Source organism: Gadus morhua, chromosome 1 (assembly GCF_902167405.1).
Source record: "Gadus morhua chromosome 1, gadMor3.0, whole genome shotgun sequence".
NCBI lineage: Eukaryota > Metazoa > Chordata > Actinopteri > Gadiformes > Gadidae > Gadus > Gadus morhua.
The window spans coordinates 23882465-23954553 of record NC_044048.1 but is presented as its reverse complement, the minus strand read 5'-3'; the positions used below and the strand labels follow the sequence as shown (position 1 = coordinate 23954553).

General features: G+C 46.2%; 1 protein-coding gene across 2 annotated transcripts; it reads right to left on the bottom strand.

Moving 5' to 3' along the window:
- Window positions 1-54871: 54871 nt before the first annotated feature.
- gabrd (gamma-aminobutyric acid type A receptor subunit delta) lies at window positions 54872-69859 on the bottom strand. 2 transcript variants are annotated; one of them, XM_030364357.1, is made up of 9 exons: window positions 69350-69859; window positions 63452-63567; window positions 62071-62138; window positions 61427-61647; window positions 60185-60267; window positions 59139-59276; window positions 58419-58574; window positions 57968-58179; window positions 54872-56469 (listed from the first exon to the last, which is right to left on the bottom strand). In XM_030364357.1, exons 1-9 carry the CDS (start codon window positions 69415-69417, stop codon window positions 56137-56139), a joined length of 1395 nt encoding a protein of 464 aa, XP_030220217.1. In that variant the 5' UTR covers window positions 69418-69859; the 3' UTR covers window positions 54872-56136. The 2 variants fall into 2 exon arrangements, with proteins under 2 accessions (XP_030220217.1, XP_030220225.1); XM_030364365.1 differs by lacking the exon at window positions 63452-63567.
- Between the last annotated feature and the right edge of the window lie 2230 nt (window positions 69860-72089).

The window sequence follows — 72089 nt, the reverse complement described above, 5'->3', positions numbered from 1 at the left end:
TTGTACCATGGGAAGCCCCAGTGGGAATCTAACTGCTAACCCTGGCGGGGTTAATGCTATTAATGCCATGCTGTACTAGACAGTGGAGCTAGATAGGAATGCTTGGGCTTTCTGCGAGGCCGTCTCCAACACGTGTCGGGAACCTTAACTGCAGGCTCACATTTGTGACTCCGAGGTCCGCGATCGATGACGACGATTATTGCGTCCATATAATCCTTTCACTTTAATCCCCACCCTTTGTCTGTCTGTTGGTTAATTACTGGAGACACCGGATAAATGCGTAGGATTCAATTTTTTTTAGCACACACGGTGACACTCTCATTTTTAATAAATATAATCTGGCAGTTTAACAGCGGCTGTAAAATGCACCGGAGCACAGAAAGGTATTGTGAATTGTAATTATTGCCGCACCTCGTGAACGCCTGCCCCCTGCTATCTCTACTCAGACATGTACTCCATGGCATTCTCGCTTTCGCTCTCGCTCGCTCTCTCACTCTCTCTCGATTTCTCTCTCTCTCACATTCTCGCTCGCTCTCTTTCTCGCTCGCTCTCTCTCTTTCGCTCTCTCCTGCTCTCTCTCTCTCTTTCTCACTCGCTCTCTCTCCCGCGCTATGTCTCGTGCTATGTCTTACATTCTCTCGCACTCTCTCTCTGGGAAAAATTACGACACCACAGAAACGACTTCTGTTCCTCATCAACAGGAGCGGGTAACATTATTAGTAACGTTATCGATGTGGATGACGACCACATCATGAAACATATCCTTCCAAGTTGCTCAGTGGTCAACATGAGGCTAGAGAGCTTGGAGGCTTGACGCCTGAAAGGCCCCATGTATTCAAACACCGTTTGGGGGGGGGGGGGGTCCAGCATAGTCGACCTGTAGCCATTGTGTGAGTGCGTGCACTGTTTCATAGTGAATGGTAAATATCGAGATTAAAAATCTACACTCTGCTAAATTGGTAATTTTGTTCAATACATCAACAATGGCTGTCGACAACAAGCACTCGTTTCCTTCACTGGGGCTGGTCGTGGTAGGTCATTCACAGGTGTCCCTAATTAGACTAATTACAGGTCTGCTCCATTCATGTGACAACACCGGGCCAGTACACGCGTAACTAATGACGACGCCTCGCTCACTGATCACACCGGCGCTCTGTCACACATAAACCAAGCGCGCCGGATGTCATTCTCTGTCGATTCGCCACACCTGTGTTTAGCCAGCTATGATGCCTGTGGAAAAATGCACTGCATATGTATAGAAAGCATGGCAAGAAAATAGCAATGCATCTGTTTTTTACAGTATGTTGGGTGGTGTAGAGAGACCCTGGGGCACGGTGACAACACTGCAATTTCTGGGGGTCGCTTCGTAGACGGAGGTGCGAAAGAAGAGAATCAATTAAATTCAAAGTGAGAACCCACCAGTTGATCATGCACCCTGGGGCTATGTCACACATACGTACAAACACACACACACACACACACACACACACACACACACACACACACACACACACACACACACACACACACACACACACACACACTTTTTTTGTATGCACTCTAACCTGCATCCGATGTAGAATATGACTCTATTGGGTGAATGAGTTTTGCCTCAAAATAATTGTACACCCTTGACCTTGAAGAAACATTATCGTTCAGCGCCAAGTTACCTCTGTCCCATCGTGCACGGCTAGATAGGTGACCTGCCTGCGTGCTGTTGAAGCCGCGAGTGGGACTGAGGAAGTTGTTACCACCCTCCACAACATGTCTTTGTTGTATGATGTAATAGGTGTGAAATTCTTCTTCTCTTTTTTGTTTTAAGGAGCTCACTCTGTCTGTTGAATTGAGTTCGACAGACCCTGTGCGTGTGTGAACACTATCCACCACCTGACACTGATGTCACTCAGAGATATATAAAAAACACTACAAACAAAGGAATGGGCTTTGCCTCCAGCGCGAAGCCACAGACACACACCGCACAACCGAAAATAGGACACGCAACGGCCAAAAATACGCAGCACATGTGTGGCTAATGAGCCAGAACGGATAGTGTGTCAACTGCTGTTTTGGGGACTTTGCAATATCGCTGTGCCTGGTATAGTACCTGGAGAATAAGGACCGTGTGTTCCCCATGCATTCCATGTGTTTTGGGTTTGAGTGTGTATTTATTTTGAACATTTTCCTAGTCCGGGAGGTGACACTACATGCCGTGGTTTGGCTCTGCCCTTGAGCAGATGTAACTCTTTAATTGACCATTGCTCACGAAATGATTCCAGGTGTACAACCCCAAACTGTTCTACACCTGGACTTTCTAAATTCTGGAGTTTTGTCTTGGCTGAGTATTAATAAATAAAATAAACATAAATGGAGGAACTGAAAACCTTTTCAGCCTGGCACCGACATGATTAAATGATCAAGTTAAACTAGCCCAAGGTTAAAAATAACTCAAGGTTGTATAATAACAACCTGGAGTTGTGTTCCCGACCTTTTTCCTTTCAAGCAGAAGATCTTCATATTTATTACTTCACCTCTGAGACCAATTTGGAATAATTGAGTTGCTTGAGACCCACGTGGCACCCACATTTTTTTACCTAATTGTTTGACCACTAGCCCTTGACTTACTGAACGCATTAATATTTAATATTAATCAGATTTGTCCAGCTTTTATCCAACCTAGAGTCAAAACAGATGCCTCCCATTTAGGAGGAGGTTAGCGTCAGGGTTTCTTTCCTTACAGGTAATCTATGGGCATCGGGGATTGAATTCTTAGCCCTTCAGCTCAGAATTGAACTCTGCAGTCATGACTCAACTATCCTGCCCCCAATTATTTATCATTCACACAGTCACTCATTCATTTTGTAAACCAATTTCATCCAGTGGTGTGTGAAAACTTCATTCAACCCCCGAAACTATATCTGGAGCTGTATAGTGGAGGTATGTAGTGGAGGTAATGGGAATGTAAACATGGCCATAAAAAACCCTGTCATCACCCGAACATCTAGAGTCATCCATCTGGATTTGCGTGAAGCGGTCTTTGAGCTTTGCATTATCTGGTTCAAAACCCCCCCTCCCTTTCCCGTCACCAGGCAAGGCCACTTCTAAGAACGCCTGATTCACCCACATCAGCGATTCGGTGTAGTCATCTTAGTTCAGTGGTTAACAGACTATCCAGTGAGCTGGCTCAGGTCCGTGCGGCTAAGGCCTTTTATCCACGCTAAGGCAGATATAATGATTCCCTCCTCCTATCAACGGAAGCACTGGACGGAGCGGCAAATAGGCCAGCCGATAAAAGAACTGACGCCCCCTGAATAACAAGATGTTGAAAGGCGAAGGCTAAGCAAGACGCACGCATAGACATGCACACACACACTGACGCAAACGCGCGCGCATGCACACAGGTTGCTTCACAGACGACATCTGTTGGCCCACGTTGTGAGTTTGCAAGCTGAAAGCTTTGTGAATATGATTAGTCAATGAGGTTGATGGTTTGATCGTGACTCATCATTCTCGGCTCGTTTTGTATTTGGATCCATCGTGCAGTGGAAGGAAGTCAAACCCATTTTGAGGGGAACGACAGAGCTCAAGATCCGACCAATGACAGGAAGAGAACCGTTGCCAAGACGGGACCAAGCGGAGGGATGGCTGTGTATTCTCGCTGGTAATTGGCCGTGTTCTTTACATCCTGCATTACATGCAACAGATGTTCACTGGGCCCCTAGCTATGGAGAAACCAACTGTGGACAGTTTGTATTTCTTCTCTCTATCGCTCTCGCTGCCAACACGTCCTCGTTTCCACCAGGGCTGGTCATGCCCCCTCTTTCTCTCTCTGTTTATCTCTCTCTGTGTTTATCTCTCGATTTCCTTCCCTCCCTCTCTCGCTGTCTCTCTCCGTCAGTGTTTTATTTTATTTTATGTTACATAAGCTCTAATGCACACATTATGTTGCTCTTGGATTCAGCCCACCAGAGATAAACAATGATTTATTTAGTGTGTGTGTGTGTGTGTGTGTGTGTGTGTGTGTGTGTGTGTGTGTGTGTGTGTGTGTGTGTGTGTGTGTGTGTGTGTGTGTGTGTGTGTGTGTGTGTGTGTGTGTGAATTATGTATACAATCCAATACGTATGCAGTTTCATATAGTGTCTGGAAGCTTTTTCATAGTCTATATTAGCACCGGGCTGTTTTATATAGCCATTATATACTGGGTACTTGACATTTTGCATATATTATATGATATCTGATTGTACATCCTTTTTCTGTGTGAAAATAGACCAACATCGGTTTCATATTCAGCTTTTATAAATTGTTCAGCTTTTATCCATTTCGCTGCCAGATATTGGTTTTTGGCCCTAATGAACAGCTAATAATAGAGATGATAAAATAAAGCGATAATATAATTATAATTAGACGATATAGAGTGCTAAACTGCCCGATTTGAGTAGACTGCCATTTAATCAAAAATGATCCGCTCCTAATTGAACAGAGAGGAACACATTCCCCGGACCGTCCGACCTCGCTAGAGGAGAGCACATCAACCTTTACGGCTGAAGTGTATATTTAAATCAGGGCCAATTATTTTGGCACCCACTGCAATACCACCTGCTTTGATAATTGTCCATTCTGTTTGATGCCAAGCTGTTAAAACCCAGTTTTTCGCCAGTCTCCCCCTCCCCCAAACGACTTGTCCCAAGAGCACCCGTCCTTGTGAAACGACCCTGGGGAATATCCTCTTTTAGGGTGTAGTTTGTCCGTCCCCCATCCAGTGGAAAGGTGGTTCAACAGACATGAAGCCTGGGCTGAATCGAATGACGCAGCACTACGTTATGTAATATCATGTTGTATGCAAAAAATCAATCACAAGACTCCTGCTGAACAGCACATCCAAAAACTCAAATATGAATTCATTAGGGTTAGGGTTATCATCAAATATTAAGGCAGGCAAGATGAACGCTGGAGGGAAAAAGGTAGTATGCGAGTATTAGGAAAACAAACTTTGTCAATCCCTGATGGGGAATGTTAGACTGGGAAGCCCCGCCCATTCTGCGGGCGATTTGAGTTCGCCCTGCACAAGGGTCTGGAGTAGAGCAAAACATTTCTTTCTGCTTCCAATACAATTTTGCGGGAGCAAATCACCAAGCTGGCCTATCCCCTTGGCTCGCTATTGGCTGGTTTAACACAATGGCGACAGGGAAGCGACGGCAAGCAGCCAATCGCGTACAGAGTCAGTTGAATTAGGCCCCTGTTGATCACGCCTCTTGTGCTGAAGAAAATGACAGCAGCTTCCCCACACCAAAGTGCAAACTACGATTGAGTTTGGTCTGGCAATACCCAGACTATGGAAATGTTGGGAAACATATGTCTTCAATGTAGGAGTATAATATATGAAGGCATATACAGACAAAACAAGATGATATGTTTTGACTGACTGATCCAATTAAAAACCCTGCATTCCGGGAATCCCAGACAGGTTTGCCCTGTGCAGCTAACGTTAGCTGTGTTAGCGTGTTGCCGTACGCCCGCGCTGAGAGACATATATGTTTCCATTCGCTGCGTTTCTTTAGCGCTCAGCACTGCCTGGCAAGGCCCGTCACGTTGTGTTCTCTTTATAATTGCTGGAAGATTGTACCATCCACTTATTAGAAACAGAATTTGTAAAAAATTGAAGTAAACGGACACATGGGAGCTCTGAAAGAAGAGCTCCCATGGGTCGGCTTGTTTCAGACTTTGCTTCAAATCTTCCAATTCTTATGATTTCCGTTAATTTAAATTGGAACACCCTCTGTTCTCATTAGTCCCATAAGCTCCTTTTTCTACCTCCCCTGCCCTCATGAAGAATCCTAGGAATCGTTCTGCCCGCCGAAGAGGGCTTTGGTGTGTTCTGAACTCTGGGAATGCGGGGTGAAGTCAACCTGCAATAACGAAGACACAATTGAACTGAAGAGTCGGTTTGCCTCCCTGCAAGAGGCTGTTTTTCTCCATGGGCCCTTGGCATAGGAATGCTCCTCCTCCAAGTCTTAACGTCTACCGATGCAAGAAGATTAAGGCGACGATGATCCAGACGTCCGCGTATTTGTCCAGCAAATCTTTTGATCATTTGAAAAACTGTTCAATTTGAAAAGCTATGGTATCCATATCCATCCATTGCCTACGATGCGGTGCGCATGAAAAAAAAACATGGCAACACACAGCCATTGAAGAGCAGATCTACAATAAGCTAAAGTGCAGTATGGAGAAAGTATATAGTATTTTGGTGAAGGATGCCAACGGCGCTCTTGAAGGCGGTCGTCCAACTTATTATACAGCATAATGTAGGTCTACAGCCCCGGGACCGGAACAGAGTGTGTGCCAGCGACGAGAGAGCGCTTGATAAGGCTCAGCGCAACCGCCACTTTCCAGCAGCCTGTTTATAGTATCACACAATAAAAGCGGCCCTCAACTCCTTTATTTCCAAATCAACTCTCGGCCATCGCTCACATCATTGTCTGTCTGCCGTTGTCGACGGCGGCGTTTGAGTCGCACCGCAGCCGAAGCACGTTTCATTCATAGTCTTTGTCACAGTTCGCCATCCGCTTGTGTCTATTGCATTCCTGCTGAACCACAGAACGGGGAGTCTCTCTCTCTCTCTCTCTCTCTCTGTCTCTCTCTCTCTCTCTCTCTCTCTCTCTCTCTCTCTCTCTCTCTCTCTCTCTCTCTGTCTCCCTTTCTCTCGCTCTCTCACTCTCTCTCACTTCCCTCCCGTGAGGTCGTGTTCCGGTTGGCCTCACAGCAGGAGACAGGACGAAACTCAAGGAAGTGCTCTTGGGTATTCAAATGTGTTAAATTTTAATACATGACTGGGGACCGGGAGTGTGACGGTTGTGGTGTTCCACTTCTGACCTTAAGAAGCTGGGTTTGATCCCTGAGATCTTTCCTACTTGTACGCATCCTAGAGCATCTTGAGCTCCAGCTTATTATAGGCATATATAATTATTGACTCTTGCTTTGGATATATAAGTGTTGAATAGTAATGGAACAAAATGGTAATGTGTTCGGAAGAAGCCAATCACCAGTCAACCGACATTGAAGGAATGGACACTCTTTAATTTAAAACTTTATCACTCAATCAGATATTCGTTCACATCCGTATCTTAGCTCAGGTTCAGTGCTAAAAGAGAAAAACGCAATTAACATTTCTGGCATGGCAGTCTATGGTAGTATAATGATTTTTCAGATCAATCAGAAGTCCAATTGCTTCTCCAGCTACCCAGTATCAACAGTATTGATTTTAAAGACATTTGCTCTCTTGCTAATCAAACACACTGCAGCTCAACATATATTATGTAATAAAGAGCAGATGTGATATCGAATAATACATCTCTGTGAATTGGCACCGCTCTCTAGATTGATGTGAGAACAAATATGAGTGGATGTTGCATAAGACGGACTGAGGCCTCGGGGAGCAGTCCAATACACAGCATAACAAAGCATACATTTTTCTAGTATCTTTGGTAACTACAATAAGGGTACATTTATTAACCATTTTCTAACATGAGTTAATCCAGCAGCAAGCATTATAACAGCATTATACTAGTGGATAGGGTAAGGGTTGGTCGTGGTTAAGGGTTAACCCTAACCCTCTAAAACAAGGTATAAATAATACCTTAAATAACATGAACACCATTAGTAAACACACCTGTTGATAACTAAGTTAATTGTTAGTTTAAACTAACTAATGCCAATTAATGGTTAGTAAATGTTTCCATATCATTCAGATTGGAATTGGAGATGTACTATCTCTGTCTCTTGAGCTGTTCATAATCAACACACATTGTGTGATCCTCGTCTTCCTGAATCTGCCTACACTTCTCCAGCGGCTGGTTAGAAACGAGGTGGTCCAGCTCTTGAATCACTCGGTCAATGCTCCCGGTTTCCATTGCATGTCGTGATTGCTCTTAACCTTGCCTGTTCCTTTGGATGAGGGTGTCTGCTGAAGCAGTGATTCTCAACTGGTGGGCGAATGCCTTGGCGACGCACTGTTGGACCGCGTGGGTATTCTGAGGGGGTTGCAGAGCATATGCCAAACCATAATCTTTAGAAAGAAGCCCAGGAATTAACTAATCCTTCAATGCAGATCCAGTGTTCAATGGCTTCAATATTTCCCTGAGTTCAACCCCAATTGTTGCAGCTTTTTGTTCGCTCCTCGTTATTAACGGTAAATGAAGGCATTGTTGATAACTGCAATATTGATTTATAAATATTGTATTCATCTTTGAGTCGTGAATTAATTGACTAATGTGGCATATGAGTCACAAGGCCAGACCAGTCGGGAACTACCGTGCCAAAGGCCCGAACGTGAATCCATATGCTTATCGCTGTCTTAAGGGGGCGTGCGCTCTGGCTCTGAGCTTCTGGAGCCTTCATTAACTACTGTCCCCCGTGCTGGTGCCAGCACGGATCGCTCGGGCCCGTGTGATTGGGCCTCCGTGTGATTGGCGGGCCAATCGATCAACAACCCCTGGAAGCTCTCTCGTTAAACATTCAGGCGAGCGCAGGCGTCGTCTGTGAGGTCCGCGCTCCAGAGTGCAACGTCTGATCAGCCAGACAGTGAGGCCGTGAGGTGTGCCTGGGTGGAACTGCGTCTCTTTTCCTTTTTTCTCGTTCAGTCACTGAAGTCGAGCCAAAAAGCTCCCGGGGGGAAAAAAAGGAGGTACTCACGAGTCAGCTCAACTTGATTATTGTGTTTGTATTGGAGATAAGTCGTCCGCTTGCACTGTTAGCTTTTGCTGTCTTGTCTCTTTCGATATGCAGACTCCCTGTTGCCATCACGCTGCTAGAATCCTCGACATCCGGAACATACTTGTTCCAGTTTTTCGGCTAATTACATAAAAGCTTTCTTGTGTTCGATTGAATGCATGGATTTTATGTGGTGAATCGGAGTTGACGGCAGCCGTTTCCTTGGATGCCCTGAAGAAAACACTAAGAAAGATACAGATTTAATACAAGTTTGGGCATGAAATCTGAATCGACCTTGCGTGAATGAGTGGTACTTTGGTCTTGCAAATGTGGAGTTTGGTTCCTAACAGGAATAATGAAATATATATTTATTGATAATACACTTGCAATTGCACAGCAATTGTTCATCCAAACAAACAGCAAGCAGCAATTCAGAGGTGTTTTCAGAACATTTTGTTTCGATTCTCCTATGCAATACACTATTTAAAGAACGCAGAGTTAAACAAATAATGAAACAAATTATTAAACAGTGAAACTATGTTAAAGCTCATGGAGGTAAAAATGAAAATAATCTTGTTTTTCAAATATTTGGTGTTCCATAACTTTTCTGCCTCGTCACGTTTTCCTTCCCCGGGGAAGTCTAAAGAGAATGTTTAATCATTTGTTTTATTTGCAAAGCGCTCCGTGGGCCACTCAAAGGGGCTTTACTTGGATAAAAGTCACAATGGTATCATAAGACAAAAGGGAAAAATTTCTATAACTATAAAGTCGCATTAAAACATGAATAAAGCCTTTCGAGAAGTGTTAGAACGACAGCGGTGGGAAGAGTTAAACATGAAAAGCGTTTTCAAAATGGTACATTTAGAGAGGTTTGAATGAGTGCAGAGGGGGCTCGGGGGGGGGGTGGGTGGAAATGATCCTTTATTCAGTTTATCCTTCTGGAGACAGTGATATATATGACATGATATATATAAATATATATATATATATAATATATATATATTAGAGCTGTCAAGCGATTAAAATATTTAATCGTGATTAATCGCATTAATGTCATAGTTAACTCACGATTAATCGCAAATTCTTTTTCTATGCTAAATATCCCTTGATTTTTTGGTCCCATAATTCTTCTCATTTTAATTCTCTTATCAACATGGTGAAGTGCATCGGCTTGCCTTGTGCAAATGATTTTTTATTGATAACAACATTGGCATATACTGATCAAAACAGGACGATACAAAAAAAGAGCCTATAGTGCAATTAAACGACTGCTTTGAACAAATGTAATTTGAACATAGCAGTCAGGCTACTGCTTCTTTGTTTTGGGCCAAAGAGGAAAAAAAATAAATAAAAATAAATTAAATAATTACGTTAATCGCGCGATAACATTTTTAACGCCGTTAAAATTGGTTTGAAATTATCGCGCGATTAACGCAATTATTATTATTATTTTTATTTTATTTTTTCTTTGGCTCAAAACAAAGAAGCAGTAGCCTGACTGCTATGTTCAAATGACATTTGTTCAAAGCAGTCGTTTAATTGCACTATAGGCTCTTTTTTTGTATCGTCCTGTTTTGATCAGTATATGCCAATGTTGTTATCAATAAAAAATCATTTGCACAAGGCAAGCCGATGCACTTCACCATGTTGATAAGAGAATTAAAATGAGAAGAATTATGGGACAAAAAAATCAAGGGATATTTAGCATAGAAAAAGAATGTGCAATTAATCGCGATTAATCGTGAGTTAACTATGACATTAATGCGATTAATCACGATTAAATATTTTAATCGCTTGACAGCTCTAATATATATACATGAAACGTGTAAAGAGGTGCTGAATAAAAATATAATCCACATTGTGCGAAACAAAAAAAACAACTCCCATGGGTTTGAAGTAGGAACAATTAATCCATTAACGGCCCTAAATCATTGAAGTGGTTCTCGCAGTTCGAGGTTCTTGAGCATCCATTTCGGTCTGTGCGTGGATCGGTCCCCTTGACGCTGAGTGGGTGACAGAACAGCGCCGGAGCGATAACGTTAGCACCGGCTGAACCACCGGAAAAGGCTGGTTTGGTTTTAACTTTCTTTTGTGTGTGTGTGTGTGTGTGTGTGTGTGTGTGTGTGTGTGTGTGTGTGTGTGTGCGTGTGCGTGCGTGCGTGCGTGCGTGCGTTTGCGCGTGCGTTTGCTCGTGCGCGTGCATCTGTATTTGCGTCTCTCATCAAAAGAACGCCCTGAACAGAAAAAGAAAAAGCAAGCAGGGGCTTTGCTCTATAGAGAGGGAGCAAAGCCCTCCCCCCCACCACCCCTATCCCCCACCCTCCTCCTCCTCATCCTCCTCCTCCTCAAGTGACAAATGATGCCTGGCGAGCTCACATGGGCTTTACATATTAATAAAGGCACTCTGGAGGAGCCCGGGAACAGGAACACGATTTCTCCATCTACTCCCGGGGTCCACAGGGATGGTTTTAATGAGTGGTTCTCCTGTGTTTTTTTTTGTTTTGTTTTAATTTACTTTAGCCCGCCTATCGATTTGCTCGCATCGTCCAAGGCGGTCATTTAACATAACATAGCGGGCTCACCTCCCCCCCGGGTCGTGAAGCGCTGCCAAGGCCCAGCTCTGCAGCCCCAGAGGAGCCAAGGCCGCGAACCACAAGGGCTGATGGTTCTTCTTGATGATTTCCATGGCAAAAAATAACAGAAGACAAAAAATCTATAACTACTGTCCTATTGATCTTTTAATGAAAGTACTATTTTTTGCCTTGAGTGTGTGTGTTTGCGAGATCAGACAGAAAAACGATCGGCAGCAGGCACAGAAACACGACTACAAAGTCATAAGCGAGATGAATGCGTTGCGTTCACTGCGAACCTCTGCTCTCCAAGCCAGCTTCTCCTTTTGTAGGGCATTAAGGCCACTGGGACGATGATGACGACATCGCTCAATCCCCCCTTTTTTCCTTTTTCAATATTAAAGCGCAGCCACTAAACACGGCGACATCAAACCGCAAGGACGTCGATGTACACCAGTTATGTTGTCCCTGGCCTTTTTCAACGCCTCAACTTTGATCAAGACAAGTGGACACGGTCCAGCTAGCGTCTGAGTGCGAAACAGCTGTCCAGGCATTGAACGTCCAACCGTCCTGCATGCTACAGTACGTGTTCGCCACCAGTCGGTTTGCGGTCGCGACAGACGAGCCACTCAAACCGGGGCCACAGGTGCCCTTCTTCACTCCACGGCAATTTGTGCTTGGCAACCCAATGTTTCAGTCGGTCCCCGGTGAGCGGACAATCACCCGGGCTGAGTGAGCATTCCCCTGTGCCCTTGGGCTTAGCCGGAGATGCAAGCAGAAAACACACAGGAGCGGCTAGTGCCCAGGATGCATTCATCGGGCTCCTGTACTCTAATACCCATACTTCACTCTCTCTACTGGTCCTTTATCTATGGAGAGGGTCTGTGGGTAGACGTTGAAGCACATATCGCTTCAACTTAGCGTTTAAAGGGTCTACTTATCCACAAGACGGATAAGTAGACGCTTTGTCAATGCACACCACCACTTTGTACCTGGCAGCAGCAGGTGGTGGTAGTGAAGGTGGTGTTTGGAGGGGTGGTGGTGAGGAGGATGTGTTTGGTGGTAGAGGCGGTGCTGATGGGGACGGTGGAGGTGGTGGTCGTAGTGGCGGGGACGGGGTTGGTGGTGGATGTGGTGGCAGAAGCGGAGGCAACAATAGAAAAGGTGTTGGGGGCAACATAGGGGTTGCGGTGATGTGGTGGTGCTAGGGTTGGGGTTGATGGTGGAGGTGAAGGCAACAATTATGAATGCGTCAGTGGTAATAATAGTGGTGGTAGTGGTGGTGGTGTTGGTGGTGGTGGAGGCTATTTCAATATACACCACCCCTTACATGGCGGTAGCGGAGATGGTGTTTGGAGGGGTGGAGGTGGTGAGGACGGTGCAGGGGGCGGGTTCGGGGCTGGGACAGTAGCGGTGGTGTTGGGGTATTTACAAAATTTTCATCATTTTGGGCGCCATCCTGTGGAAAAGAACGATCCCCCACAAGGCCACGCTGCACTCAACTAAAAAGCCGTTCATCTCTCGGGGGGGAGAAAAAGCCCCTCTGGTTTATTTATGGCCGTCACACACAGGAGCCATCAGTCCGAGCTCACACACTCCTCTCGGCCGCCTCCACCACTCAGGTTAATCAAACCGACAGCGTTCCAGTGAGCGAGGAACCTAAAACCATTAAGGCTAAATTGCCGCCAGCGCTCCTATAGCTCAGCTGCTCCACGCCTACGCGGCGTCATGGCGACGCCGTGACGCCAGCGCCAACGTTTAGCGGTTAGCCGTCCGTGTCGCCGGAGCCGCTAAGAGACGGGCGAGTGCTATTTAACGCAGAAGAGGTCCCTCGACGGACTCTTTTGCCTCGTGAGCGTTTTTCGCTCAGGGTTTCCCTGGAGAAGTGTGAGTAAGTGAGCTTGTTTGAACGGTACGCACCGTTTACATCGCCACCCCTTCTACGACCTTTTGCTACGCGCTAGAGCGAGGTCGCATGACGGAAGTTCATCAGGCGTCACGCCTCGGCCCCACGATGTGTTTTAAATGTGTTGGGGCTCTCTCTCTCTCTCTCTCTCTCTCTCTCTCTCTCTCTCTCGCTCTCTCTCTCTCTCGATGTCTCTCTCTCTCTCTCGCTCGAACTCGCTCTCTCGCTCGCTCAAACTCACTCTCTCTCTCTCTCTTGCTCTCTCTCTCGCTCTCTCTCTCTCGCTCTCGCTCGCTCAAACTCGCTCTCTCAAACTCGCTCTCTCGCTCGCTCAAACTCGCTCTCTCTCTCTCGCTCTCTCTCTTGCTCTCTCTCTCTCTTGCTCTCTCTCTCTCTCTCGATCTCTCTCTCTCTCGATCTCTCTCTCTCTCTTACTTTCTCTCACTCTCTCTCACTCTCTCTCGCTCTCTCTCGCTTTCTCGCTCTCTCTCTCTCGCGCTCTTTCGCTCTCTCTCTCTCTCTCTCTCTCTCGCACTCTCTCTCTCTCTCTCTCTCTAGCTCTCTCTCTCTCGCTCTCTCTCTCTCGCTCACTCTCTCTCTCTTGCTCTCTCTCTCTCTCTCTCGCTCTCTATCTCTCTTTCTCTCTCGATCTCTCTCTCTCATTCTCTCTCTCCCTCTCTTACTCTTTCCGGCATTATCTTTGAGTCTTTCATGCCCAAAGAACTTTTATCCTAAAAATTAGGATCACAAATATTATATAATAAATGTAAACAGAGTGAAACCATTTTTCTCTGTCTTGATTTTGAACGTTTTCAAACCTAACAAGGCCGGCGTCATTATTTTATAATGATGCTGGCATTCTGGACAAATATCAGAGGTTCTTGGCAGCGGCCTCTAATGCATACCGTCCACGCAGGCTGCAGAATCACACAGTCATCCTCCAGGGTGGTTAACACATACACCAGTCCTCTTTCATCCTCAATGTACACCTTCCCTTTGATGGACAGGGCAGCTCTGTCCTGGAAATGACCTCCCCGCTGGGCGTGTTGGCCTGCTTTCGACAGATTTAGATCCAGTAGCCCCCCTCCCTCCCCCCGCTCCACCAACCACCAATCAGATTGCCTCAGCTGCCATTGACGCAGCATTGTTGAGTCAATTTTAGGGCTGGTCCTTTTGGAATTTTTGTTTGTTTGTTGTGTACGTAGACATTGGCTTCATGCGACGCAATCAATAATCAATTGACTCAGATTGATTGATTGGGAAATTCCTTTATAAGACCACACCTCATTTGATCTGCTGCTGCATTTGTTTACTTTTTGGAGAGTATTTACAAGTAGGTAACACCAACTTCAATAATCCTGTTTTGAAAGTAAAAGTTGCCTCACTGCTGAATAAACCTAATGACCTGTTGCGCATGAAAATTTAAATCTCCATCAAAGAGAATGTGACAAAGTGCCTTTCATTCTGCAATTTGTTTTGCTGTTTTTTTTCCCCTCTTCCCCCTTCAGAAGCTCTTCCAGGAGACTCGTAAGTTATGCTCTCGGCAGCTTGCGGTTTTAAAAGGTAGTTGGCATAGGGAAATGCTTTATTTATTCATTTAGCACCCATGTTCCCTTATTTTTTTTTAGATTTCAAACTGGGTCATCATAACTTCTCCTACCTCAACCGTAGCTAGCATAATTTCCCACTCTTTACAGTAAAACATCAAACACCGTTCCTTTAAAGGTTGTCATCATGAAAGATCTTTATGAACTCTTAATGCGACGTACATTACCATTTTCGCACATAAGCTTTGAACGTTACCTTGAAATAAACAAGATTACAAAACCCGTTCCATTTTGGGTTGGTTATGCCGGAACATGACAACATCAGCTTTTCCCGATCCTCCTGTTTATTGTGCTTCTCGCATGGCTAGGTCCTAAACGTTGCACAACGTGGGCTCAATAGGAAATAACATGTGTGCCGGTGGTTTTCATGTCACTGCTTTTCCACCGCTGTGTGTTCTGCTCCGTTCCTCCACGGCGACCTGTCACATGCACTCAGGCTGAGGTGAGACGCCGGCCTCCTGAACCGGAGTACCCCTTGTGCTCGGCTCGGACAAGTGCATCATGGGAATAGAACCAAAAACCACAGGCTTCCACTCGGTGGAACAATTCTCTCTCTAGCTCCCTCTCTCTCTCTGCTTTTCTTCCTGCTTCTCTTCCTGCCTCTCTGTGTGTTTCTCCCTCTGTCTCTCCCTCTCCCTCTCTCTCTCTCTCTCTCTCTCTCTCTCTCTCTCTCTCTCTCTCTCTCTCTCTCTCTCTCTCTCTCTCTCTCTCTCTCTCTCTCCTCATCCAGAGAGAATATGTGTTCATCATTCTGGCGGCGATGAATTCTGAGCAGCTGTGCGATCTTTAGGGGGTCCCCACACTCAATCAATGTAGTGGAGCGTTAGTGGACGACTGCAACAGGGTCTCTCCCCGTGAATGAGTGGGACGGAATGGGGAAGGTTAGTGACAGCTGAAGGAAATCAAGCGGAGGCGACTATCACATCGACCACAAGGGGGCTTTCGGACCCAGCCAGGAGTGTGTGTCTGTGTGTGTGTGTGTGTGTATACATAAATATATATAATATATATATATATATATTAGAGCTGTCAGTTAAACGCGTTATTAACGGCGTTAACGCAAACCAATTTTAACAGCGTTAATTTTTTTTTTTTTTTGGGCTCAAAACAAAGAAGCAGTAGCCTGATTGCTATGTTCAAGGCATATCTTTGTAGGTTCATCGTTTAATTGCATTATAGGCTTTTTTTTTTACCGTCCTGTTTTGATCAGTATATGCCAATGTTGTTATAAATAAAAAAACATTTGCACAAGGCAAGCCGATGCACTTCTCCATGTTGATGAGAGCATTAAAATGAGAAAAAACAATGGGACAAAGAATTCAAGGGATATTTAGCATAGAAAAAAAAATAGGATTATTCGCGATTAATCTTGAGTTAACTATGGCATTCATGCGATTAATCGTGATTAAATTTTTTAATCGCTTGACAGCCCTAATATATATATATACATCTATGAGTAGTCTCCAGGCTAGACGGTAGACCCAGAAGTGCTCTGGCTGTTTCTCAGACACCTGCACATCTGTCTGGGATGGTATATGCACAGAGACGTAATCGCAGCAATGACTCATCGGTGCGAGTAATGCCTCGCACACCGCGCACACACTCACACACACACTTTCACACACGCACACGCACTCGCACTCACACACACAGACACACTCACACTAAGTTACACTTTGTTAAGCCCCCCCCCCCCCCCCCCCCCGTTCCATACGTCTCACACACATGCGGGTCGACATCCGTGCGCTGTGTTCCCGCGCATGAGAGGGTTGGAGCGTTTCTGAGGCCTCTCAAAGGTGGCGATAAGGGGCTCAAACAGGCACTCTCGGGGTGATGGGGGTGGGGGGGGGGCCTAGCCTCCTCCCGCCTAATGAGGGGGTTATTAATTCAAATAGTGTGAATGATTACCTCATCACTGCCTGTTCTCCGGAGAGATAGATCACTCTTTCTCTCTCTCTCTCTCTCCCTTGCTCACTCTCTGTCTCATTCCCTCCCACCCTCTCTGTCTCTTTCTGACACTTTCGCTTTCTCTACCTCTCTCTCCCTCGGTCTCTCTCTCTCTCTCTCTCTCTCTCTCTCTCTCTGTTGCTCTCTTTCTACCACTATTTTTACCGCTCTCTCTCTCTCTCTCTCTATCTCTCTTCCTAAATCTCTCTCCCACACCCTCTGTCTCTCTCTCTCTCTCTGTCCCTCGCTCCATCTCTCCTCCTACCTCTCACTTTTTACATCTCTATCTCTCTACCTCTCTCTATCTCTCCTTCTACCTCTCTCTCTTGCCGTCTCTTTCTCTCTACCTCTCACTATCTCTCCTTCTACCTCTCTCTCTTGACGTCTCTATCTCTCCTTCTACCTCTCTCTCTTGACGTCTCTCTCTCTCTCTACCTCTCACTATCTCTCCTTCTACCTCCCTCTTGACGTCTCTCTCTCTCTCTCTCTCTACCTCTCTCTACCTCTCTCCATCTCTCCTTCTACCTCTCTCTCTTGACGTCTCTCTCTCTCTCTCTCTCTCTCTCTCTACCTCTCTGTACCTCTCTCCCTCTCAACCTGGCGAGGAGGATAATATCGGCAGCACAGTGGGGGACCGGTTAATATTCTGTATCCGAGAGCGCTTTAATTCTCTGCAAGCGCCGCGGAGTGATGGAAACCCAGACACGGCTCTTTTTGTTCTTACAAACAAAACCGCCTTCTTCATGTTTGGTTTACCTTGTTTTTTTCCATGGGTCCTGTCATTATTATATAATTATTTATTAATATTTTCTTAGTATTTAAACAGAGTGGCTGCCCTTGCACAAGCACTCTTGTGCAAACACTGACGGGTCATTTCATAGAAATTGTCTATATTTCGTAATGGTACCTTTGTCTAATATCTGCTCTGCACTTTCAGCAGAGGGGCTGCTCTCACACAAGCAGTGGTAAACACTGAACTAATACCCCCACCGCCAGCTCTGTGCTGGGACTCGTTGCCTAGCAATGAAGTCTCTGATTTTTATGGTCTGTGTGGCTAACATCCGCGAGAAAAGCACATCCACCATGATTAGGTTTAGAGTACTGTAACAGCCAGGCTTGTTGTGTCTGTCCCTCTGTCTGTCTGTCGTTTTTGTTTCTCCCTCTGGTTCTCTTTCTCCGAAACAGAAACAAAGCACCAAAATGTATATTTATCCCTCTGCGTGTATTCCGTGGAGTAGACCGATAACAAGGGGTGGATGAATGTCGATATCAAACACAGGAAGGCAAACAAAGGCTCACACAGTCTTACTTGATGGCTTAATCTATGGAAGGGGTCGGGGGGGGGGGGGGGGGGGGGGGGGTTAGGTGAGGGGGGTTTTGTGTGGGTATGGGCAGGCTCACTTCCTCATCAAGCTCAACATTATAACTGTGTGGTAGGAAACAAAATGTCACAATCCCACACTAAATGTCATCCTAATCAGAGTGTTAGAACCCGGGGGAGAGGGATGTGCGTGTGTTTCTGTGTTTGTGTGTGTGTGTGTGTGTGTGTGCGTGTGTGCGTGTGCGCGTGTGCGTGTGTGCGTGTGCGTGTGTTTGTGTGTTTGTTTGTGTGTGTGTGTGTGTGCGTGTGTGCGTGTGCGTGTGTATGTGCGTGTGCGTGCGTGTGTGCGTGTGCGTGTGTGTGTGTGGAAAGGGGGTGTTGCCCCCGTAGCGTCTTGCTACTTATAGCGTTGTGTCACAACATCACACGTATCTGAGGTCACATCACTCAGACGCGGTGTTTGAACTGGAACTCCAACCGGTGATGATGATAACCAGCACCGGAGATCTGTCCCCCATCACCTCCCCTCTCCCCGATCCCTCCCCATCCTCCCCCTCCCCCTCCCCCTCACCCCCCACCCCCTCCCCTGATGCCTCTTGCCTCATCCGCCCGGCGTAGGAACAAAACCATGAATCTCTCCACTTCTTTATATATTATGACAACGAGAGAGAGGGCAGGAGAGGGCCGAGAGAGGGAGAGACGGAGAGAGATATTGGTAGAAGGATAAACAAGGTATGCCCCTCCGGTTTACCAAAGCTCTGCCGCTGAGAGGCCTCTAGGGGAGGTCTCACAGGCACTCTGCTGCCCCTGCATTGTTAACACGCTGAACACCGCATTCGTCACCACAGGCCTGTCTGACTTGACCTGTGTGTGTGTGTGTGTGTGTGTGTGTGTGTGTGTGTGTGTGTGTGTGTGTGTGTGTGTGTGTGTGTGTGTGTGTGTGTGTGTGTGTGTGTGTGTCAGTGTGTGTGCGTGTGTGTGTGTGTGTGTGTGTGTGTGTGTGTGTGTGTGTGTGTGTGTGTGTGTGTGTGTGTGTGTGTGTGTGTGTGTTTGTTTGTCTTGTAAATTCAGTGGTTTTTAAGTTTTCAGATGGTTGAATGAATCTAGTTTGACTAAGGGTCTTCATGGATATAAGATTAGATTTGATTAGAGTAGATGCATTCAGGATGCGTTTCAATGGATGTGATCATGTGACTGTATAACATGATTAATATTAATACTATGTATTATTATTACATATTATTAATATTAATACTATGTATTATTAATCTAGAGATCCTTTAACTATGAATGAGATGGAGTAGTAACAAAAGTACTACGACTTTGACAAAGCCAATATCTCATCTAAAATAACATATTCATTATTTATCCTTCTATATCTCATATTCATGCAGGGCATGGCTAAGTCGTCTGTGCGATTGGGTCGGCAAGAAAATTGAAACCACAAGGTCTTCAAGGGGGGCCTATATCACATTAGTGGGAGAGAGATTGAGAGCGAGTCGGAAAAGGGAGAGAGGGAGAGAGAGACAATTAGAGAGAGTCGGAACAGAGGGAGAGGGAGAGAGAGAGGGAGAGAGGGGAAGAAGGACTGAGAGAGAGGGGGAAAAGGACTGGGAGAGAGCGGGAGAAGGACAGAGAGAGAGGGTGATAGAGGGAGGGAGAAGGACAGAGAGAGAGAGAGAGAATGATTATGGAAAGGGAGGGTAGAGAGAGCGAGGGAGCCCACACAGTATCTGAATCGGAGAGGCGAAGGGATCTCATTTCCTTCTGGCCAAAAGGCTCCGAAGGGTGAATTGACACGGCGGGCTCGAGGCCCCGCACGTCAAATGGAGCGTGAACGGACGCTCGCCTCGGATCAACGAGCGTACAGCGCCGGGGCGTTCGATAGTCTCAGTGCATTAGAAGGACCACTCCTCTCTCCGCTCGCTCCCTGGCCTCTCAGTGGTCCTCACACCCTCTCCAGTGCACCGTGGAGTCATTTCGTATTCGTGTGGGTTATAGATAAAGGACTACATGGATGTTTAGCATCGGGTTTGTCTCCTGCGGCGTCCGGACCTGTATTGGCTTTGCCCTGATTATTTGATATACATTTAGACCCACCTCAAGGAACGTTGTCCCCCGACTGGATGACCGCGCGGAGCGCCCCGCTAGGGAAACGTCCTCTTAAGGTTGGGGCGATCGATAATCAGTGTGAATGGGAAACTACTGAGTATTCACAGAGGCACTGTTTGACAAGAGGGCGGAGCTACTGCCCATGCTCCAATCGTGCTCAAGGCAGCGAACGTTAAAGGGACGTCTTTATGCATCATGCAGAGGGGGATGTGTGTGAGTTATCGTTATACACGATAGAAGAAGGAAGTGAGGTCACTGGAATGAAGTAAGGTTACATATTAGCTTTCTCTCAAACAACGTGAGGGAAATGTATCCAGGAACGTGCCAAGCAATTCTGCTTTTCATAAGAATATACAAGGCATTCGAGAATATTTTCAGCTGGGCAGGGTATAAATGTTTTATTGCACTGGACTAAAATAAATCACATAACATATCTAAAGGGCGCTTTTTTCTCATTGGAATACGGGATATGCTGGAATAATGATAACAGTTGCTTGATTTCTGCATAGTTTAGGTTGTCGATGTGAGAGATATGAGGGGGTTTGGCTCTGGCTGTGAGACTCACTGAAGTCTCATGAAAGGAAAAGCAGAATAGAGATATGGAAATGTGCCTTGCATATGGTCAGATGTTCAAGGCATCCTAGTCTATGGTTGGTCTGTCTTACAAACTACTGTAGTTTGTTTTATTATTCCTTTTGGTAGTAAGTCGAGCACGGATTTAGATTTCTCACAATGCTAATGAGTGTCCCTCTTTACATTTTTATCAGCAGGCAACGGCCCAAATACAAAGATTTGTTTTAAGAGGCATGTCAATGACAGGGGAAATTTGATACAAGTAGCAGAAATATGCCCGACTGTTGCCTTTCTTCGAAAGGCATTCACGAAAAAACGCCTCTCCGGACGTCGTGACGGAGATTCCGTTGTCCGTGTCCCGCGACATCCGAGTAACAACGGCACGACCCAATTGATTAACGGCAGATCATCTTACCCAGCATGCACCACAGCGGGGCACTCCTGATGTATGTCCTCTAATTAGAAACAGCCATCTAACGAGCCTCGTTTGGGCTCAGAGAACTAATAAGGGGGAATGTGCCACAGAGGTGAGAGACCATCTGGCAATTACCCAAGCTACCACACAAGCAGAATTTCCTCTGAGTGTATCCCAGTGTAGGGCCAAAGGGGTGGGCGGGGGGGGGGGGTTGTTTACGAAAAGACATGGTTAAAGTCTTCATTGTGATGAATGTGAACCCCCATCCCCCCCCCCCACCCCCCTCTACCTCAATTGATGAAGAGTGATCAGAGGTGGAAGTCTCCCACTGTGGGGGTGTGCTTGTTGTGGGGGTGGCAGGTCAGGACAGACAAGGGCTAATGGGGAGATGAGACACATCTTTAGCTGTGGCACTAAGTGGAGTCCCCCACACGTTAAACCCCTCCCCTCCACCTCCACCACCACCACCACCTCCACCACCACCTACCTGTTCAGAAGACCGTACACTGACATCCTGTTGGAGTGCGCGTGTGTGTGTGTGTGTGTGTGTGTGTGTGTGTGTGTGTGTGTGTGTGTGTGTGTGTGTGTGTGTGTGTGTGTGTGTGTGTGTGTGTGTGTGTGTGTGTGTGTGTGCGGTGCAGCTGAGCCTGCCAGCTAACACCAGCCGTTACCATGGTGACTGCCTTTACAGCGCTCGCTATGGTAGAACAAAAAATAATCTTTGGTTGTTTTTTTCGGCCGTCACTAAACACTTCTGCATCCGTAGCTCGTGGTTTGGAGTGCACACTATCAAACAATGTGGTTGTTGTTCTTCTCTGTGAACCCTGACACACACACACATTCTCCTCCATCAGACAGAGAGAAGAACAACAATTTGTCATCACGTGGGCACTGTTGGGTGTCACATCCCCTACACAGCTCTAACTGAGATTACCATTTTATTAATTACCTTATTGGCATCCAATCCACTTCCACCACAAGACACCAGGGCCAAAACATCACTCCGAATGAGCTGTTACAGCACACTCTGCTGCTCCTGCGCTGGTCCAAGCCAGCCTCCTCCAGACGCCCTCCAACATGCTAGCCTGCTTAGATGGAGCCTGAGGTATTTTCCACAGTGTGGTTCCATACGCTGGAGTGTGTAAAGTGTTTGTAATGTCTGTGTTGTGCACAAGTTAAGAGACTGTTTTTAAGCATTGGGTGTTTTATGTTAGACAGGTCATTAAGGAGCAGGTCAGGGTGAGACAGTTTATGCAGAGACAGGTCATTAAGGAGCAGGTCAGGGGTTAGACAGAAGATACAGAGACAGGTCACTGAGAAGCAGGTCAGGGTTAGACAGTGGATACAAAGACAGGTCCTTAAGGAGCAGGTAGAGGTTGGACAGTTGATGCAGAGGCAGGTCGTTAAGAAGCAGGTATGTGTAGGTGAATACCAGACATGGGGGACTCGAGTCACATGACTTGACTCGAGTCAGACTCGAGTCGCAAATTAGAGGACTTGAGACTTGCTTGACTAACACTGATAAAAGACTCGACTTGACTTTGACTTGGTCTTCATGACTTGAGACTTGACTTAGACTTGAGACAGATGACTCGAAATGACTTTTTTAAAGTTAGATTAAATGTTGGATATGGGATTTGCGATACGCCAGCCGATTTTAAAAATACACAACTCAAATGGTCCTACCCCCTCTAGTTCAACGCTGACTCTGACTCCACCCATTCCAAGAACATGGACGCGCAATCACGCAAGAGCGCGAACACATATGCGCGAGAGTGAGCCAGGCTAGCTAGGTTGGAGTTTAGGGTTGTCTTCTAGTGCTAGGTCCAAATGTTGATTAGCTAGTTAGCTAGCTCCAGTAGCTACTGCAGAATAACAACAAACAGAAGCTTGCTCTGGGTCACGAGCTTTGAGTACGTGCATGTGCACGAAGTGGTCACTCGCGGGGAGCGGGGGAGGGGGAGTGCAGTACGATTTTCATGTCAGTAGGCTACTTCTAACTCAGTGGCTGTAAGTGGGTTATAATAATGATTTCAAGTAATTTTCAAGTAAAAATACACCGTCAGAGCCAGAGCGTCAGACTTGGATGTTCTCAGCATACCGCAAAAAAATTAAGAGGGTTCAAGTTCCAGTCCCCAAATTCAGTTGAACCACTACCTGGACATTTGTGATGGACAGAGCTGCCTTCAGTTTTGGGCCTATACACATAATGGTTTTGGAATGTTTTGAATAGTTTGAGTTATTGTTAATGTTAAGACATTTTTATTGTTAATGTTGAAATAAAACTCAACTTATAAACCACTCACTCTACCGATTTTTAAATGTGGAAACTGGGTTAGATGATCAGATTTTTGTATGACTTGACTTGTGACTTGCTTGACCTGAGCAATGACTTGACTTGTGACTTGCTTGATTCTCACCACAGTGACTTGGGACTTGCTTGAGACTTGAAGGTTATGACTTGAGACTTGCTTGTGACTTGCACATGAGTGACTTACCCCCACCTCTGGTGAATACACAGACACGTCAATGTGAGGGTGCAGAGATTTTGGTTGTTTGTAGGAAGAATTGGGCTGTTAGGCAATCGAACCAAGGAAATCTTGTTGGTCTTTGAAACGCTGGCCAAAGTGATTTTCATTTGTTACTGTGTTCCCTTTAATCATCTGAAACCTTAGAAGTAGCTTCAGTAAATCGATTAAATACTGATTAAAAAAAAGTCTAAGATCCGTCTTTTGTATCTGGGATTAAATTCATCGCTCGAATCCAATAAAAATCCTAACTCAATAAGTCTCTAACCATTTTGTACCTCTTTGCTTTACTAAAACAAACAACAGTAAAACATTAGGTAAACCAACATTCCTCATAATTCTGGTCAGGAGTCTCTGAAAGTTTGTTTTTCCCCCCTCGCTCCATCCCTCCCCAACACTTTATATTCTCCCCCCTTACCTCTCGTGTTAATTGCTATGGTAACAATTTCATTCAGAGCGCAAGTGGGAGAAATAAATGGGGACACACTTTTTCAACGGGGGCTTTTTCGTGCTCTATGCAAATGGTATTCAGTTATTTATATTGTTTGAGAGAGCGGGAGAGATAACCACACTGACGGGCCAACAGCTAAGTCAGTCAAATCGCGAGGCCCGCTGCATTTATTGTTGTCGCTTTAATTGGTCGCATCCTGTGCCTCCGTCAATTCCCCACCTGTCCTCCTCCCCCAGAGTTCTGTCGGGCGGTGAGAGCTGCCACTCAGAACCTCTGTGTACACAATTTGTCCTTGGGTCTTATGAGGACCACAGTTTTGAATACCATCCTTGTGAGTTCCATGATTGTGAGATCCGTGCTCGTCTGTTCCATTGCTGTTGACTGCTTGTGAGTTTCATGCTCGTTGGTTCCTTGCCAGTGAGGACCATGCCTGTGATGTCCATGCATGTGGGTTCCATTCTTGTGAGGATGATACTTGTGAGGACCACGCATGTGAGGACCACGCTTGTGAGGACCACGCATGTGAGGACCACGCTTGTGAGTTCCATGGGTCTTATGAGGACCACACTCCTGAAAAGCATGCAACTTGTGAGATCCGTGCTCGTCTGTTCCATTGCTGTTGACTGCTTGTGAGTTTCATGCTCGTTGGTTCCTTGCCTGTGAGGACCATGCTTGTGATGTCCATGCATGTGGGTTCCATGCTTGTGAGGATGATACTTGTGAGGACCACGCATGTGAGGACCACGCTTGTGAGGACCACGCATGTGAGTTCCATGGGTCTTATGAGGACCACACTCCTGAAAAGCATGCAACTCGTGAGTTCCATTGTCGTTGGCTGCTTGTGTGTTCCGTGCTTGTGAGTTTCGTGCTTGTCTGTTCCTTGCTTGTGAGGACCATACTTATGAGGACCATCCTTGTGAGGACCATGCTTGTGGCCTTGTGAGGAGCATGCATGTGAGGATGTCACCAGAACGTCTAATATTTCCCCCAGGTTAGAGCAGCACACATGTTTGACATGAAGACAAATTTACGACAGTAGGGAGCCCTTAAAGGGCAACTTCACCCATTTCACATAAGCTTTGTATTTTTAGAACCCCCCGCATATTTTTGAATGGTCTAGCATCATTTCCTTATTTTCTGGAGAGACTGGAGAGATCCGTATCGATCTCCAACACTTCCTGTTTTTTATGACGCAATATGACGATTTTTGCGTACAAGAAAATAGGAAGTGTAAGAGGGGATGATTCTCGTACGACTACAACCACTAGTCCCACCCCCCTCTAGGGGGTGGGACCCACTGACGCTACAGACCTATTAGAGCAGTGCCAGTGGGTGGGACTTCACCAGCAGAAACTAACATCCACAGCGTCTGATAGCGTCAGTTTTATCAGCGTTGATAAAACTGAAGTAGGCCTACATTGGCGGAGGGTACTCGATCTGACATAGAAGATAGCTCCATGCAAAAGTTCACCATTTCGAAAGAAATAGACGAGGGCTGCCGTATTTTCCGCACTATACGGCACACCGGATTATCAAGCGCACCTTCAATGAATGGCCTATTTTAGAACTGTTTTCATGTATAGGGCGCACCGGATTATAAGGCGCATAGAATAGAAGATACTGCAGTCAAACGTTTGACTGGGGTTGCGTTATGCATCGACCAGACCGAGCTGTGCTAAAGGGAATGTCAACAAAACAGTCACATAAAGTCAAACTTTATTAAGCGTTCTGACAACTCCGGTCACTCCCATGGTAACGATGTTCAAACGTTAATGTGCATATTAACAATATCTCATCAATATCAATATCTCTTAACAATAAGCTCACTTTTTCAGTTCATTCCCCGTCTACGAATCCCTCGAATTCTTGTGTGTCCGAATTGAACAGTTGGGCGAGTACGGCATCCAACATGCCCGGATCCCTCTCGTCATTATCCGAGTCAGTGTCGCTGCTGTTGCCTGGCAGTTCAGTGATTATTCCTGCCTTCGTGAAAGCTTAGACCACAGTTGAGACTATTATATCAGCCCAGGCATCCACGATCCATTGGCAGATAGTGGCGTAAGTCGCCTGGCGCTGTCTCCCCGTCTTGGTGACGTGTGTTCGCCTTCTTGGCCCCGTCCACACGAAGCCGATTTTTTGGGTGAAACCGCATAAAAAGACGCTTTTGGTGGACACGGGCTACGGCCACACCAAACGCGTGTAACGTGCTTAACTTGAAGCTTGATCATTGTGTGTCACAAAAATGGTTCAACGCGCCAACGCGCCTGTGGCTGCGCTGGATTTAGGAGTCCGAGGTAGGAAACCCAAATGCCGCCGTGTTTGGGTGCATGATAGAGTTTAGATCGGGTTAGATTAAATAATGTCGGATATAAATAACAATAATCGGGTTAAATAACTTCACATGGTGTGTCTGGTGTGTTTCCAGCATTCGTAGTGTTGATCAGCAGATAGTCCGCCAAGACGTTGAGGTTGCTTAGCAACCAGAGACGCTGTCCATGCAAGTGAATGGAGCGTTCCCTCTTCGTCTTAACTATCAAACCAAACATCCTTCACATTCAACGAGCGAACATTAGGAAATTAAAATGCACATTTCTCGCTAAAAATGTTTACATAAACGCATTTAATTGCGTAACTATGTTACTATTTCCACCCAGAATAAAGAAAGATGTCGGCCGTATGCTTCTGTGCAAGCGTCACTACTCTAGTGACGTCGGTTCAAGCTCCACGCTGATTTGTTCCATTAGTAGATGGAACAAGGAGGTGTCCGATAGGCGGAGATGATCAGCGGGAGTGGCCGCCAGCGAAGCTGTGCATGGTGGGAGTTGTTGTCTTCAATCCACAAGCGCCAAAAAGTCACTTTCTGCCTTTTCTCGGTCAAGACTGCACCAAAGTAGAATTTTATTTTATTATTCGACTACATATAGGACCCAATTGCAATACATATTCATGCCTCCACCGGTGAAATGCTCCTTTAATGAGCCAGTGGGATTGGCTTTGCCTCAGTCTCCACAAGGTACTACGTTTCCAAAGTGTCCCAATGGTGACATTGCATGCCAATCGGTCTTCATCAGTATGAGAAGTACGATATATACTACACATAAACCTTCAGTATATATTTGTATTTTAAGTGGAAGTGTGCCTTCAACTGTTTGCTTTTATAATGGTTCCCTTCCCTTATGTCCTCTACCCCATATCCATACACATCTAGGCATATATATGGTCACACTGCAATATATAAATGCAAATAGTAGCTGTTTGACTGGCCGTTTCAATGTAAATAACCTAACAATGATATAACTGCCAATACCATAGATATAAATAAAGGGGTCAAAATGTGGCGTTGCATTAAAAAGCCTGTTTTACCTAAAATCCTTCCTGCACAAAATGTTTTGTGGCTTTATTAGCACCTACCATGATCAAAGGATAGTACTTTATCGTGTGTGTGTGTGTGTGTGTGTGTGTGTGTGTGTGTGTGTGTGTGTGTGTGTGTGTGTGTGTGTGTGTGTGTGCGTGCGCACCTATGTTTCTGCGTGCATAACGTGGGTGTGCCTCAACAGGCCTTTCCCCTGACATGCAGACAGATGCGGGCTGTGCCCAGCGGCAGATTGGACTGTCTGCTAATGGGGCGGGAGGTCCCCAAGTGGTCTTGGATATAATCAATGCAAGCCTCCCAGATGTGAAAGGAGCCACACAGTTCCTCTAATGGCTGGCCATTACCCCCCCCCCCCCCCCCCCTATTAACCAGTGGAGCGCATTGTGTTTGGTTCTTTTGAATATACCACAGTGTGCTCTTCCTGTCCCTGCTGGAGGTTAAGGTGGTGTTCTGTGAAGGAAAGTTTCAGTAGAGAAAGTGCACATGTATTTTGGTTATTGAATGAGTTGATATTTTAGTACCGTATGTGTACCGCATTCTGCCCTCGCCTCCCCGCTCCCCTTAAGCGCTCGCCTCACACACATGCTCACACAGGCACCTGCGTGCGCACACGCACGCACATTGACACATATTGTACTCGTAAATATCCATTCACACACAGACATAACAAACACCCAATAGGTCCATAATGGAAATAAGACAGATTTATTGTGTTTGAGCCCTTTCACATTTGTCAATAAAGAATTCCATTCAATCAATCAATATCATAAAAAACAAATGTGAGAAAAAGTGTCCAATGTTGCACACATCCTTGTGCGTGTCTGTGTGTGTGTTTGTGTGTGTCACGGTCTCTACACGATAATGCTCTCTTTTCAACCTCACAAAAATATCAAGTAAAGGTGAATTAAGGTCTGACTGTATTTCATTTCAGCGCAGAGCTCAGGTTCCCCTTTCATTTAGCAGATTAGGATTTCGTTTTCTACTCTACTTTCCACAGTTTGGCTTGTTTCTCAGATCACAGAAGCACAGTTTTGGTTAAACCCAGTTACCTTTTATTGTTATACTCTTAAAGGATTATGCAAATCGTATACGTTACAAACCTTATCAGCCTTTAAGTCGCTGCTCTTTAAAAAATCACACTTTAGACGCCTAAGCAGCATCTCGCTCAGACATTGAGCACATGCACAGTGGTACATAAAGCGCTGTTGTGTTGGCTCACATCGGTGTTATGTATATATCAATCGATATAAGTATGCAGAATAAACGCGTGTGTGTGTGTGTGTGTGTGTGTGTGTGTGTGTGTGTGTGTGTGTGTGTGTGTGTGTGTGTGTGTGTGTGTGTGTGTGTGTGTGTGTGTGTGTGTGTGTGTGTGTGTGTGTGTGTGTGTGTGTGTGTGACCAGTCCTCGGCTTTGGTTTACATAATGACATTATGTAGGACATGGGCTGCCAGAAGCAATTCTCTCTCTTTTCAGCTCTTCATAGAGTGAATGAAGTGGATCTATTTAAGGAATTGGGTTAGTGGTGAGGGGCAACAGCTTGATTCACAGAATCAACACATATTTGTTCGGATGTTTGTTATTTCTCAATGCCCCCCCTGCCCCCCAGGCCCCCCCTCATCCAGAGTGGTAGATTCTCCACATTCAGCTGCGGGCTTGGGTGCATCATACGAGAGAGGGAATGGGGTTGCCAGCTCTGCTTTCGAGGTTGCATTTGTCCTTTGAAATTGCGCAAATATGTTGTTTTTTGTTTTTGTGTGCGGTTTTATTTTTAGGCCGTGGGTAGGTAGCCCTGTCAATGTTTTTTAGGTGGATGTCTCCTCAGCCAAAGATGTGGGCTTCAAAATTTCGCAGGTTTTTCCGAAAGTACAATAATAGTAATTCTAAAAGCAGGGATTGTTTTACTTGATAACATTGCTGACAGCCTGTACCAGCGATGATACGAACACGACTGGTAAGCCTCAGACATGCACCTGTTCAGCCAAACCTAGTAACCACCGGAATAAATGTTGCATAGAAAAGAAACTATGAAGACAGCCACCGTGAATGATTTTAATTCACTTTAATTACTTCTCAACGAAAAACCAGAGCATTCACAGCTGAATGAATTCACTCCCATTATTCTCAACGTGCCGGTAAATTATTATTGGACGTGTCCTTGAAACCCAGTTGCAGGGTTTTTATAAAGTCTTTTAATGGCTCCCCCACAACGGAAGTCCGCAGCTGAATTACATCTGATAACATCCTCACCTCACACACTCACACACCGCACCATAATGAACACCGAATCACTGAACAGATGAAAAACAACTCTACCAGCCACCGTGTGTGTGTGTGTGTGTGTGTGTGTGTGTGTGTGTGTGTGTGTGTGTGTGTGTGTGTGTGTGTGTGTGTGTGTGTGTGTGTGTGTGTGTGTGTGTGTGTGTGTGTGTGTGTTTAAGCTTTCAAGCTGTGTGTGTTCATTGTGTGAGTCCATGTGTTTGATCTGCATGTGTGTGCCTGCATGTGTGTGTGTGTGTGTGTGTGTGTGTGTGCGTGTGCGTGTGCGCGCGCCTGCGTGTGCGCCTGCGTGTTCATGCGTGCAGTGCAGGTTAGCCGGGGGCATGTACCTCTTCAACATGACAGGCAGCGTGCGTTGTTAGCCACTGTTAACCCTCCGTCTCCGGCGCAGCCGTGTGATTACGGCGCCGGCTCCAATCAGTACGTGCCGCTTTAAATCAGGATAGATCAGAGATTATTCAAAGTGGCGAACCACAGCTTGCGTAGGCGCGACAGCGAGTGGGGGGAACAGGAGCCCTTCTGAAGGCAGGTTTTCCAGCGCGTTCCAAGCGCTTCTGGTGGTGCGCTGGGGGGGGGGCAGCCAGCGAGGTGGGCGGCTGGCCGCTCCTCTGCCAAAATGTGTCCACCATCGTGGTGGTTCTGTTACACAGCGTTTGAATGGCACTTGTACACGTCAATGTGAGGGGGGGGGGTTCCAAATAAAACCACCCCGAAGGAATCGTGGGAGACATTATTTTTTACAATGGAGGGTTTTTATAGAGTATGCTTTTATCCAAAGCGTCGTGCAGTTTGTATGTCATGTCGTTAATGAGCTGGTACGGGGTCAGGGCATTTTGTTCAAGGGTGCCTCCAGGTAGTAGGAGGCTTTCGGATTCGAACCCAGGACGTTTCGGCGCTAACACCAGTCTTTCCTGCCCCAGCTGAAAACTTTAATGGGGCCGCAAGTGATGTGTCTGACTTCATCTTGACTGACAGACAAAAGTGATGGGCAGGTTGAACCCTTACGTATGCACCTCTCATCTAAACTCGTCTTTCCGCCACGGTCTGTGAGGTCTCCGGTGAACCCCATCTGGACCTTAATGAGAGGGTCGTCTCATTAGTGTGATGGCAGCCCAGCTCAAGGCAAGGCGTTTCACTTTCTTTTGCTTCATATTTGTTTCGACCAATCATGTCACTGGAGGCGGTGATCTGTAAGTGCCTAATTGGCTAACGGCAAACACAAACCCAGCCGGCAGGGGTAAACTGTAAACAAGTGTCTGTAAAGGTTTCAAATAAACACAGTGCAAACGGGCCGCTGTAGAAACACACTTATTAAAATCCCAGTCTGGAAGCCTCATCCACTCGTGAGAATTTATTTCTCTTCTGCAGAAAGTCTATTTTGGTTTCCAGCCCAGGCTCTGTGCCGTCTCCCCTCAGAAGTTCTGCGATAAGATTGGAAGATTGAAGGATTGCTTGATCCCAGATTAATGAGGTGGTTTATTCGGATCACCTGCCTTGGTTTCACGTAACAGCCCTCCAATTAAGTGTATATATTATACAGTTAAGTGCTCAAAGGAGGTTAGTGATATTTCCCTCCCAAGGCTTGATTACATGTTTCTGTTCATTCATTGATGTTTTAGGAATTTGGCTTAAAAGCTGCTCTCAAATCAATACAAGCAATCATCTGTAGTATTAGTTAGTTGTCACAGACGTGAGGTGGGGTCGATGTATGAGATTGATGGTCAGGGATGAACTGGGATTAGCAGAAGCTTCTAAACTAATGAAAACCCTCATGTCAGCTCCCATGGCTCGGCCGCTGTTAGTTGAGTGAATCAATGTTTTACTTAGTTAGGGGGTTCTGAGTTTGTATCCATAATAACACACCTGATTCTTGTTCTTAGTCTTGTTGGTATTATTTATGCACCTCCCCTTGAAGGCCAATACAGTTGACCAAGTTCTCTTTTTAATCCAATGATAGCATTAACAACAACACAACAGTAGTGTTATAAAATAATGCAGCATTTTTATCTGACAATACATTTGGTTCATTAAGTCAGTCGCTCTGGAAGAAGGCTTACCCAACCACTTAATAGTATCACAGAAAACAGTACTAATGTGATGTACTTCTATGTGAGTTCGTTCTGTGCGCGTAATTGGACAGTTTTCAACCGCCTCCTCTCATCTCCAGGGCTGCGTTCCCCAGCGAGACGTGTGAACGAGTTCCGCCACTACATTCATCTCTGTGCTGGGTAATATCACGCGTGGTTACCACCCCCCCCCCCCATAGCCCTTGACCCCCGGGCCGGACCAGGCCCTGGTGGCCTGCAGACCACCAGTCGTGCATCACGGACCTCCGCAGGGTCAAGTCAGACTGGGTCCGTTCGTCTCCTCCGATCATCCTGCATGACTTCCCCTCCGCTGTCGTCTCCATTTAAAATCCCCCCCCCCCCCCAACCACCACGCGTTAGTCCAAACAACCGGCCCCTAACTGGGCTGCGGGCAGACCGCAGGATACGTGCGATGGATTCGGACTGCTGGTTAATCATCGGCCATTTTGTGTTTTTGTATTTATTTATTTATTGGATTTGTTTGATTTACTGCTGGCCAGATGAACTCGAAGCTAAGTGGACCATGAGGGGGATTGTCAGTGGCTACAGGGAAGAACTGGAGGGAGGCTGTGCTACCTACACCTGCCTGTTAGTCAAGAGTCTGACCCCAACCCACTGCTACCTTGGCCCCCCATCTACTGCTACCTTACCCCCCCCTCCCACTGCTCCCTCACCCCCCCATCTACTGCTACCTTACCCCCCCCACCCACTGCCTCCTCACCCTCAGCCTGTGAGTCAGGAGTCTGACCCCCACCTGCTGCCTGTGTAGGTCTCCGTGGGATTATTGAGCAGTCGAACATCTCGCATCCAGCTTCCATGTTGCGTTTAGGGGGGAGCGGGGGGGAACAGCTTGGTTAAGAGGGAAACTAGGGGTGTGTGTGTGTGTGTGTGTGTGTGTGTGTGTGTGTGTGTGTGTGTGTGTGCGTGTGTGCGTGTGTGCGTGTGTGCGTGTGTGTGTGTGTGTGTGTGTGTGTGTGTGTGAAAATAGAGTGGGAATTTGGGAGATGGAGTAAGCGAATGATTTCGGAGACGGAGTTAGATGGGGAGAGACCTTGAGGGAGAGAGAGGCAATCTAGAAACAACGTCCAGTGTCATGCTGGGCTGATATACCGTCTTTTTTTCCTTGCGAGTTACACAGCACCTTGCTTTCATTTCCGTGTACCTCTCCACCCTTGTCTTGTTTTCTTCCTCTTTCGACCCCCTTGTAATCTCTCTCTCGCTCCCTCGCTCTGTTGCTCTCCCTCTGTCTCACTGTGTCTCTCTCTCTGTCTCGCTGTCTCTCTCTCTCGCTGTCTCTCTCTCTCTCTGTCTCTTTCTCTCTTCCCCCGACCTCTCTGTGGCTTCTGTCCACCTTTCCCTCTTCTTCAACTTGTATCCGAAGGAAAATGACCAACAACATCCCATCACAACCTGTGATCTGCCGAAGGCCAAAAAATAAATGAGTTTAATGGGCGAAACGGAGATAGAGAATGAAAAGAACGACAGATTATAAAGACAGGTCTAGAAATTTAATGAAAGCTGTGTCCTGTTATCTGGAAAGAAAACCATCAAATTCATATATTCCAATATGTGCTCCATTTTATTTATTTCCTATTCATGAAGGCAGCATGTAAAATAGGATTGCATGGCCATGTGGGGCACGATATAAAATATCAGTGAGTGTGTGTGTGTGCGTGCGTGGTCGCCAGTATTATATATTGCAGCTCTTATATAAGTACTGTTTTTATGTACTGATGTGTTGCAATGGTTCCCTTCCAGCCTGAGCCTCCACGTTGGACCAGTCTCATTTGTGTACTTGGTCTTTGTGAGCCGGATCTTTAGGATGTGTATAAGGTTGATGATACTTTCATCGTCATATGTTAAGAAGCCTTATAGAAAATCCAAGTAAACCATTTTTTTTTTATCTTGAGTTGAAAATTGTAGGCCAAATCCTAATAATGGATTTAAGCCTTTACGGTCTTCAATTAAAGGTTTGTTAATCCCTTGTATAACGCTCACTAGGAGAGATTGATACTAAAGACAGCATGGAGAAAGATCCTTGGCTGCCTATACGCCTTATGACATCTCTGGCCGTGTCTGATTAGACATCGGATTGTATTATTTCTATCCAATTTATTCTGCACCTTTTGAATTTATTTTAGTAGCCAAATTAGACCCCAGCTGTTCAATTATCTGTGCAGGTGGGCAATAAAATGTGCAGTTTAAAAGAGAAAACACGAGAAACTGGGGCGAGATTGGAACCCAGCTTAGCATTCTGTCACAGCCGAGGTTGACTTTAGGCCACCTTGCATGGGATTCTACCGGATCACCCTTAGACATATGGAAATAAGCACACAATATATTCCCTGCCGCCCTTTTTAGCCTGTCTTGCTAGCGAGCTAAATGAATACATCGTCTCAGCTAAACAGTATTTATTATCACCACTCTAAAATAGCTGTAGGCTCTTTTGTTTGCTGCTGCTGACCCAGACAAATACACAATTTACAGAGGGCCAATAAAACGCGGTGTTCCCCTCACCTGTGTCTGAGCCTATATGAAGGATAACTGGCAGGAAATGGGGTCCATTAAAGTGAGGTGTAGCGCCACTATAAGTTTGTCATTATAAAGCGATCACTGACCTCGTTGGCTGTGAGACGGAGCTCTCGCTCTGCGACAACAAAGTGTTCTTTCGAAACCATTTAGAGAGAGTAGCTCTGCACAAAGCTCATGTTAAGTGGCTGAAGGAAGTAGACACACATCGGCAAACAAACACACACACACACACACACACATACATGAGCATAGCCTACCTATAGAAACAAACAGACAGACAGGCAGTCACACGGTCCTAAACAAATATCCAAGCACACTCCTATGGTGTTTTGATCTTGAGTTTTACACACACGCACACGTACACGTACAGACACACACACACACACACAACCACAGCCCTAAACACACATCCACGCACACTCCTGTAGCATTTTGATCTTGAGTTTTACCCACACCAATTGTCTTGTAGACACACATATATACGCACAGGCACATATATACTGACACTCTAACAAGCACACACTCTAACCCTCACATACAGATTTATAATCAGAATGTCTTATCCCCTTGTGCATAGACACCCACGCACACATACAGCTTCACACAGCTTCACACACACACACACACACACAGCTACACACGCACACACACACACACACACACACACACACACACACACACACACACACACACACACACACACACACACACACACACACACACCGCCAACGTACGTGTGCGGTGAAGGTTTACGAGGGGCTGTGTCTCCGAGGCAGAAGTCTCGGTATTGGGAGATGATCTCTCTGAGATGTATCTCTATAATAGCCTATAAACACGGAGGCCCTGGAGGTGCGACCGCCACCCGGCGCCCCCCTGAAACCCGTTATTAAATTAAAGGTTCCGCCACGCTGCCTCGACTCCCCCTTTAGGCGCTGCACGGAACTTATTACGACGGGGGATGGACTTCACCTAATCAATAAGTTACAACTCACTAGCTTCCTCCCTACCCTCTTTATACCGCCTTATCGATTTAGCAATCTGGATGTAACATGCTGTAATGTTGTTGCTGAGCCGACCCATATATTAATGAAGGGATACGCAAAGGAACGGAAATAATAGGTCGTAAAGGTTGTAATACATTCCATCATGACACATTGATTTACTGTTAATAGCTTTGCTCGCACACAGCCCCACCAAACACCAACGTCTGGCAACAGTGGTTGGTGGTTGGTGGTTGGTGGTTGGTGGTGGTTGGTGGTTTTTGGCTGTATAGTGGGATGAAGTTTATTGTTGTCAAATCGGCCAACATCCTTGGTGTTGGTTGGGTCAGTGTAATTGGGGAAGTGTTCAGGGATCTTATCGGTGTCGACTTAAATATAGAATTCGGAATGTTAGCATAGATCGGAATCGTTACTGATGCTGTGAGAAAGTTGGAATAGAGAACTTCCTGCCAAATAAATGTGCTGGCATATCATCTCGGTCCCTCTGTATTTCATTGATGTTGTTTTGATGTTATCTGTGAAACACTGTGTCCACCTTGGGGATTGTAAAACACCTGAATTGATTTCAAATTCACTTTTGACGTTTTACATGAAGTCATATAAACCGCAATGAGATTAGCGAAACCTCTCATAGGGAGGCTAGCGTTTGTAAACATGTAGCAGTCCAACAGAGAAAGGTGTGCGTTATCTTGGCTGTTTCTTTTGTTGTGTTACCTTAAATCCTCCATCCCTAAGCCGACATGGGAGATGTGTAGCCTTGCCCCATGCTTAAAAGGGTGGGGGCAGAGTCTTTTCTGAACAGGTGGCTGCATGTGTGGGGGAATTTGTGCAAGAAAGTTGTGTGGGAGGGTGGGGGGGGTTCCCTTCCTTGCATGGTAAACATGCAGTCAAAGACGCATATATTCATAGTACGGTACATGCATACTATATATAGTATGTATGTACTATGTATATAGACACACAAGAAAGAAAAAAACAGAGCATGTAGAAACAAATAGATGCACACACATGCATGCACTCATAGAGACACACACACATTCACGCAAACACTTGCCCAGCCACACGTGCATGCATACATTAACATACATTACAAACACAAACACATACTCATACAAATATATGGGTTGCATTTATCCTTCATTTCCTTGGTATCTTGTTCAAAGTAGCCCCCCCCCACCCCCCCATGACGAGAGCAGTTTATGCTTTAATTATTCATTCTGAAATATCAAAAGGATGTAACTGAGTTTTTTTTCAAACAGCACTTTCATGTTCCCAACCTGTGCTTAAAATGTAAGGAAGCACGCGACTGACGATGTGTCCCGGACCGAGTGCTGCTCAGGAGCTGGAACCGGTCGACGACCAAACTCAGTTTAGCCAGCTGGCCAACTTTTGAGCGGTGAGGTCCCCACGTTTCTATGTTTGTCTCAGCCTGCCCTGGCCGGTTCTGAATCCCCCCCTGGGTGAACTTGTGTGTACAATGTGAACCCGTTTACCGTCCTTTCTCTTTTCCACTCAGAGTGTGTCGCCGCTAATACATTCGTAACACTGAGGACTCATGTGCTTCATCACACAGCGAGAGCGCTGACCTTTCAGCACCACGTGTTGTTTGAAATGAGACCGCACGGCGCATTGCGGACCATTTAATCCCAACGCCGAGTGCACTGTGATTACATTTCATGATGATTAGCTTTGTCTGCGTCATTATGACTGCATTATGACCTGCGTGTGTCATGTAGGCTCCAAGTGAGGTGTAGAAAACCCTGGTATTGTTGTGAATCCTGTAATGAAGTCCCGCGTCGATGGGCTTAGAGCCAACTCCGCTATTATAATGTCTCATTAGCAGCTGCTACATTCTCATGGATCAATGTTAACGTCGGGAAGCAATTATACATGGTAATAAATCCATGGGTCTATATGGACGTAGAGGACTAGGGAGACTGTCGATAAAGCCAAACGATACATTGGAGACAATGGCTACACTATAGGCTGGATACAAGGAGAACTAAATTGCACAGTCAAATAACCAATATTGATGTATAAAGAAAATCTGAATTCCCTCGGGTATATATTTCTATGTTTCGGCATATGCATATTGTCAGTCTCAGAGTCGTGTATCACTGAAATATGGTATTTTCTCAGTTATTCGTTCATCGCATATCAACAGATGCGGCAGAGTTTGTGTACTTATTCTTCCCTGAGGGCTGCTGCTACACGGCATGCTAAGGCATATGCTAACATATTAGCCTGGATTTAAAAACAAACAATGTCTCTGGAACCACTGTTGGGGCAAAGACAATGGCGCAGAACGATATTTTATTTTTGTTTGGAAGATATTCTAACCCTGCCTGAGGACATCTGCTCACTCCATTAGCCGTTTTTTTTTATTCTGCATAACAGCTTGAAGCAGTTCATACAAAGTGCTCAGAGGTTGGTATAAAGACACTGAGTTTTATTGACAGTAATTGGGGTATTGATGGTGGTGATGGCGTGCCCCGTGTGTCACCAGACATGTTAATATAACCGCCCTCCCTCTGGGGTTTCCTATTGAGTGGCGAAGTCACGCCCCTTCCGCTAGAGCCCATGGGATCGAAAAATATGAATGGGTTTCAATGGAGAGAAGGTAATTATTTTCTGGTCCCAGTCTTTATATGCCCCGGATTACGCATATGTTGTTTGTGGATTTAAATGATAATTTTTCATGTCAAGAGTTTGAGTTTGAGTTAAAGGCTGTAGAGAAAACGCAATGAGAAAGATTACATGTCTCGTATGTGACGTCACGCTCCCTGCGACTGGCGTGGACGAGACCGACAATCTCCCCATCGGCATAACTGAAACTCTCCACATGCCCCAATTTATAATGGTTTTCACCTCTTTCGATGGTTTATCCTCCCCTTGAAAAAAAGTGGTGAAGGGGAGCAGAGAGATCGCCATGTCTGTACCGGAGTTCGAAGTGTGGGTGTTGACGTATATCATTCGCGTCGAGAGCAGTGAAGAACTTCTTCGTGGAATTCTTTAGTTTTCTTTGCATGAAAAATTATAATTTTTATCCAAAAACAACATATGTGTAATCCAGGGCATATAAAAACTGGGACCAGAAAATAATTACTTTCTCACCATTGAAACCCATTCATATTTTTCGATCTCATAGGTCCCATGGGCTCTACCGGAAGGGGCGTGACTTTGCCACTCCATTGGTAGAGCTGTCAACACCGACCCCTGAGACCTGTGGTCCTTTATCCATGGGGTGGGGTGGGACCAAATAATGTGTGTGTGTGTCTGACGTGTGCGTTTGGGGCGACAAGCTTAAGACCACCATTAAATCTCCAAATGGCCTGCCACTCCCATGCTAATCACGTATGCATGATCACGTCGTCCCTGGTATTCAGTGTCATCAGTCAGGAGGTAGTTAGAGTGCAGTCCTACTCCTCCACCTAGCAGGCAACGTCATGCTGCCTGATTCACCAAGCAGCACTCTTTGTTCCAAACGTTAGCTGGCTGGTGGAACTTATAGGTTGTACCAGCGATTCTAGGCCGAAACATAAATGATCACATTCATCTGATCGTTCCTCACGCGGGCGGGCTCTGTTTGTTTAGGATCTCGCTTCAAATACTAACAGAAGTGACGCGACATCGCTGATACAAACAATACAATTTATGACAGTTCAAACGAAGATGGACAGGCAGGCAGACCGACAGGCAGACACACAGACAGACAGCTACCAGATACCACACACATACACAGACAGATAGCCAGACAGACAAATAGATAGACAATGAGACAATCCAACAGGCTGCAAACAGACAGACGGACAGACAGACAGAACAGACAGTTATCTGCATACGTGTTCAACTCATCCGTCCTGGTCCGGGGTTCATGTGAAGTAGTTCTGGAGTGCAGTCATAAAATGAACGATTTCATTACGTGCCCATCTGCCCAGTAGAAGCTGGTAATGAACAGATGCATCTCCGGGCTTTTATAGGGATGGCGGCAGAGTGCTTAAAATAATGCATGAGGGCCTTTTCCACGAGTTTTAACAAATTAAAAGTACACCACTAAGATGGCTGAGAGCGTCTTTCATCAGAGTTTGAGAGCCTGGGTGCAAGGGCTGGGAACACAGAACGGGTTTAAAGATGTTAATGGTGTAGCTGCCGAATTCGGTGTTATCTTGAAATGCGCTTGGGTGGAATATATGATATCAAAACCATAGCTCTGTTTCGGCCCTTGTCAAAAAAAGTTTTTTATTGTGTTAATATCACTGCAGAGGGAAATAAAGTCACCCGAATTTGAAGACGAAATAATGACGATTTGAGGGTCGAATTCGCTCTCCGTTTCTTTTTTGAATCCATAACCAGTCAAAAGAAGACGAGGAGAATTGCTGGAGCGTCGCAACGCCCTTTGGGATCCACGGGCCCACCTTTCCACTGAAAAGACGCGCAAAAAATAATGTCGGACCTAATTGATCCGTTTGATGTTGCGTCTCCTCACTTTAGCTCGCGGTTTCGTTCCCAGGTCTCCTGGAACGCACGCGTTGGCTGGTGTACGGCGGGAGTTACATCACACCATTAATTCTTTGAATCCCATAGCGCTCGAGAACAAGAGAACACATCTCCTTCCACCGAGTGAGGCTCATTATTTCACCGACAGTGGCGTTGGATGAGAGCGGGGAAACAGGATCCCCTGCCAACTGTCAGAAGTGCTGGGATTCGCTTTAAGTTAGCCGCCATCTTTCTTTTTCTGTTCTTACTCCTACTTCTTCTACTCTCCTGTCTTTTCCTTTTTCATCTCCATGTCTGTCTTTCTGTCTGTCTATGTGTCTGTGTGTATGATTGTGTGTCTGTCTGTGTGTCTGTCTCTCTATCCTTGTTCTTCTTTATCACTCTCTACCACGGCTGTCCCCATGTTTGGCTTAACTAAGCCGGGACGACAGGTGAGACAGTTTCAGCACATGCCAGTGAGATGTTCCTCAGCACAGAGGAGCCCAACCTGCTCTACACAGCCATGGGTTTATGTCCCTCTCACGCTCCTGCCTCTCCTCTCTACTCACCTTCTCTCTTTCTGAATATCTCCCTCTCTCTTCCTTTATCTCTCTCTCTCGCTCTCTCACAAACACAGACACAGACCTTTCTCATCCACCGCTCTAATTCTTCCCCACATCTCTCTCCCCCCCCTCGCTCTCTCCCTCTATCTCTCTTTCTCCTCTCGCATAGGGTACATCTCTATCTCTATCTATATATATATGTATATATATATATACATATATATATGTATATAGTGTCTCTCTTTCACCCCCTGTCCCTCTAATTCTTTCTCTCGCTCTCTCTCCCTTTCTCTCTTGCTTTTTCTCTATCCCTTTATACAAACAGTATACAGTTGATCTTTCCCTCTCTCCCTCCCCCTTCTCTCCGCCTCCCTCCTTCCCTCTACGTCATCGTGAGAGATCATTTACAGTGGATGGGGATTTCGTGGGGTTGATTTCACCTCAGTGGTGAGTCTCGACTCTCTCTCTTTCTCTCCCTCTCCCTCCTCTCCCCCCTCTCCTCCTCCATCCCTCTCTCTGTCCTCTCCCTTTCTCTCCCCCTCTCTTCCCCTCTCCTCTCTCTCCCTCCTCCCTCTCTCTTTCTCTCCCTCTCTCTCCATCCTCTCCCCCTACTCTCCCCCTTTCTCTCTCTCTCTCTCTCTCCCTCTATCTCTGTCTCTGTCTCTCCCTCCTTTCCCCGGGTCTCTCTCTCTCTCTCTCTCTCTCTCTCTCTCTCTCTCTCTCTCTCTCTCTCTCTCTCTCTCTCTCTCTCTCTCTCTCTCTCTCTCTTTCTCTCCATCCTCTCCCCCTTTCTCTCTTTCTCTCCCTCCTCTCTCCCCCTTTCTCTCTCCCTCTCCTTTCTTCGGTCTCTCTCTCTCTCTCCCTCTCTCTTTCTCTCCCTCTCTCTCCCTCCTCTCCTCCTCCATCACTCTCTCTGTCCCCCTCTTTTTCTCCATCCTCTCCCCCTACTCTCCCCTTTCTCTCTCTCTCTCTCTCTCTGTCTCTGTCTCTGTCTCTCCCTCCTTTCCCCCAGTCTCTCTCTCTCTCTCTCTCTCTCTCTCTCTCTCTCTCTCTCTCTCTCTCTCTCTCTCTCTCTCTCTCTCTCTCTCTCTCTCTCTCTCTCTCTCTCTCTCTCTCTCTCCCCCTCTTTCTCTCCATCCTCTCCCCCTACTCTCCCCCTTTCTCACTCTCTCTCTCCCCCCTCTCTCTCTCTCCCTTCTTTCTTCGGTCTCTCTCTCTCTCTCTCTCTCTCTCTCTCTCTCTCTCTCTCTCTCTCTCTCTCTCTCTCCCTCCCTCCTTCCCACCGTCTATGTAGGGCAGGCCCTGGGTTTAATGAGCCGCGAGCAGCTGACGCTCTGCGCTCCGACGTAGCCCACACAATCTTGTTAAAGCATGCAGCTAATCGGAGGAGGAAGCACTATTTGCAGGCAAGTAGGTCTTTCATCCTCTCCCCTCCTTTTATCCTCCTTTTGCGAGAGCACGCACACCCGTGAAAAATGGCAGAGGCTCCTCTCCTGCACACACGCACGCAAGCATGCACAAACACACACACAAACTACGCAAAAACACTACGCGTGCGCACACGCGCGCACACACACACACACAAAACGCGCACACGCACGCAATAACACACATGCAAAAACACACACACACACACACACACACACACACACACAATCAGGAGGGTAGTTAATAAACCTGTGTTCCGGGTTCCCAGCACCGGGGTGGGTTTTATTCATTTAACTTGGAATGTGTGTGTGGGAAATGAGAGGGTATTCTCTCGCATCGACAGAACAAGTGAAACCTCAATGGATTCTTCAATTAGCTGCAGTTCCTCCGCCGTGCCGGGCCTCAGCATGGGCCGGCGGGGCCGCTGCCAACGCAGCGCTGCGGAGCGGAAGGAGAAGCCAACAGCAGCAGCAGCAGCAAACTTTGATTCATCAGCGCTGCCTTCATTCTATTCCAGAGCCCTCCCCTCAGATCCAGCGAGAGCACACACACAAACACACACACACACACACACAAAAACATACAGACGTGTGTCTTCAAAAGCCACACACTGATGCAGGCATATAGACGTACCCACATGCACATCAGGGATGCTTTGTACAGGTAGGATTCAGATGATGGGGTTTGAACCCTCACAAATAGACTACAAAATGCCTACTAGCAGTCAAGTATGAGTATTCGGATGCAGCCTAGGTGTGTGTGTGTGTGTGTGTGTGTGTGTGTGTGTGTGTGTGTGTGTGTGTGTGTGTGTGTGTGTGTGTGTGTGTGTGTGTGTGTGTGTGTGTGTGCGCGTGCATCTGTGTGTGCAAGTGTGTCACACTGGGCATGTGTGTGTCTGTGTTTATGTGTGCGTGTAACAATGGACGCGTGTGTGTGCATCCGTGTGGGTGTGTGTTTGTGTTGTATACGTGGTGTGTATACAGAGATGGGAGGCCATGCCAGTGTATCCATTCCCTCCATCTTGTGTTGAACACATCTGAACCTCCTCCATGTTCTCTGTTACAGCACAGAGCTGCTGTCAGCGTTTCATCATTCATCATGAAAACACACAGAACAAATCCGGATCAAATCTCTGCGAAGCCGAGAGATCGACTCCCACGGTGTGCTCGTTTTTCCTTTGTCTGAAAGGATAACATACAGTACGGCTACTGATACGCCCTTAGACACGCTTACATGGAACAACAGTGCTCAGGAAATCAACAACATGGAAAAGAACACAGAACAACATGGATAAACCTTTCCAATACCTGTCTACTTATAGAGATCAACAGGAAGGCCGGTCATGTGATTCCGGGTTTGAATTAAACCCTTGACTGCGCGTGTCGTGCTACAGGTGTTCCTAGGAATCGTCTCGCTGTTGTTTTCTACTTTCTTATCCTTAAAAACAGTACGTGTGGGAGGACGTTTCTTGAGTTAGGCAGGAAGCGGTCTTTAAATGCAGATTTGTCTGTGTTTGCTGTTTGAAGACGCTCTGTGCTGTCATGTTGGAGGCGCGCGCTATGTGCACCGTCCATGAGCTAAATATGTGCGCGTGCTTCGGGTTTTGGTTGATTTGGCAACACTGCCATCTCATGGCAGTGGAACAAAAAACAACAATTTAGGTTTCTTTAATGTTGAATAATGTAAAGAAAGGGAAAACGCTTTGAAGCAGTTCAACAAGATCAACCTGATCACAAGTTAAAGTAATAACTATTTGAGCTATATGAATATGATGAGTCATAATCAAATAACTATTGTATTTTAGCAAACATATCCTGGCTGTCTTCATCATAACAGCTGATTTCTCATATAACTGCTATTAGACTTGGTATTATTGAATATTTTTGTGAATGATACAGTTTTGATCGAATTGACCTCCTATGACACACACAGCACGAAATATTTATGTTGACACGGTTATGCACATAACCCATAGAGAAATATCTGCATGTGTAGCATAGACGCATACGTTTGTCTCTATATATTTCCATAGAATTTTTGCATGAATGTTTCAATATTTTATTTCATTCGGGACCTCCGTATCTCCTCCCGCCGTCTATTTCTGGCAGGCCCCCCCCCCCTCAGGGAACCTACCTCTTCTGAGGCTCTTCGCTGAACTGTGAAGAGATAAAGTGCAAAGGGGCGGGAAGTGGCGCTCAACTTTCCTCAGAGTGATGAAACACCCCTTTTTCTCTGCGTGTGTATGTCTCTGTGTGTGTATGTCTGTGTGTGCATGTCTCTGTCTGTGTGTGTGTGTGTGTACATGTATGTGGGTGCGTGTGCCTGTGAACAGAAAAAAAAAAAAACCTGACTCACAGGAATCTAAGCCCCTCTCTATCCCCGCGACGACCTCCTCTGATCCCCTCCTCTCCTCTCCTCTCCTCTCCTCCTTCCCTTACTTCTCTCTCTACCTCAGTCTGACAGCTCCCCGCTCCTCCACCCCCTCGCCTCTCCTCCCCCTCTCCTACTTTCCCCTGGTGCTCCGCCTCTCTGTCTCCTTCGCCCCCTCGGTGTTCCCTTTTACCGTCTCCGGCAGGCAGCGGAGAAACCAGAGCCAGGCCGTCGCTCTCCGAGCCTGGGGTACCCCAGGCTACAGCAGAACCACCAGAACCACTACAGCAGAACCATCAGGCGGATGAGCAGGCAGAGGCAGGTAGAGGAGGAAGGGGCCGTCCTGGAAAATAGCCGTAAGCAGCAGGTTCCCCAGGACTCGCTGGTGCAGCAAGAGGCTGATGGGGGGCGGGGGGGGACTCTGGCGCTCCCAGTCAAGGCCACCGCCTTCCGGGGGGGTTTGGGGGCCAGGCCTGGGGGAGCACCAGGGGGAACTGCGTCAGTGCGTCAGGGTCCCCGGGGACGAGGCCCCCCGATGACGACGGGCCGGTTGTCCCCGAGGTCGTCTATGGCGTTGACGCGATCCAGGAAGACCTCCCCCATGAGCAGCCGGGAGAGCTGGGCCCCGGGGACATGTCTCTCCTGGGGCATCAGCCAGCGGACCAAAACCAGTACGATCATCATGGTCTGCCCCAGGCCCAGAACCAAGGCCTCTGCCTGGGTGGGAAGGAGGTAATCAAACACTCGATTGGTTCGAAATGGTGCCAGTCGATGGCACCACTTGGCACACATTTAAGCCAATCAGAAACGGTGATTGCTGTGGCCTTCGGAAGACACTTTAACCCGAAGTGAATTCAGATACGTGTCGTTAAGGAGCAGGTAGGGGTGAGGGCGGCTCGCTCAAGGATGCCTACAAATAGGCTGCTGATATAAGGGGGATCAAACCCAGTGCCTTTCAAGTCAAACCGCCTAGGACCAAACTTCCCTGGTGGTCTGATGTTTCTTTTAAATGGAAGGTTTGTTTTATTACATATACTTTCTCGAGGCAAAGCCTAATGGACGTTAATTATGCATTCACTTGTGGGTAATGTATGTTAACATTTTAGGCAAGCTTTTAGGGAAATGTTCAGTAGCCTACTGAAATTCCAAATGATGAATAACACACAAGAATGATAAATACACAAAGTGAGCCGAAGCCTTCGCCTGTGATTTCATTCCTTGTGAATGAAGGGCTCCACTCGGCTCAGTCTGTATTGACACGGCGCTCTTATCTACTATCGCACGCTAGTTCATTTGGTAATGTCCCAAAAAGGCTCGTCTTCGAGATGAAATGCCTGAAGCTCTGCCAGAAAGAAAATAAGAATGGTGATAAAGACATAAGGTGGTCGCAAGGGAACATCTACAGGAACGTGTGCTTTTGAGGTGCTTTTAAGAGCCCTGCATATCTTCACTTAATTTTACATTTGTGATTATCTATTTTAACGCTATTTTAGCCTTACCACTTATTCTTCAATATAACTACTTCAAGTGTCTCCCATATGGGCCTGTTGGTGAGGTTATACCTATAACCTCACCAACCACAGTATTTTAACATATTGTTCATATATGTTTTAACATATTCACCGTTTTTGTTTTCATTCTTTCTTTTATGGCAGTCAGCAAAGTACAGAGCCCCCACACTACCAACCCCACCACCAACACCACCACAAACACTAACAACACCACCACAAACGCTACCAACACCACCACAAACGCTACCAACACCACCACAAACACTAAACACCACCACAAACACTACCAACACCACCACAAACACTACCAACACCACCACCAACACCACCACAAACACTACCAACACCACCACAAACACTACCAACACCACCACAAACACTACCAACACCACCACAAACACTACCAACACCACCAACACCACCACAAACACTACCAACACCACCACAAACACTACCAACACCAACACAAACACCACCAACACCACCAACACCAACACAAACACTACCAACACCACCACAAACACTACCAACACCAACACAAACACCACCAACACCACCAACACCAACACAAACACTACCAACACCACCACAAACACTACCAACACCACCACAAACACTACCAACACCACCACAAACACTACCAACACCACCACAAACACTACCAACACCACCACAAACACTACCAACACCACCAACACCACCACAAACACTACCAACACCACCACAAACACTACCAACACCAACACAAACACCACCAACACCACCAACACCAACACAAACACTACCAACACCACCACAAACACTACCAACACCAACACAAACACCACCAACACCACCAACACCAACACAAACACTACCAACACCACCACAAACACTACCAACACCACCACAAACACTACCAACACCACCACAAACACTAAACACCACCACAAACACTAAACACCACCACAAACACTACCAACACCACCACAAACACTACCAACACCACCACAAACACTACCAACACCACCACAAACACTAAACACCACCACAAACACTAACAACACCACCACAAACACTACCAACACCACCACAAACACTACCAACACCACCACAAACACTACCAACACCACCACAAACACTACCAACACCACCACAAACACTACCAATACCACCACAAACGCTACCAACACCACCACAAACACCACCAACACCACCACAAACACCACCAACACCACCACAAACGCTACCAACACCACCACAAACACTAACAACACCACCACAAACACTACCAACACCACCAACACCACCACAAACACTACCAACACCACCACAAACACTACCAACACCACCACAAACACCACCAACACCACCACAAACACTACCAACACCACCACAAACACCACCAACACCACCACAAACACTAACAACACCACCACAAACACTACCAACACCACCACAAACACTACCAACACCACCACAAACACTACCAACACCACCACAAACACCACCACAAACACTACCAACACCACCACAAACACCACCACAAACACTACCAACACCACCACAAACACTACCAACACCACCACAAACACTACCAACACCACCACAAACACTAAACACCACCACAAACACCACCAACACCACCACAAACACTACCAACACCACCACAAACACTACCAACACCACCACAAACACCACCAACACCACCACAAACACCACCAACACCACCACAAACACTACCAACACCACCACAAACACTAAACACCACCACAAACACTACCAACACCACCACAAACACCACCAACACCACCACAAACACTACCAACACCACCACAAACACTAAACACCACCACAAACACCACCAACACCACCACAAACACTACCAACACCACCACAAACACCACCAACACCACCACAAACACTACCAACACCACCACAAACACCACCAACACCACCACAAACACTACCAACACCACCACAAACACTACCAACACCACCACAAACACTACCAACACCACCACAAACACTAAACACCACCACAAACACTAAACACCACCACAAACACTAACAACACCACCACAAACATTACCAACACCACCACAAACACTACCAACACCACCACAAACACTACCAACACCACCACAAACGCTACCAACACCACCACAAACACCACCAACACCACCACAAACACTACCAACACCACCACAAACACTACCAACACCACCACAAACACTAAACACCACCACAAACACTAACAACACCACCACAAACACCACCAACACCACCACAAACACTACCAACACCACCACAAACACTACCAACACCACCACAAACACTACCAACACCACCACCAACACCACCACAAACACTACCAACACCACCACAAACACTAAACACCACCACAAACACTAACAACACCACCACAAACATTACCAACACCACCACAAACACTACCAACCCCACCACAAACACTACCAACACCACCACAAACGCTACCAACACCACCACAAACACTAAACACCACCACAAACACCACCAACCCCACCACAAACATTACCAACACCACCACAAACACCACCAACACCACCAACACCAACACTACCAACACCACCACAAACACTAAACACCACCACAAACACTAACAACACCACCACAAACATTACCAACACCACCACAAACACTACCAACCCCACCACAAACACTACCAACACCACCACAAACGCTACCAACACCACCACAAACACTAAACACCACCACAAACACTAACAACACCACCACAAACATTACCAACACCACCACAAACACCACCAACACCACCAACACCAACACAAACACTACCAACACCACCACAAACACTACCAACCCCACCACAAACACTACCAACACCACCACAAACACTAAACACCACCACAAACACTAAACACCACCACAAACACTACCAACACCACCACAAACACTACCAACTCCACCACAAACACCACCAACACCACCACAAACATTACCAACACCAACACAAACACTACCAACACCACCACAAACACTACCAACACCACCACAAACACTACCAACACCACCACAAACACTACCAACACCACCACAAACACCACCAACACCACCACAAACACCACCAACACCACCACAAACACTACCAACACCACCACAAACACCACCAACACCACCACAAACACTACCAACACCACCACAAACACTACCAACACCACCACAAACACCAAACACCACCACAAACACTACCAACACCACCACAAACACTACCAACACCGACACAAACACCAAACACCACCACAAACACTACCAACACCACCACAAACACCACCAACACCACCACAAACACCACCAACACCACCACAAACACTACCAACACCACCACAAACACTACCAACACCACCACAAACACTACCAACACCACCACAAACACTAACAACACCACCACAAACACTACCAACACCACCACAAACACTACCAACACCACCACAAACACCAAACACCACCACAAACACTACCAACACCACCACAAACACTACCAACACCGACACAAACACCAAACACCACCACAAACACTACCAACACCACCACAAACACTAACAACACCACCACAAACACCACTAACACCACCACAAACACTACCAACACCACCACAAACACCACCAACACCACCACAAACACTACCAACACCACCACAAACACTACCAACACCACCACAAACACTACCAACACCATTGCCCACCCCCCTCTCCCCCTATAAAAAGAAGAAGCATCCTATTTCAGACAGCCAATTATTCTCATCACATATGCAAATCCCACATGACAGTGCAAAGCCTTCTCCATGAGGGGAGAACTTCAAAGTCTCTGAGAGTCGCGGAGATGGGGCGGGGGGGGGGGGGGATAGACATGGAGAGTGAGGAAAATGTGAGACAGAGAGAGAGAGAGAGGGGGGAGAGAGATAAGGGGGAAAGAGCCAGAAACAGTGAGTAAGCGAAAGAGAGAGAGAGAGAGAGAGAGAGAGAGAGAGAGAGAGAGAGAGAGAGAGAGAGAGAGAGAGAGAGAGAGAGAGAGAGAGAGAGAGAGAGAGAGAGAGAGAGAGAGAGAGAGAGAGAGAGAGAAGGCACGAGGTGCAGGGAGAGAGAGTTTGGGTAATGCTCGCTGCATGAGTGTGAGAGAGTGAGGAAGAGGATGCTGCTGGGTGCAGCGTGCTGTGCTGTTGAGCTAGCCTTGTCTCACAGACGGTGACGTTGGCTTATGTTTACTCAGCAAGTGCCACAATGGATTAGTGGGTTCAGCGGGTACGTGAATGAGTGACTAACTGAGTAACTGACTGAGGGAGTGAGGGGGGGGGGAGTGAATGAGTGCGTTATAAGCAGAGAGTAAGTGTGAATGAGTGAGTAAAATGGCAGAGAGTGAGTGAGAGAATGAGTGAGTGGGGGAGCCAAGGAGGGTGTGAATGTGAGCGAACAGTGAGTGAGTGAATTAGATGATATAGGGTTCGGAATTTAAAACATAAGCGTACTGAAAAAAACACAGTTGCATTTCAGGGGAAGGGATTGGTTTTGGCAGAGAGAACAGAGAGAAACGTAGTTCTGGTCTTAAAGACAGCCTTACAGTAGAGTGGTCCAATTTTCTGATAATGTAAGTACTAACGTTAGGTGCCATGAATACGAAAGCCGGCATCTTTACAAAGCCAGGCCTTTTATTATCTTACTGCAGAAGTAGCACCATCTTTCGTGAAATGTGTTATTGAGCTCGATTTTTTTTTTTAGGAGTGGTTCAAATTAAAGTCAAGGTATATCACTTGCCCGTAAATAATAATTGACACTAATGGGAACCAATCAGAAGAGGGCAATTACATTGTCAGTGTTCAGTGCCCTTCCTGTGGTTTCATTGCTCGTGTTGCTGAAGGGAATACCACTGGTCCAAGACGTGACTCAGCAAGCCGTGCGTTGCTTTATTTATTACAACACGACCACGAAAGGGAACTGCACGGCATGCTAACTGATTAAATGAACTCATCAACGGCCTAATTGTTCTATGACTCCTGCTTCCCCCAGTTTGTGGATTCATTAGCTGGGGATGGCGAGAAGAAGAGGACGAAGACGCTCCCTCCTGAGTCAGGAACCCCACTTTGTGAGGGGCTCGTGCATCACGACCGCACATCGCAATGACCCGGCCTCCATTTATGAAGCATAGGAGCATTGCAATGTTAGTTTTTGTATTGGTAGCCAGGTTTTTTTGTACATGTTGAGTTAAGGAATTAATGGTGAAATTATTTGTCATGATAGGAGGATGTTGTGTTTGAACGTCCACTGAGAATTTCAGGTGAGACGTGGCAAAACAAAGTTGCAACTGCCACCTGCGTTTTTTTCACTCAAACTCACACACACAACCGATATTTTCTAATATAAGAGATTACGCTTCGGCAACATCAACTTCTTTACCGCAAAAATATTGCGGTGAAGTTGAGCAAATAATGTTATTTTTCTAAATCCTGGACCAATGATGTGAATGGTCCAACTTTTCCACACAATCTCCTCAACACTCTCCCCACATAACTCTGGTTCTGTCTCAGAACCAGACTAGATGTTTCAGACTTCAATTTATGAACACTCGACTGACGCATTACTGTCTCATCCTAGAACACATAAGAAGCTTGACTGTTCCCCTTTCATGAGTTCCCCTGGGTAAGCTAGACCAGGCTGTGTTTTATTACTCTCTAATGTAATACCAGGAGCTTGCTGAATCTGTGTGTGCTGACATTGACTGTAGTAAGACTCTTATGATCTCATACCTTTTGTTGTAGAAATTATTATATTTTTGTTACTTAATTGGCAGTGTCTTTTCCCTCGACTTTGTTTATTGCTAAATGTTATGTATTTCAGGAACTGTGAAAAGACATTCCTTAAATTATCCACACTGAAAAATGTCTTTCTTCTATATTTCATGATTGCCTGAAGTATGTACTGGAAATTGGACGACCTTAAGAAATGAACCAACCAAACTAATTAATAACTGGGGACAGGTAATTAGGGAAAGTCTAGTAACTTGTGAGGAATCGCAGATATCTGGAGAAAAGTGTCAACCATATGATGTTATAAAATATAGAGCTGTTCGCTGAGAATTAGGTAAGAAGGATAGTTCACTGCTCAATTCAGCTTTGGAAGGAATGGTAGTCAATACATCTTCTTTAAAAACGGCCTATGAAATACCATGGAAACAATGTCACCCCTAATTAATTAAATGCTCACGGCACTTATTATTATAGTTGCTAGGATATTAGGAAAAATAATCCGTCAAGGTATATTTATTACCCAAGTCACTAAGTTGATTTATAAGGTATATATAAAAAAAAACGTTTAAAATATGATTAATTTGAATATAAGGTTATCCACAGACATTTCTTCCGATTAGATAATTTTTCTATTATTCTCTGCTTCTATTGGGCTTTTGTTTTAAGTCCAAATGTTGCTAACAGGCTAACGCATGTCCAAGTGAATCACAAATAATCTCTTTTTAATAAGACTGTTATCAGCAGGCAGTTAAACTAAATAGAAATGTATTTTATTAGAAATCACAACGTGGTTGTGGGGCATAAACAACAGGCCTAGTAGTTTAATCAAATGCAAGTGATTCAACATTGAGTTAACGTTGCTATGGCAACAGTAACTTAATGTTGAATAATTAACAAGCCAGACTCTGTTCTAGGACAACGGCACCAGTGAATTCAAAACTTTACGTCACACCCAGTTTAATCTATGAAATTCATACTTTACTATAACATAGATCGAGAACAAATAAACGATAGGGCAAACAACATCAGTTGACAGAATCATTTATTAAAATAACCATAATAATCCTAAAAATGATAATTTGGGGGAGTGATTAACGGGGTATTTTCAGTGGATGTCTGGAAAAAAAGTTCCTTCCTCGAATGTGTCGGCTCAGCTCTTTAGTGACAGAGTCGTTCGTTAACATATCGGGATAGACGCACACACACCCTGCACTAGAAAGACTGGAACTGAATGAGATAAAGTGGTTTCCTCTGTAGAAAGACACTGCTTGGCTCCAGGCAGCCGTCACCTCTCTGGTTGTAGTCCTTTGCCCGCATTTGATCAGTGGTCATGCCCTGTGTGTGTGTGTGTGTGTGTGTGTGTGTGTGTGTGTGTGTGTGTGTGTGTGTGTGTGTGTGTGTGTGTGTGTGTGTGTGTGTGTGTGTGTGTGTGTGTGTGTGTGTGTGTGTGTGTGGGGGGGGGGGGGGGGTTGAGCACGGGTGTGTGTGCGCGGCTGTGTGTGTGCGTTTTGGTGTGCATCCATCTGTGAGCACGCATGTGCATGAATTCATTGCGGAGGAAGTGGAAACACGAAAAAAGGAAAAACTAAATAGAGATTTGAGTTGACCATCGACCTGAAGAGGGTTGAGCCTTCCAGCGTGTGGATGTTGAACCGGGGCTTGAGTGTGTATCCATCCCTGAGTCCTCATTCAGGAGGTGAGGCGATAGAGAGAGGTAGCGCCTCCTATGGGGACCGCCTCACCCCCCTGCTCCCCCCCCTCCCTCCTTCATGAGGATGTCACCTCTCCTGGAGCAGACCAAAGCTATCTGCCTGAGAGAGGAGGAGGAGGAGGAGGAGGAAGAGGTGGAGCAGCCCTGGTGCGGGTCCAGAAACTCAGCTTTATCCTCCACCACCCCCACTCCATCCAACCACCCACCATCTCCGTCCACCAGCACCACCTCCTTCCACCACCGCCACCACCCTTCCTCTTTCCCCTGAATTCTGCTTCCCGGTTGGACCCAGATAAGGAGCTTGGCCAGGCTTGGCGTCGGCTCACAGATAAAACACACAGAGAGGGGCTGAGGAGGGGCAAGGCATGTCCCAGAGGGATGGGGGGCACAGAGTGACCAGGCTGCCACTAATCTTCTAGAGCAACCGATTCTTCAACTTCTGTTCAACGGGGCCAATATCCGCCTGTCCTTCTGGGCTCTCAACTACAACCACAGTCTCAGAGAACTCTGAGCACAAGGAGATCACTGATTTGGGTGTGCTCAGAGTTTTGTGGAGTGTTCTGTGCGTTTCCAAAGCCACGACCCGCCTTAAGCTTTTCGCATCAATTCCTGCTCCATTTTCCTGTGTGCCTTTTAAAAACAATGATTCTATTTTTTGGGGGGGGGGTTGTGATTAAAATACAAAGCGAAATTCACTGTGTTTGTGCTTCGGGCTTTGGAGTACATATTTAGTTGTGTTTGCATGTCTAACGCTTACCTCTGTCTTAGAATAAAACATGCACATAGTATTTATCAAACCTTTTATACAAAGTGAGGTAGAGAGATCTTTTGGTTTCACACTCAAAGTGCACTTAACTATAAGGTTCTTCGTATCCTTGTCTCTGACAAACTGAAAATAATGAGCCCATCTTGCAACTGTGGAGTCCGACTCTGCTGCTGCTGTCATCTTCTCCTCTAGCAGTAAGACGAAGTAAAAATTTGCGCTGGGTTTTTTCTCCTCTGCGAATCTCGCGGTGTTTGCGAATTTGTATAAAAACAACACACCAGTTAATTTTGGGTTTAAAATGCATTGTAACGCGCATTACTGAGATTTGTACAGAGTAAAATATTTAAAAAAAAATTGTTGTAATGCCTTACATTACCGCGTTACAGCAAAAAGTAATACATTACAGTAATCACATTCCTTTTATAATGCGTTACTCCCAACACTGAAAGTGACATAAAACGTGCATGAATGAAAATTTTACAAATAAATGAAAATATTATTGTGAAGAAGTCCAGGCCCAACGGGTTCTGCTTGCAGTTATTGATATCCGATAATTTTAACATTAGCTGTGTCCTTTAATCAAAGAAACCTTAATCATTTACATGTATCTAAATGCCTAATAGTGTTTCAGAATCCAATAGCAATCCTGCAGGCATTTATGTAAGCTTTGGGGTTTAGCGCAGCTTCTTAATGTGCAGTTGTTCCAATATTGATTTGAGCAGCCTCATTTGGAATTCGCTTTGGGTAAAACCATCTAGCAAAAACGAACTAAATGTAAATCCTGGCATCCAGAGAGATTTTTTCAGAGAGAGAGAGTGAGAGAGAAAGAGAGCGAGAAACAAACACACACACACAAGGTAGTGGTAGAAGTATTTTAATGGTCAGCAAACAGGCAGAACTGGCCAAGGGAAGACACTGTTCTGCATCCAAAACGAAGAACAGAAAAACTGTAAAAATGAGATAGATTAAAGAATGATAGGGCTGGGGGGGGGGCACAGGCATGCAGAGTTGTAACCTCATTGTGCCACTTTTATTTTTGAAGGACGACTAAAGTAGTGTGCGTGAGGCCAAGGGAAGTGAGGATGGGGCCGGCGGCCATGACGGTTCTGAAAGCCACTATTGAAAGTAAGTCGAGCCAAACTGGAGTCTAACGAAGCTTTGAAAAAAGTTGTGTGACTCGTCACTGGGTTGGTGTGCGTGTATCACAAATACACACACCGATCTTGCATATATGTGGTGTATATATGTGCATATTTATGAGGAGCTGAAGCAGAGAGTGTCTCTCCCAGAGTCCGTGTTGTGGGGTTAGTAGTGTTCGATGTAGCGGTGGGTGCCACCTGAGTGGCGTGCAGCAGTTAAGAGTCAGGCCGGTGGGCCGCGGTTGCCGTGCGTGTCGTAGCTAAGGAACACAACGATGACTTGCAGGAGAAGTCTAGACGGTCGAAGTTCAGTAGGTCTGGAGCCCATTAGGTCGGAGTATCCACCAGGGGGGCTGGGCTGGGCAGGACCACCCCACCCGAACCCATGGCCCCCTACTGCCCTTTTTCTATTGCACAATATCATCCATCGTGCGTTTCAGTGTTGGAGTGCGTCTGACCTAACAAAGTGTGGTTAATCAGAGGAGGGAACCAGTCTCGCTGTCTGTCTGCTTCCTCCCGAGGCCTGGACCTCTGTCCTTGTATCTACGCAGCCTCCCCCCTTCCACTGTTCCCTCTCTCTCTCTCCCTCCCTCCATCCCTCCCTCCCTCCATCCCTCCCTCCCTCGATGTGCAGCCACTGACAAGAGAGACCACCACGGAGCATCTCTCTCTCCCCCTCTCTCTATCTCTCTCTCTCTCCCTCCATCCCTCCCTCCCTCGATGTGCAGCCACTGACAAGAGAGACCACCACGGAGCATCTCTCTCTCCCCCTCTCTCTATCTCTCTCTCTCTCCCTCCCTCCATCCCTCCTTCTGTGTGCAGCCACTGACAAGAGAGACCACCACGGAGCATCTCTCTCTCCCCCTCTCTCTATCTCTCTCTCTCTCCCTCCCTCCATCCCTCCTTCTGTGTGCAGCCACTGACAAGAGAGACCACCACGGAGCATCTCTCTCCCTCTCTCCCCCCTCTCTCTCTCTCGCCGCCTCACATGGTGTAGGCCACCCAGTAGATCACGTTGACCACGGCGAAGGTGAAGGGGAAGACGGCGCGGGCGTAGATGTCGATGGTGTCCGCGTCGATGGGCTTGCAGACGCACTTGCCGCAGCACTTATTGTCCTCCTCGCACTCCTCCGGCTGCCGGGACCGCCTCCTCCTCTGGGGCTCGGCGTCCTCCCCGCCCCCGCCGCCCTCCATGGGGCTGTCGGTGCCCGGGCGCTGGCTGCGGCCGTGGCGGTTGGAGATCAGGACCCCCTGGTTCATGCCGGTGACAGACAGGGAGAACAGGACCATGGCCTGCTTGCCGTTCTTCACGATGGACTAAGGGGGGGGGGGGGGAGGGAGGGGGGGAGGAAGGGAGGGACAAACAGAGGGAGGGAGGGAAAAACGGAGGGAGGGAGGGAGGGACAAACAGAGGGAGGGAGGGACAAACAGAGGGAGGGAGGGAGGGGGGAAGGAGGGACAAACAGAAGAGGGGAGGGACACATGGAGGGAGGGAGAGACAAACAGAGGGAGGGAGGGACAAACAGAGGGAGGGAGGGAGGGATAAAACAGAGGGAGGGAGACAGGGAGGGAGGGACAAACATAAGGAGGGAGGGAGGGACAAACAGAGGGAGGGAGGGATAAAACAGAGGGAGGGAGGGAGGGACAAACATAGGGCGGGTGGGAGGGACAAACAGAGGGAGGGAGGGAGGGAGGGACAAACAGAGGGAGGGAGGGAGGGTGGGACAAACATAGGGAGGGAGGGACAAACAGGGAGGGAGGGAGGGAGGGTGGGAGGGACAAACAGAGGGAGGGAGGGACAAACAGGGAGGGAGGGAGGGTGGGTGGGTGGGACAAACAGAGGGTGGGAGGGAGTTAGGGACAGAGGGATGGAGGGAGGTACAGAGACGGAGGGAGAGACAAAAACGGAGACAGAAGGAGGGAGGGAGGAAGGGAGGGAGTGAAATAGGGAGGGAGGGAGGGACAAACAGAGACAGAGGGAGGGGCAAACAGAGATGGAGGAAGGGAGGGAGTGACAGAGGGAGGGAGGGAGAGAAGGAGGGAGGGACAAACAGACAGAGGGAGGGGCAAACAGAGATGGAGGAAGGGAGGGAGAGAAGGAGGGAGAAACAAACAAACAGAGAAAGGGAGCAGGGGAGGGACATGCAGAGACAGAGACACTCAAGTCAGGTCAATCCGACTGTGTCCAGCTCTTAATCACCGTTGCAGGGCTTCACGGGTGCTCATTATGCCATCATTTGGGTGACAAGGAAAAGCTCAGGGGAAGAAGCCTTGAGAATTAACATAGCAGAAAGATCCCTCCTTTCAGAGATGTTTAGGAGTACTCTGCTTCACTGGTTATCCCATTTGATCGCTTTAAATACAACGATGTGCAGAACACATACTGGGCAAGTGGTATTTACTGGCATGGTTGGTTGCTGGACACCCGAGTTATATTCCTATTATTAAGAAAATAGATAATAGACAAGATACGCACGTATGCAAGTGAAGCTGTGGCTCTAAATCCAATTTTCAGTGGTATACCAAAGGGAATATAAGCAGGGGATAATTCTTTCCAAACAAGCTTTACATGTCCAGTGCATGCATGTCTGTTTTCTTCAAGATAAATATTTGCATTTTTATGCTTTATTATAGAGTTAGATAGAGAGGAAGGTATGGTAGATAGAGGGGAGGACATGCAGCAAATGAACAGGGGAAGGATTCAAACCCGGGTGGCTGTGTTCAGGACTGTGCCTGTGTGGTACCCGCTCTAGCCACCGGGGCGCCCCCGCATGGGTGTTCTCTTGTTTCCCTGTTTTTCTGTGTTCCCCCTTACCTCAGAGCCCAGCTTGTTGGCCTTGCTCTTGGCCTTCTCCTTGAGTCTGTAGTCGGCGTTGTAGTGCGCGAAGGCGTACTCGATGAGTGCGGCGAACACGAACACGTAGCAGATCCAGAAGTACACGTCCAGCGCCTTGATGGCCGACGCCCGTGGCAGCGAGGAGCGTGCGCTCACCATCAGCGTTGTCATGGTGAGCACCGTGGTGATCCCTGCAAAATGTAAACATGTCAGCCCGATGGTAATCATGCTACCGTCAATCAGCCTAATGCTTATGTGCTATAGTGCTAATTGGGTGAATGCTAATGCTATTGCTAATTAGGGCCATGCTGATTAAATAATGCTGATTGGGAGTGAATGCTATATGTACCCAGGATAGTTAGCATTAGCGTTATCATTAGCTCACTAATTCATCAGATTCCACAAAGATGGAATAAAACAGAGCTGTTACCTAGTGACACCCTCGCAGGGACAGCTGTCTGGCTGATCCAGAAGGAGACCCAGGACATAGCCACCAACAGTATAGACGGCATGTACGACTGGATAATATAGACCCCTCGGTTGCGTCTGAGTTCAAAGCGAAGGCTGAGCCGTGGAAATCGCCCCGCTATGAAACAACAATAAATAATTAACAAATATTACAAAATTTGTCAGACACTCACATAGAATTATACTGTTAATATCCTTGAAGCTCTTCATGTATTTTACATCCAAACAAGCTAATTAACTTGGATTTATCCATAAATAGAAGATAAAACCTGAATCAAACGAATGTCTAAATAATTCATCATTCATCAGCGAAAATATTCGCAGACAAAAGAAGATAGTTTGACTGACAAAAAAATATGTAATGCCAACTGTATTTCCCGAAAATCCTTAGAATAACCAGTTAGCTGCTGGCTTGTGCCCTAAGTGGCCGGAGGAAACAAGACAGAACGGAGCACTGTACATCCCTTCACAACGCCTTAGCCTGATCCCGCCCGCCCCCTGCAGTAAGCCTCATACATATTATGCATCTGTCTCTGCAAAGGATATGATATATAGACCAAGGGAATAGACTTCTAAAGAGGACAATCACACTTCAAAAGGAATCTGCACTCATTCAACGGTTGAATGAGTACACACACACACACTTTTTGGGTACATTTAAGGGATCTTTTGGGGAGCTCACCGGATTTGAAGTTAAGCATTTCTGTGACAAAGCGGTAGTCCGTGATGGTGAACTGGGACAGTTCCAGTTTGTCCAGGCCGTGGATGTGTCTCTGGCTCTCTGACCAGTGGTAGACGATGTCTTCTGAGGAGTAGCCGTCTTGAGAGACACACACACACACACACACACACACACACACACACACACACACACACACACACACACACACATACACACACACACACCAAGTCAGACAGCAGGACAGAAAACAACACTTTTAATTGGGCAGATGTGACAAATGGCTGTGCCCAGGGTATTGATCACAACACAGCGGTGTTTTCTGAGTCTCAAAGCTCTTTTAACCAGACTCCTCTGACTCCTCTCTCTCTTACTAAGGTGCCTCGCTTCGACGAGACCCTGCATTGATTCATTTAAACGTTGTAAATCCTGAACCAGCTAAACGGCCAAAATACACGTGAAGCGATAGGGTTGGGGTTCACGTGTTCTATTCTCGTTTGTCTTCCTTAGTTTTGACATATTAGTGTGTAGTGTCGAGCAGCCAGATAGGATGGCAGCAGAAGACTGAAGCAGAAAGAGCCTTTATTTGTGTACGTAACTAGTGACTGGCGTCCAAAAGAGAACGACAAACAGACGAGAAAGATAAAGCCATGAAGAGTCCTGTAGAAGACACTTTGATGTAGCAAACCTTGATTGTGTTTCTTGTTTTTGCCTTTTTTGGTACTACTCTTGTATGCAAAGCCACTTTGTCTTATTTTTGCGACTGCAATGTGTGCGGGGCCAACTGATTAATGGATGTTTGTTGTTTCTGCGGGCGAGATTTAATTGATGAAAGGAAACATCTATGCAAATAAAGTTAAGCAAAAACAGCAAAACATCCTGCTTGCATTGTTGTCTTACAACAAGTGACTATGAACAGACAGAATAAATCAGAAACATAGAACAGGAAGAGAAAGATGTAGCCATGAATAGTGAAACTTTCCTGTTACATTAGTGTGGTACTTCAGTGACTATCAACCGATAGAAGTGGAGAAGTGGGGCGGACTCACAGCTCTCGAGGTCCAGCATGCACTCCTGTTCGTCCATGGGGTACTTGGTCAGGTCCATGTCACAGGCCACCGTCGACGTAATGCTGGGGAGGGAGAACCTTAGGATCACGCTAACTGTGATGTGTGGTCCTTTTTATCTTAAAGGTGCTGGAGGTAAGATTAAAGAGCGGATGATTTGAGTGTAATTGATTCAAAATGTCTCCCAGCTGAGGCTTCTTGGGTTTGATGCTCAACGAAGAGGATTTGCTGTATACGGTCTTTTAATGTGGTGGTTTGATCATTGAGCTCCACTCTGGAAATAAGCGTTTCAAGTGCTGACCTCCACCAGGATGTTTTATGTTTTGTAACCCCAAGTCAAATTAAATCACGTCAATGTCAGCACTCTACCTTTATACACACGGCCTACCTGGTCCGAACTCACATGAATGTCGAAAGAAACACTACTGTACTGCTATCAGAACTGAGAAACGACAACGTCAACAGAATACAAGTCAACCTCAATGAATAACAATGTGCACCCTCCTCCCTCTCCAGCCCCACAAGCCTCTCTCTCTCTCACTCTCTCTCTCTCTCTCTCTCTCTCTCTCTCTCTCTCTCTCTCTCTCTCTCTCTCTCTCTCTCTCTCTCTCTCTCTCTCTCTCTCTCTCTCTCTCTCTCTCTCTCTCTCTCTCTCTCCGCCTCTCTCTCTGTCTGTCTTTATCTCTCTCCCTCCTCTCCCTCTTTCTCCTTCCTCTTCCCCTTCCTCCCTTCCTCCCAATATGTCTCCCTCTCTCTCCCCTCTCCCCCGTCAATCTCTCCCTCTGTCCTCCTATCTCTCTCTAGCTCTCTCTCTCTCTCTCTCTCTCTCTCTCTCTCTCTCTCTCTCTCTCTCTCTCTCTCTCTCTCTCTCTCTCTCTCTCTCCCTTTCTCCAGCTCTCCATCCCACTGTCCCTCCCCCCTGTCTCCCTTCCTTCTCTCCCTCTCTCTCCATCTCTCTTTCTCTCTCTCTCCCTCCACCCCCCCCCCCCCTCTCTCCCTCCCTCCCTTCTCCACCCCCCTGCCCTATCCACCCACCCCTCCCCCCTCTCTCCCTCCTTCCCCCTCTCCACCCCCCCCCCCCCTCTCCCTCCCCCCCCCTCTCTCTCTCCCTCCCCCACCTCCCCCCCCCCCCCCCCCCCCCCCCCCCCCCCCCCCCCCACCCCCCTCTCTCTCTCCCTCCCCACCCCCCCCCCGCCCCCTCCAGCCCAGCGGGGGGGTGCCCACCGGCTACTGTAGAGGATGACCCCGTCAGGCTGCAGGCGGATCAGCTTGTTCTCCACGGTGACGTCGTGGAACCAGGCCGACTTGGCGTTGACGATGAAGGTGTCGGGGAGCCACAGCTTGTCCACGAAGCGGCTGTCCAGCCCCAGCGTCTTGTTGGTGTGGTTGTAGGCCAGCCGGTCGTCCCGCCAGCTCTGCCGCAGGAACACCGTCATGGTGTAGTCCTGCCGGAGGTGGTGGAGGGGGAGAGGGTGAGGGGTAGGACAAGGTGGGAGTGTTTGTACACACACACACACACACACACACACACACACACACACACACACACACACACACACACACACACACACACACACACACACAGCCACTCTCAGGGTCACAACATGCAGGACATTGGGAAAGGGGAAACCTATTTTGTTTTTTTGGTTAAGATCTTACCCGCCAAAATAATCATAATAAATGTGAAATACTGAGCTGATGAGTTGCAAGGTCTAAGAAAGGCCAACATTATTCAGCATCAAATCATTATCTTGCGATTCAGCAAATAATATATCGGTGTCCTTAAGAGGGTCTTTTCAGGGTGAAGCGTTCCTGTGCTAAACTTCCAACGACACACTGTGTGGAAACACCGACGCGGGGTACTTTACCATGTTGGCCTCTGAGATGTGGTCAATGCTGGCCACCTCAATAGCCATGGCCACATTCACCGGTGGGCCTGCAGAGAGAGGAGTGAGACAAACAGCACCAGCCCCTATCCCCCTCCCCCCAAAAGCATGTGATGTTCTCCCGATGTGGGACTCTAACTTACAACCCCAAGGTGCTCAAGAGCCACTTTCGAGATTGTAATCAACTAAGTTGACCATGCTAAGCTAGCGAGGGTGGTGGCAGCATTGCAATCACAGATAAAAACAGGAGCTCTAGCATCTAATGGACTGGCCACAGTGCATTCCAACACAATGGGTGTTGTTTTAATGATGTGCAGTAGGCCTTGTGATTAGCATGGGTTTGCCTCGGATGCTGGATGTTGGAGCATGTCTGACGCGGCGCAGAAAGGCTATTTCTACATGGACATTAAAGAATCACACACCGTTCGACCGTTTATCCCATAACCACTCCTTCTCCAAAGAGGGCTTTTTTGGACGCTTTAAGTGCCAGCTAATTTACGACGGCAGATTGATTCAGAGTCAAGGTCGATGGCACCGACTCGAGAGCGTGTCAAGGCACCATAACTCATGGTTCTCTCTCTCTCTCTCGTTCTGGCGGCAAGCTACTGCTACGCTTTGGCAGAGAACCATTTTTCAAAATAAAAGTTAAAGAGGAGACATTTAATTCACTTGGAGGAATAATTCACAAACAACTAGTGATTATTCAGGTGAAACAATTATGTGATATAGGTCGAAAGGGGGAACTGCCCAAACATTTCTGTGTGATTCTCTATTGGCCATTAATACCCCTGTTGGGGTGCTAACTGTTATATTATCATTGACACTGATGTTGCTACCTTACCACGGCCACATTAATAATGCGGGAACACAAAAAGAAAACCACACAATGCATCGCAAGGGGATGGGATGTGTGTGACGGCGTGTTTCGCGGCGAGATGTTTTGAGAGTGACGATGGTGGGGTCAGCCTTTTCAACCTGGTGCTCAGCTGAGTTAAGCTGTGAGATTGAGAAATCTAACACTGTGGACATTGGATGTCTCACATTTGGCTGCCATTCTTAGCAAAGTCTCCAGCAGGTCCCCATGAGAGTCTTAACCCCCCTTACGACCCCGATAGGGTACTCTCTCCACACATGAACTCTGTCTCTCTCGCTCTCTCATTCAAGTCTTGTTTTTGTAAATTTTTCATCAGAAAAAAAAAGGATTAAGCTTGTGTTGTCAACACGGTTTACATATCAAGACTCTCAAACTGGACTTTAGTTTTTCCACGGGCCTGCGGAGTACTTGAGTTATGCTAAGGATGGCCGTAAATGTGACGGCGTTGAAATGCAATCCAGTGCCACGAGCCGTAGATCTCATACTCACCTCCTATCCCAGGGCGAAAATTTCTCGCATAGCCCTTCATTAATTCATCCAGGTTAGGCAACCAGGATATTTCAATGCCTGAACCTACATAGTCCCCAATGTCATTCAGCATGGCCCTATAGGGGGGAACACACACACACACAGGCACCTTGAGCTGTCTGCCGACCACAGGAAGAGACTGAAGAAGGTGAGTAAGAATACACAGTGATTCAGTCACTTAGACAGTATAAAAGTGGCATTGAACTTGGTCTTCAACAACACAATTGGATTGTGGCATGTAACATACGTTTCAAGTTCTAACATATGACAAAATTATATTTTTGAGGGGGAATCTGTGAAATATGCAGGCCTACATATATTGGCAAAATCCAGAGACCTTAAACATTGCGTAATGCTTTAACCTATCTAAACATCATGAACCCATGGGAACCTTAATAGTGCCTATGAAGAAAATCCTCTGACCACTAGGGGACAGCAGTTCACCCTAAAATGATGCGCCAGATAAAGATGAGCACATAAGAGTTGACTGGAATGCAGTCGGGAGGAGAAGTAAATTCTGCAGCAGTTTCTTGGATAGAATAGCTTCTAAACCTGTGAGGAATGGCTTGTTATAATGATGAATATGCTTTTATTAACTTATAATTGGGGTTTGTACAGCATACATCTCATAACAACCACAACAAGTCATAAATTAACAATGAGAATGATAAGGTAGAAACAGAACAATGGAACAATTTAATATCTACACATCTTTCTGGTATATCTATGGCTAACAGTGATAGTATCTTCACATCTGGATTGAATAGACTACTTAGAACAGCTACTTCATATTCTAAATGTATAAAGTTCAACTTATAAATGTACGACAGCACATTACTACTACCATTAATACCATTAGTAGCCTTCTACTTCAACAAAAACAACTTCTACTACATTATCATATAAGATTGCTTCTATGCACTACAATATTGCTAATAATAATTATGAAATTTCCCATTTAAAATAAGCTGTTTATGGCAAGGCTTATTTTTAGTCAGTGAATTGTTACAATTTTGTACTGAATTTCTAGTGGCATGTCGGAGCTCTCTGGAATTTTGGAAGTAACATGAATAATTTAATTCATTTGAATTGCTTATGTAAATTGCGGTTTGCCCCTTCTCTGTTTTAGTTTTCCAAATAGGAGTAGATTTTCATTGAAATGAGCTTATTATGCATTCACTAGACACTGCCAAAAAACGGCCTAATGAAAAACATGTTGTTAAACACAACCAAATTGGTTCTAATAATGGAGGTTTCTACTCTGCATCCTGATTAAAGTGGGCACCTTCGTGTTTCCTAACCCAGTCTAAGTCACACTTCTGCTCCTTTGGATCATTCATCTTCATTAGTTCCATCTCTGGAGACCCATATTTGCGATAATGTCCCACGTTTACCAACCAGTATAAACAAGCAGGCCGAAGCAAAGACACACAGAACCACAGAATCCGGCCGGAGCTCATTGGCGTTTTACTTTGAAATCAATTTGCATTTGGGTTATTCAGTAAGCACTTCCTGTTGTCTCTCCTCCTGAGAAAGTTCATTAAATGTGAGAGCACACACGCACACTGACACACCGACACTGACACACACCCCCCCCCACACACCCCCCCCCACACACACACACACACACATTAACATTAACATAAATTAATTATACTGCGAGTTAAAGAATTTTAAGATGGACATTTAAAATTGGCAGGGAAATGGTAATTCATTCCAACTGAGGCAATATAAATAATGTAATTATTGTAAATATAATTGTTCAATTGTATTCATTTTTCTCTTATTTGTATTTAGATCATTTGTCTTCTCCTGTTTTTTTGTTGTTGCTACCTTTATCCCCTTTCTGTGTTTAATAAAGTGCTATCTTAAAACTCAGACTGTCAAATTAGACTGTCAGCACCTTAAGAAACACCTTTTCTTCCCCACCAGTAAAGGACCACAAATAAGTAGCTATGGAGAAACTCGTCTTCCATCAGTCACTTCCACAAATTCCTCCGTTAGAACCTCAACGGACTTTGTGGTTGTATTTGAAACGTTTTTGGTGAGGACTACTTAAACAGTCTGTTTGGGGACCCCTGAAGCTGTCTTTGTGGGGACCTTTAAAACAGTCTTTAATGTATTTTGAAACAGTCTTTGTAATGTATTTTTAAACAGTCTTTGTGGGGACTTTTGAAACAGTCTTTGTATTGCCTTTTGAATGAGTGTGTTGACCTCTGAAACAGTCTTTGCAAAGCCTTTTGAAACAGTCTGCGTGGGGACTTTTGAAACAGTCTTTATAATGCCTCTTGAAACAGTCTGCGTGGGGACTTTTGAAACAGTCTTTATAATGCCTCTTGAAACAGTCTGCGTGGGGACTTTTGAAACTGTCTTTTTAATGCCTCTTTGAAACAGTCTGCGTGGGGACTTTTGAAACAGTCTTTATAATGCCTTTTGAAACAGTCTGCGTGGGGACTTTTGAAACAGTCTTTATAATGCCTCTTGAAACAGTCTGCGTGGGGACTTTTGAAACAGTCTTTATAATGCCTCTTGAAACAGTCTGCGTGGGGACTTTTGAAACAGTCTTTATAATGCCTCTTGAAACAGTCTGCGTGGGGACTTTTGAAACTGTCTTTTTAATGCCTCTTTGAAACAGTCTGCGTGGGGACTTTTGAAACAGTCTTTATAATGCCTTTTGAAACAGTCTGCGTGGGGACTTTTGAAACAGTCTTTATAATGCCTCTTGAAACAGTCTGCGTGGGGACTTTTGAAACAGTCTTTATAATGCCTCTTGAAACAGTCTTGGCTGCTGCCTGCACAGTCAGCCAGACGGCCTTGTCTCTCCAGTCACAGCGAGAGTAGATAAACATCAGGTGGCGTTCAGGTGTGCCATCCCTTGGTGGAACAAACCACTGACTCAGCCACTCACGCATATTAGGCCGGGGGCCGTGTATCGCCTGGAGCAGCGTTTCAGAGACAAATGGGGAACCAGAGACAAAATGTCTGAGAATATCTTGGATCAAACCAGCAAATAGACTGATCCTAAATCATTTATTTCTTAGTATGTATACAATACCCTTAGTTTTAAAGTATAGGTTAGTAGGTAATGTTTCGCGATTACACTTTATAAAGTTGCATACCGTTTTTAACCATGTGGTATGAAAGATATTCATTAGCACAAACATAATTATTATTGTCTAATATTTCAGACGTGATATTTTGAAACAGTTCAGGGCTTATTTTGTCTTCATAACACATTTTTACTTTGAAAATAGATATCACAGAATGAATAAATGTCATCACATTTCCCACTGGATATCACGATGACAAGCAGATAACACGTTTGCAGTTTTTGCAACCAACGGCAGGTAATTTGCTGAAAGTAGACTAGCACTGCTTAATGTGTTTCTAACTGACCTTGACAATGACACAACTATTTGGGATGAGTTCCTATTGAAGTAAATGGTACGGAGGAACAAGGGTAGCACTTTGTGCCCCACTGGAAGGGTCCATCGCTAAGCCCTGTGCGTCTAACAGATAGGGCCGGCTGAATGGGAAAGTGTGGTAATTATATTCTGAGGTTTGGGGGAAAGTAAACTCACAAGCAAAGTACAAAAAGAGACAGTTGCAGTGTGTGTGTGTGTGTGTGTGTGTGTGTGTGTGTGTGTGTGTGTGTGTGTGTGTGTGTGTTTGTGTGACCTGAAATAATGTGTGTGTGTGTGTGTGTGTGTGTGTGTGTGTGTGTGTGTGTGTGTGTGTGTGTGTGTGTGTGTGTGTGTGTGTGTGTGTGTGTGTGTGTGTGTGTGTGTTTGTAGGGGTATTTTTCTTAAAGAATGATTAAAAAAATAAAGAAAACTGGTTAAAGTAGCTGATGCCTCCCTCCACAGAGAACCAGAGGATATGGATCCTCGCTATACACCATCCTGATCTGGTGAGTTCACATTCTGTTTCCCTCTGCAGAACAGTCTGTCCTGAATGCTGTTGAAAGCATTTTACACAAACTGATCGAAATGCACAGAATTTCGATGATAATAGATGTACCAAATCCTGCACAGAAGGCTGTGCCTATGAGGAGAATATGATTTTGTTTTTCTTCAAACCAGATTACGCAAGAGCGAGTGTTTTGAACAATGTCAGGCTGCAGCCATCTTTTGAAATCAATTAGTGCCCAGCTGAGGCAGGACTGAGATCGTGAATATTTGGACGGTCTCACAAGGTTACTGAGAACCCCCAAGAAGGCTTGTGATGAAACGTCTCGTTGGACTACATTACATGGCCCAAGATGTATCACTGAGAACAGCAGACTGCGTTTCTGACACAATATTGATGTCCATGTTGATATTCTGTGACTGGATGAGATGATATTTGTTTTCGGTATAATATTCATATTAGAAAACTGTCATAACACTTACACTCAACAGACACACTCCTAACATGAACCTGATGATGAAACAAACAATCATTCATTAGTCATTCAGCTTTGCCATATCACAATACGGTATTGCCTGACTGTATTGTGATATGACAAATCCAAGTCAATGTCATGGTATTATTTGAGGTCACATTATAATAATGTGATGTGCAATGTGAAATCAATACGTTGCCATGCGTGATTCAATCAAACCGTGACTAGGATATAAAGCTGAAATATATGAATATGAATATCAGAACTCAGGCATGATCAGTAACACAACTTTTGTAATCATGAAAAATGTCTTTATCTCATGGTCAGATTGAAGTTCCTAATGTACCTCAGAGGGCTGGTGGTAATGCGTGATCGGGACCAGCATCAACACTGAACTAAGTCGAGGTGAGTCACTCCCATCGCTTGGGTACACTATGTGGCACTGGGGGTTCAGTGATGACTGAAGAAGCACTTTATTACAACTGTAGCATGCAAAATAGTCATCTGCATTATGCGTGATTTTGTGTGTGTGTGTGTGTGTGTGTGTGCGAGTGTGTGCCTTTGTGTGTGAGATTTTGTGTGTGAGTGAGATTGTTTGCGTGTGTGCGCGTGTTTTCATGCACGAGAACGTGTGTGTGGTGTGTGTGCACTGCTGTTTTGTAAATGAGCCAATCAGAGATGGCTGCTACACATAGCATGCATGAGTTGAACTGGGACATCTGGAATGAGGTGTCGACTTAACATCCCAATGTCACTTTACTTCCACCCTCTTTTACGCACGAAAACACACACACACACACACACACACACACACACACACACACACACACACACACACACACACACACACACACACACACACACACACACACACACACACACACACACACACACACACACACACACACACACACACAAACCAAAACAACCAGCTCGGTTTATTATACTAAAAAAATATTTTGATTCATAACATAAACTGATCATATGTAGCGGGGCTATCCTGATTGTGTATGGGGGTTGGGACTGTCACACACAGGAAAATATGAGTGAAATAATTGAGTGACCTAATGCTAAGCTGAGATATTATGCGAATTGCTTTATTTGTATGTAACCTATCCAGGTTTATTTAATGACGTAACCGACTAGGGACACTACCACGGTTATATCTCTGTTATAATTCTAAATCCGTATCCATTTTGATTGTTTGAATAGGTCTGTTTATTGTCTAATGTTATCGGTCCTGCAAGGTGAGGTTATCACCAACACGCGACACGAGGCTCCGAGGTCACCTTACTTTACCGAGGCTTTGGAGAGAATAACATTTTAACGACGTAGGGCCATGTAGGCCAACACAAAAGCGTTACAACAATCCCTCACAGCTCACTTAATGCTTTACGCTAATAGGTGATAGGTATGGATCACGAGTAAGTGAAGCTTCACCTGTAAAGAAAGCACACGCGGTTATCACGTCTCACCTGGTGAAGATGTTTCCAGCGAACACGACCAGGGCGAGGCTCGACAGCAGAAAAGTTAGGGTCCCCATTCCCCCCGTACCTCTGCTTGCCAAAACTTTCCCCCGTATCGATATTGGCTCTCAGAAGCACATCGAAGGAGGAGAGGCGCACGCACGTTCACGTTCACCACAGCGTCTGCGCTCCCGGTAAACCGTAGCGCGGAGGAGCGGAAAGTAAACTGGAGCGACGACTCCTCTGACCCATGTTCCAATAGCGCTCTGCGCTCCGCGCGCGCCGACGCGCCTCGCTACTCCCCGGGTCCAGGCGCACTGCGAGGACAAGCAGACGGTGGAATCGGAGGGAAGAGGAGAGGGAAGTTGCTCCGACGGAACAATAGTTGTCTTATAAACGCAACTCACACTCGTTTGGATTCCCAGCATAGAGAGGAAAAGAGAGGAGAGAGAGAGAAAAGGGATGGTAGGGGAGAAAGAAAGAAAAGACAGAATGTGTTTGTGTTTGTGTGTGTGTGTGTGTGTGTGTGTGTGTGAGAGAGAAGTGGGGAGTGTGATAGTGTGTGAGATAGAGAATAGAGAGAGAGAGAGAGAGAGAGAGAGAGAGAGAGAGAGAGAGAGAGAGAGAGAGAGAGAGAGAGAGAGAGAGAGAGAGAGAGAGAGAGAGAGAGAGAGAGAGAGAGAGAGAGAGAGAGAGTGTGTGAGAGAGAGAGATCTAATCTCCCTATCTCCGGGTTGCCTGCTTTTGAGCAAATGTCAGAGTTAATCGCGTACACGCAGAGAGGACTCGTGCGACACCGCGGCTGGAGGACAATTGTATTATTATGTAAGGTTTTACATGTTGCGATCCTCGCCATTAACTTGAAAGGTATCTGCGCGTAATTTAATGACGTGGCCCAAAACAGGCTTCGATCCCACAACTTCAGAACATAAAACCATGTATCTGTTGTCTCCGATAGCAGTTTATATAAAGCTATAAAGTTAGTTGAGGAGGTTGTAACTTCTATGAACTATAGGCCTCATTAAAGAAAAGCTTGTTCTAATTTCCTATTAATTAGTGCTTCCCCGTCGTTTAAACCCCCCGAACCTCAACTGCGAGTGTGTGTGTGTGTGTGTGTGTGTGTGTGTGTGTGTGTGTGTGTGTGTGTGTGTGTGTGTGTGTGTGTGTGTGTGTGTGTGTGTGTGTGTGTGTGTGTGTGTGTGTGTGTGTGTGTGTGTGTGTGTGTGTGTGCCCGCGTGCGTGAGTGTTCTATACAGCAGCCAGTGGACCTGCTACTGCCTTTTCCCGCGGGAGGGAGGGAAGGAGGGCGGAAGTGACTCAGATCCAAACCCACCGTCTCTACCTCCCCCGGGACGTTCCGCTTGGATTTCGCGGTCCTTCGCAGTCCTTTGATATTAAGATTGAAGTAGCCTATTAAAAAAACACACGCCACCACGTAGGCCCACTGAATGGAAGATATGGCTTCCTCTACCCCCTCCCCTCCACCTCCCATGTTTTATCCACTCCGTGCTTGTCCACCCATCTATTTGCTATTTTCTCCTCCCATGGTGCCTTTCGCCTGTCCCATGCACAACGTCTTATATCACCGCTTCTCTCGTGCGCCGCGCGCTCTCCCACGACTATCCATCACTACTAACGCGTAATCCCCGGCGCCCACACACCACACGGCGCATGCGCACGTACATACGCGCGCGTACAGTAGATAGCTACAAACAGTATAGACAAGACACACACATGCGCACAGACACGCGCACACACGTGTACACACACATGCAAATACATATCGCAGGCATCAGCGCATGCACCCCACAACCTATCCACTTATGCCCCCCCCCCCACACACACACACACACACACACACACACACACACACACACACACACACACACACACACACACGCACACACACACACACACACACACACACACACACACACACACACACACACACACACGCACACGCACATACACGCACACACTCACACGCACCCCAACGAACATTGCAAATTGTAAAATGGAGAGGGGAAATACACACACAAATAGTCATGGCATACTAATTGCTTGTGATTAAAATAAAACAGAATGGAATATCTATTCCAAAAATGTAATCAAGCAGCTATTTTTATGACGAGTTTTACAAATGCTGGCACTAACCAGCCAATGAGCTCTTTAAACCTGTTTATGAAGCGGGTTTTCTTGTTGTTGGATTACACAATGATTAATTTAAATAGGTCATTCATGTTCTCAACTGACGGAGAAAGGGAAAGCATACGTAACATTTTTAAATAAAATGCCTAATTAGGGTATTTCTAATTACCAGTCTTCTTTTTCTTGTACATCAAACAATGGCATGATTCGATTGTCCATGATTTTGCGAAACTCCTAATCTTCTTTGAACGGCAGGAACATGCTGAGTCTGGCTTGATCTCTATCATTCTGAGGATGTTATCACTGTGTTCAATGCGGTGAACAATGTACCTGTTCGGGTTATTACCTTCATTCTGACTGGAATGGATGAATTGCAACTATAGCTTCTAGAGAAAAACTCCACTCATGCTTGAGTGAAGCTGGTGTATGAGCCCACAGCCAAATCCTCCGACTTGGATAACAAACAATATGTATAAATTAATAAATGAACTATAATTATATAATGCACGTGTTACGTTAGTGTATGATATAATATGCATATAGTTTGCATTTATTTATTTATAGCCCATGAGGGTTCCATAATGTTGTCCTTTTTTTTTTT

Bases quoted from the DNA above. Each gene is read 5' to 3' on its own strand.
- gabrd (XM_030364357.1), bottom strand. From the start codon at position 69,417: ATGGGGACCCTAACTTTTCTGCTGTCGAGCCTCGCCCTGGTCGTGTTC. The intron at 61,648-62,070 runs GTAAAGTACCCC...CACCTCCGGCAG, and splicing joins ACATCTCAGAGGCCAACATG to GACTACACCATGACGGTGTT. The intron at 58,575-59,138 runs GTGAGCTCCCCA...GTTGTTTCATAG, and splicing joins AATGCTTAACTTCAAATCCG to CGGGGCGATTTCCACGGCTC.